Source organism: Xenopus tropicalis, chromosome 7 (assembly GCF_000004195.4).
Source record: "Xenopus tropicalis strain Nigerian chromosome 7, UCB_Xtro_10.0, whole genome shotgun sequence".
NCBI lineage: Eukaryota > Metazoa > Chordata > Amphibia > Anura > Pipidae > Xenopus > Xenopus tropicalis.
The window spans coordinates 38,107,290-38,179,378 of record NC_030683.2 but is presented as its reverse complement, the minus strand read 5'-3'; the positions used below and the strand labels follow the sequence as shown (position 1 = coordinate 38,179,378).

The 72,089-nt window shown below is 37.4% G+C and overlaps 1 protein-coding gene across 1 annotated transcript; it reads left to right on the top strand.

Annotated features, from left to right (window-relative positions):
• Nucleotides 1-28,828: 28,828 nt before the first annotated feature.
• On the top strand, nucleotides 28,829-68,727 carry LOC100494753 (ATP-dependent translocase ABCB1). The gene is made up of 29 exons (XM_018095898.2): nucleotides 28,829-29,079; nucleotides 36,139-36,265; nucleotides 37,254-37,338; nucleotides 38,635-38,686; nucleotides 39,392-39,536; nucleotides 40,766-40,841; nucleotides 42,474-42,665; nucleotides 42,962-43,133; nucleotides 44,131-44,255; nucleotides 45,850-46,027; nucleotides 47,338-47,451; nucleotides 49,557-49,667; nucleotides 50,618-50,743; nucleotides 51,484-51,687; nucleotides 53,424-53,594; nucleotides 53,706-53,867; nucleotides 54,657-54,890; nucleotides 55,107-55,256; nucleotides 57,631-57,735; nucleotides 59,376-59,453; nucleotides 60,696-60,779; nucleotides 61,637-61,840; nucleotides 62,875-62,975; nucleotides 64,075-64,215; nucleotides 65,067-65,223; nucleotides 66,215-66,412; nucleotides 66,692-66,898; nucleotides 67,176-67,322; nucleotides 67,779-68,727. The coding sequence occupies exons 2-29, from the start codon at nucleotides 36,223-36,225 to the stop codon at nucleotides 67,974-67,976; spliced, it is 3,960 nt and encodes a 1,319-aa protein (XP_017951387.2). The 5' UTR covers nucleotides 28,829-29,079; nucleotides 36,139-36,222; the 3' UTR covers nucleotides 67,977-68,727.
• Nucleotides 68,728-72,089: the final 3,362 nt, after the last annotated feature.

The following is a 72,089-nucleotide window of genomic DNA, read 5'->3' as shown; positions in this document are numbered from 1 at the left end:
AGAGAAAATGGAAAAAAAAATGAATTATATAATTAAAATGGAGTCTGTGGGAGACAGCCTTCCCATAATTCAGAGTTTTCTGGATAATGAGTTACTGGATAATTTATCCCATACACCTGTATGGCAATTTCTAATAATTTCACTAGTTCTATGTACGGTTTATTATGGCATTCCCACAGTACAAGTTCAGTGAATATAAGAGCTGCGAAGGAGGAGAACAACAGAAGTATCCATTGCATTGTGGGGACTGGAGGTGAGTTGGCTTTTGGAGGTTTATGTTTCTATAGATTTGCAAATCAAAGTGGCAAAAGCAAAAGAAGGTCAAACTTAATTTACATTGAAATCATTCAAAAATATTTAATCAACAAATTAGTACATGTTTTATTAATCAGTTTGAATGTTTAATGAACAAGTTAAAAAGAATTAAATTTTTTTATGTAATTCATAATAAAATGTAAGTAAATGTTTAAAGTCTGGCAAACCTAAATTAGATCAAACTGCTAAAAAGGTGCTCCATCAGCAGCAGCTTACCCGTGGTTGTTTACCTTCAAATTAACTTTTGTATGATGTAGATGATGATATTCTGAAATAGCTTACAATTCACTTTTATTTGTGGTTCTTCAGCTATTTAGTTTTTTGTTCTGCAGCTCTCCAGAATTTCAGTAGCCATCTGGTTGCTAGGGTCTTTAACTTAGCAACAAGGCAGTGGTTTAAATGAGAGACTGGGATATGAATAGGATGGGGCCTTGAATAGAAAGATAAGGAATAAAAAGTAACAATAACAGTAAAGTTGTAAGCTCACTATAGTTTTGTAGATGCCGGGGTCAGGGACCCATATATCAAAGCTGAGAAGATGTAGAAAAGGAAGGAAAATAATTAAAATACAATGAAACAGTGAAGGTCAATTGCAAAGTTGCTATAGGAACAGGACATTCTATGACATATTTAAAGTTAACTGAAAGGTGGACCACTCCTTTAAAATGAAACTAAGTTTACCAGATCATCCTTCTAAATAGGGAATACATTTTTAAAGGCATTTCCAATTTAAGGAATGATTCGGTGCTAAACTCCAGGCAGAGTAAAGTCCATTTGGTTCTTGGCAGAAAAGCAGGGCACACTATGAATGCATGTAGAAAACAGCAATCTTTAAGATGCCGTTCTACTGCAATGGTAGCATTGGATTCAGCGTTACCTTCCACAATGCACATAACATAGTTTTGCAATAGAAAATAATGGCAAAAATGACTTTCAGTAATAGTTTACAAAACTGCATTATAATATGCAATAACCTCTATTTAAGAAGAGAGAGGTTTCAAATGCTACAGAATGTGGCCTGTAGGCTGCGGGTGAACATTAGACGAGACATTTACTGGAGAACAATGCAGAGGCTGTGTTAAGGCCTAAACTGGGGTAGTCAGAGTCAGTGTGATGTTGTGGCCATGGCTGCTTCCATCTTGGAGTGCTCCTAACATGGTGATTCCCCAGGGGTATGTGCTACTTGCTGTTGGAATGAACAGTGCCAATATCTATTGACCAGTGTACATCTTTTAGATTTGAATTGCTGAGCTGCAATTGGTGTAGTCATTACAAGTCATTACGAGTCACCCAGCATGCCCCCATCAGCCTAATGCTAATTTTACTCTACAAGTTGTTGCTAGCCCCTCACTAGAGTTAGATACATCTGTCTGAGACCTTGTGAGTGATTGATAGACCTGCCTACTTGATATATGTCTGTTTTTCCCAGTAAGGACACTGGTGAATATAGTTGACATAACTCATAAATTCTTTGAATACTCAGATGATAATGCATCTAATATTTCAAATTTAGATTCACCCCAGGCTTATCTTCTTTACCCGGTATTTCTTGCCTCACCTGTCACTCTCTCCTCTCTTTGCTTCCAGTTCACGTGTACTTATTTTCTTTTTAGGGAAAAAATCTTGATTACATTAATATACCTGTATGATATATGAACATTTACAAAAGGTGACCAGATGTATTTAATATATGCCTTACTGCAGTGATCCCCAACCAGTGGCTCGTGAGCAACATGTTGCTCCCCAGCCCTTGGATGTTGCTCCCAGTGGCCTCAAAGCAGGGAGTTATTTTTGAATTCCTGATTCAGAGGCAAGTTTGGGTTGCATAAAAACCAGGTGTACTGCCTATCTCCTATAAGTTGGCAGTTCAAATAGGGAATACCAAATACCCAATATTGGCCCAGAAACCTTGTTTGTGTTGCTCTCCAACTCTTTTTGCATTTAAGTGTAGTTCACAGGTAAAAAAAGGCTGTGGATCCCTGCCTTTCTGCATCCTTTTAATATAGCTTTATGCTCAAGCTGTAATCTTTCCATGCCCCTTTAACCACTATGGCCCCTGCACAGCCCTCGCTACCCTCATCTACCCAGCTACCAAACTGTGCCCTTTCCTGGTCCAATAAGTCAAAGGGACTCTGGGAACAAATTCCGCACGCATGAGCAGTAGAGTGAAAAAGCCAAACTTTAACAGAAAAGTTGGCTTCTCACTCTAATGTGCATGCCCTGGTCCCGGGAATTTGCCGGCAAAACTAAGCAGGAAGGAGGAAGCACTCGCTACAGGTACCCTGGGCTGGTGCGGTTTTCTCCTAACAGGGGCACCAGCCCGGGGTACAAGGTAAGCGATTTAAGTCACTTGAGCGTGCCTAACATTTTGGCACCCCCAAGTGACTTAGCCTTTCCTTCTCCTTTAAGGAATTTATTCCCAGAATCCCTTTGACTTTGCATACATATGAGGTGGTCTCCTCAACCCTTTTGACATGTACTTATTATCTAAAATCTGGAGCAAGATACAAAGTGAAAGCACAACAGTGTCCTCTGCTTACTGTTTGCCATAGGCGGTAAGGAAAGGGATAAGTAACGCAATGCACCCACCAGCTTACCCCTTTATCGTGCACAAGTTAGGGGATGGGTAGGGGGATGGGAGGGAGTATGTCTGTCTCCTCCAGACCTGTGGCCACTGACCAGAGTGCAGGGCAGGGTGCAAGTGTGCAAAAGACACGAGGGCTCATATATTTCCACAAGTGCAGTGAGCAATCACAATGTTTTTTCACATGCAGAAATTACAGTGCTCCTGATGCAATTGCGAAAATTTGTCAAAAACAATGTTCCACATGCACATTCGCAGTTGCACCCAAATCTGCTGTTTGGTGTCATTATCAGTGTTCTGCATGCATGCAATGTCTGCCCAAAAAATTCAGGGGGACACAAGGGTACTGTTTATAAAGTAGAAGGGCTAAAAGCTACGGTGCAGCTCAGGGCTGCCACCATAAATGAATAAATATGATCACTAGAACCTACAGCTTGAGTTAAAATATCAGTGAATGTTATACTGTACAGTTTATGACCTGCATAAAGTCGACATCAGGGGTCCTCAAACTACGGCCCGCGGGCTGGATGCAACCATTTACCTGGCCCCCCGTCCCCGCTCCCTCCTCACTAGTTAGTACCTGTGTTGGCGTTCTGCTCTGCCCCAGCACGTCACTGTGTCAGGGGGAAACAAGGGTATTGTTTATAAAGTAGAAGGGCTAAAAGCTAAGGTGCAGCTCAGGGCTGCCACCATAAATGAATAAATATGATCACTAGAACCTACAGCTTGAGTTAAAATATCAGTGAATGTTATACTGTACAGTTTATGAGCTGCGTAAAGTCTACATCAGGGGTCCTCAAACTATGGCCCGCGGGCTGGATGCAACCATTTACCTGGCCTCCCGGCCCTGCTCCCTTCTCCCTAGTTAGTACCTGTGTTGGCATTCAGCACGTAACACGGTAACGTCATCGCGTTACGCGCCAATGCAGTGATGGGGTTTGCCTGGATCTGGCTACGGATGACTGCACATGGAAAATGCCTTTTTAGGGCTATAGAGATCTACATTATGGTAAATGCTCGTCTTATGACAGGTGTCATAGTGATAGATGGACCATTGCACACCTCAGAAGCTTTCCAGCAGTAAAGCGCTGCTAAATAACTTTGCTGCTCCCATCAGATTGTTTATAAGTACAGCTGCCTGTTTCTCCCTGGAGACTAGCATAAGGGTGATGGCACACATCACCAACAGTCAGAGGGACTGTGAACTGGCCCCCTGTTTAAAAAGGTTACATGATTCATAGTCTGGGATATGAGTATACAAAGCCATCTTGCCAGTTGTTCCTTATAGGCCTTTTCTGTGCAGGAACCTGGAGTTCTGGATTGCAATTGGTCCTTGAGGACCTTGTACTGTGTGGCTGGAATCCCCGAGTGAGTACTACTGCTATTTGTAAACACATAGTTCTGTATGTCATTATAGCATCTTGTACTGTGTACGTCTGAACCGCACCTTTGCCTGTCAGTAAATTGTTATTAAGGTGTTTAAGAACTACTGGTGCCCAATAATTTTGTGAATCTAACAGAATGATCCTTCCCTCAGATGTACTGTGCCAGGGCGTTGGCCACATTAGCCCTGCATAATGTAAACCAACACTGTATTTAACAATACTCAATGTTTAATTTCAATACTCACACACATCAACATATTAAGGGCAAATGTTCATGTTGTGGAAAAAAAGAGATTGCAGATTTTTGTACACATAGTTACATAGTTACATAGTTACATAGGGTTGAAAAAAGACCAGTGTCCATCAAGTTCAACCCATCCAAGTAAACCCAGCACACTTAACCCACACCTACCAATCTATACACTCACATACATACACTATATATACAACCACTAGTACTAACTGTAGATATTAGTATCACAATAGCCTTGGATATTCTGATTGATCAAGAACTCATCCAGGCCCCTCTTAAAGGCATTAACAGAATCTGCCATTACCACATCACTAGGAAGGGCATTCCATAACCTCACTGCCCTCACCGTGAAAAACCACCTACGCTGCTTCAAATGGAAGCTCCTTTCCTCTAATCTAAAGGGGTGACCTCTGGTGCGCTGATTGTTTTTATGGGAAAAAAGAACATCCCCCAACTGCCTATAATCCCCTCTAATGTACTTGTACAGAGTAATCATGTCCCCTCGCAAGCGCCTCTTTTCCAGAGAGAACAACCCCAACCTCGACAGTCTCACCTCATAGTTTAAATCTTCCATCCCCTTAACCAGTTTAGTTGCACGTCTCTGCACTTTCTCCAGCTCATTAATATCCTTCTTAAGGACTGGAGCCCAAAACTGCACTGCATACTCAAGGTGAGGCCTTACCAGGGACCTATAAAGGGGCAAAATTATGTTCTCATCCCTTGAGTCAATGCCCTTTTTATACAAGACAGCACTTTATTTGCTTTAGTAGCCACAGAATGACACTGCCTGGCATTAGACAACTTGTTATCAACAAAAACCCCTACACAATGTCCTTAATGTCCTCGTTTCTGTCAGCATGAAATTTGTGGTCCTACCCTCATTTCACATCTGCTTTAGAATTTAAAAAATGTTTAACACAGCTTTCCCTTATTCCTAAAGGGTTTACAAAGGGGCTGTGGCTAGCTCCTTATTTTAGCCCCCATTAGTCCAATTTTTCTATCGTATCCAATATAAGGGCAAAAATTTGGAGACTTTTTAACTTACCTTGCAGGTAAAACTAAGCCACAATGCAGCTGTACAATGAAATTCATAATACAATTCTTTAGCTTTGCATAGAAATGAATGTAGGACTTTGATGTAGTTGGGCAGCTTCAATATCTTGCAGTATGTGGGTAAACAATTCTTGTTTTGTTTAATAAAGAGTGATTTCAAGTTACTTTATGATTTTCTACTATGAATTATATGGTCACACCCAGAGTTATATTTAGGTCAGGTGCTGCTGTAAGTACCAGACCTCAGCCCACCCCTTTGCTGATTGGCTAATTGGCAGTCGGCCCTCCTGCAATGTGTATGTGGCAATCGCTGAAGAAGGTACCTCCCCCTCCCCTGCAGGCAGCCACCAGATTTTAGCAGCAAGTATTCCTCAGAAGATGAGAGCCACCCCTCTAAAGCTGCTGCCATAGCACTAGCCCTCGAGTGACATAATGGTAGATACGCCCCTGGACACATTCTCACTGCACCCCTGTGTTAGAATATAAAAATGTTTTGTGGTGAGAATTACTTTTGCTTTCTTCTGCCACAGCTGCTATTGACTGGTCTGCACAAATCCCTATGCATTAGTGTACCATTTGAATAACCATGTTGAAAGATGGAGTAGTTTCCATACAACATGGAAACAGTCACCCAGTTATTTCAATATCAAAACAAGTAAACTTGTGTGACCTCACTCTTGTTCAGAAACTGCCTGATGCCAGTTACAAATATTAAACTGTTAGTAGCATTTGATACATATAAATAAAACTTAATGAAGCATAACTGGGAAAATGATCAGAACAGGGATCTATTAATCATTAGCACAGAACACTGCATAGCAATATATTTATATGCTATTGGAACAGGCCCGGACTGGCAATCTTTAGATTCCGGCAAATGCCAAAGGGGCTGCTGTAAGATGCCACAGTCACTAGTGCGCTGGTGGGGGGCTGTGTGGGCCTCTCTGTACCTAAAATTCCAGAGCCCATTTTGTATCTCTGTCTGGACCTGTATTAAAAGAAGTGGTGACAGGATATAATTTCACACACAAGGGTTCCCTTAAGGCAATTCTCCCAAAAGTGTATATAATATATATGTATACTGTACATATATATAAATAAAATATGTAGCAACTGGAAGTGAGGTGATAACATTAACTTGTGACAGGAACTAGGCATACCCAAAGATAATAGTTTGAATATGCCTTTTTGCAAATTGCTCATGTGCCATATTAACATATCAAAATTTACAAAGTAAAATAACTGCATTATAATCACATCACAAAGAGGAAGCTAACCAGTTTTTATCTGCATTCCAGTGATTGAACCTGTATTCTAACAGATTAAAAAAACAGCATGTCATTATATTCCCTCTCAATAACCTATGTGTCAGACACAGCAACTGCCATTCTACCTCATACCTAGATCCGGGAATGCTGGCAATTCCTGAATTGGGCTGCTTCATTTCTTCTTCTTCCCTATACTTTTTTGAATAAACATTTCATCTAGTGCATAGAGCGGGCGACACTAGGGGCTGAAGTGCCCCTGGGTTTTACTATTCAATTTAAAGCATAAAAATCCACATAGGAAGCAGAGAAAACCTAACCAAATGCCCATAAATATCATCACATATGTATAGTACATACTTTATTAAAAAATTTTGAATTGCAGAGGCTGTCGAAATAAATGGAGAGGGCTCATAATGGCTAATTTACTAGCAGGACCACCCACTCTATGCTCTTATACCTGTTGCAATACTGTACATACTGGGGTGCAAGTAAGCCCTATATTCTATGCTTACCAGTAAGTACAGGATTTCTGCTATGTCATATGCCCTAGGTTCTCCTATGGAATAGTGCACTAGATAGGAGTGTGCAAGCAAAGATCCCTGTCCTGCCCACATTACCCCTGAACTAAAGTAAGGGATGGAAAAGCACCAGTTTGTGCTCATGAACAAAGCACTCCTGTCTGAGGTCAAGCTTTAGTGGTTATCATTTCATTAACTTAATTAGTGCTCACCTTATGACCATTACATGCATTTAACAATGTAACCATGAAAATCACATTTAATATTTAACATATCTTCATGTGCAAAATGTTCCAAGTTGAATAGTTCAAGTGAAAAAAAAATCCTTTTCCAGCTGTGCTTCTACTCACAGACCAATCTTGGTTATGGAACATTCGGGTAGACCTACAACTCTCCATCCTCCTCCTTTACACATTCCTTATTTTGTACTTGTACAAACACTTTATTTAAGTGATTTTAACATTAAATTTTAAAGTATAATTAACATGTATTTTGCTTGACCTTGTGGAGTTAGTCGTCAGCACTCAGAATCCTTGCCTGTAGAGAGTAATAAATAATTCATTTATGTTATGCACTGCATGTTATGTTATTGCAGTATAGAAATTAAATTGATAAATCCTAAAAAAAAGGTACAGGTATGTAATCCCTTATCTGGAAACCCATTATCCAGAAAGCTCCAAATTACAGGAAGTCCATTAAAACAAATCATTTTAATATTTAAAAATTATTTCCTTTTTTCTGTAATAAATAAACAGTACATCATGCTTTATCCTAACTAATCTGCATAAATCCATATTGGTGGCTAAACAATCCTATTGGGTTTATTAACTGTTAAAATGAAGTTTACAGACTAAAGGTATAGTGATCCAAATTACGGAAAGATTCCTTATCAGGAAAACCCCACGTCCCAAGCATTCAGTATTATAGATCCCATACCTGTAATGTTTTGGTAAAACATTCCTGCTAACAAATGGGACCCATAATGTCCACAGGTCCCACAGGTTCACACGACAGATCACTTAAAGACCCCATTGTTGGCATAATGAGCCTTCCCTCCTCCCAGTGCACTTTTTGGTGTGAGAACTCTTTATTCCATTTATTTACTTGATAAAATTCAACATAAAAATAAAATGTCTTGCTGTGCTCGAAGCAGGTTGTTTATTCCAAATATTCCAACTATTCTTGTCCCAACATGGTTAGAGGTGAACTAAGATAACCTCACTTATTAGAAATTCACAGAGCTCTCATTATTGTGAAGTTGCACAATAGGCTGAACTTTTCAAATACAAGTTTTATTAATATCTTAAATATATCTACTACTCAGACTTGGACTCCTTTCTGAGGTTATGTAAAGAAAAATATTATATGCATTAAAACAATAAGGAATGAATATGCAAACTGTCTTTATTTCATTGCCACAGACATCTCATGTTTAAAAACAAAGAATGAATACCATTGTGGTAATTTTTCTCTGGCATTGGACATCAATGAGGGATAGTTATAGCAATTATATAGTAATTATATATTGTATGTCACTGTTGAGTTCTATGACCATATAAAAACATAAAACAAAAGGACATGTACTTTTATACAGGTTATGGAACTCCAAGGTGACTTTCAATAGCCTCATATTTTACAAAAAGTAGGGGAACATTTTTATAATACTAAAGTGGGTGATGGGACACAAATCATATCATTAAAGGGGAAGGAAAGGCTAAGTCACTTGGGGGTGCTAAAATGTTAAGCACCCCCAAGTTACTTGAATCGCTTACCTTGTACCCCGGGCTGGTGCCCCATTAGGAGAAAACCGCACCAGCCCGGGGCACCTGGGGCGATTTGCTTCCTCCTTCCGCCTTCCTTTCCCCTAGACTCCGAGTCCGGCACATGCGCAGTAGAGTGAAAAAGCCGACTTCTCTGTTAAAGTTTGGCTTTTCACTCTACTGCGCATGCTCGTGCAGCGAGAGAGGAAGTAGGAAGCGCTACAGGTACCCCGGGCTGGTGCTGTTCTCTCCATACAGGGGCACCAGCCCGGGGTAGAAGGTAAGCGATCTAAGTCACTTGGGGGTGCCTAACATTTTGGCACCCCCAAGTGACTTAGCCTTTCCTTCTTCTTTAAGCAAATATATAAATATATAATTGGTGACATCACTTTATAGGGACAATAATACAGAACCTAACTATAGTGTATCCTGGCCTCACACAGAAGACCCCTTGCTATCAGGATGAGCTTTCCCTAATATCATTGCTCATTTTGCTGTGAGGCTTCCTCCACTGGAGGAGAAAAAACATTATAGTGAAATGCATATCGGAACGAGAAGGTGATGGGACTTGGATTTTCAGTGGATATTTCACTTTAAACTGTGGGGGTTTGTGGTCCAGGGGAGCTCCAACCCTGAAGAAGGTCCTTATTTATTCATCACTGACATATGTAACCTATGATACATCTCTCCTGGTTAGTCTTTCTCCATTACTTCATTATTTTTAAGGAACTCTGCTAAATAAATCTCCTGCATTTTATTTTCTATATTCTTTTTGTTGTAAACCAAATACACTTTAAATGAGAAGACAAAAAGGAAATGAGATTACCTTAATGTAAGTAAAATGCTCTTTAACTTGACAAAAATACCCCTCAAAACTCCACTACATCTCCTCTCCAGCCTGGAGCCAAATTGACATTAAATACATACTCCTGGCCTGGGTTTAATGCCTGATTATAGGTCTTACTTGCTAAGCTTATGGGTGCACTATGTATTATCTGAATATTCTATGTATGGACACATGGCCTGTTACTGACTATTTTGATATTTGTCTGCCCTGAATTCATAGGCGGATTTTCAATAAGGTTTGGGGAGGCTAAGCCTCCCCAAACCTGCTTTGGTACCTTAAAACCTGGCTCCGTTTCTGCAATGTCCTGCAAATCTTCTCCGGGTTCTGCAGAAATCAGCTGTGCTCTGATTGGATCTTTCTTCTTGTGGATTCTCCAATCAGAGCACAGCTTCCTTGACAGGCAGTAAAATTGACCAATCAAGGCGCAGATGCAGACAGGGATTGGGAGATTTTGCAAACTGGAGGCAGAGCAGAATTGAAGACACAAAAAAGAAGAATCTGCAGGCTGTAAACTTAACCCAAGAACTAACTTTGAACGTTTTAATCCCACAGGCACTATACACAGGTACTATACTTTATATGTTCTAAAGACTGACCCACTAGCTGAAATTAAATTGCTCTTTGCCACCTGATATCTATAATATCCCTATCCCCTACCCTAACAGATTGAGGGTTTGTTTGTTATGATTTTTTGCACTTTCTATTTTTCTTTTACTTTTGTCATTGTTTTTTTTTCATTTCTAGTTAGTTACAGTGGAGCCAATGCTGTGTATCAGTGCCAGTTTTATAGTGCCAGGGCCTGAATATCTGCCATCAGTACCCACTGCTCCTCATGGCATATAATGTGCTGGTTTTGTATATAAAGACTGCTCCTCACTGCATATAATGTGCTGGTTTTGTATATAAAGACTGTGTCTCACTGCATATAATGTGCTGGTTTTGTATATAAAGACTGCTCCTCATGGCATATAATGTGCTGGTTTTGTATATAAAGACTGCGCCTCACTGCATATAATGTGCAGGTTTTGTATATAAAGACTGCGTCTCACTGCATATAATGTGCTGGTTTTGTATATAAAGACTGCATCTCAATGTATATAACGTGCATGGGATGTCAGTACCTGCTGCCTCTCTCTCTATAAAGCTAACTTAAACACATCTAAAGGTGAGGTTCACTTTTAAGTTAACTTGTAGTATGTTATAGAATGGCCTATTCTTAGCAACTTTGCAATTGCTCTTCATAGTTAATTGTTTATAGTTTTTTAATAATTTGCCTTTCGCTTCTGCCTCTTTCCAGCTTTCAAATGAAGGTCACTGACCAAAAAGTATTGCTCTGTGAAGCTACAGTTTTATTTTTCCATGCAGGCCCCTTAACTATTCATATTCCCATCTCTTGTTTAAACCACTACCTGGTAAATAAGACCCTAGCAACCAGATAGCTGCTGAAATACCAAATGGAGAGCTGCTGAACAATAAGCTAAATAACCGAAAAACCATTAAAAATAAAAGAGGACCGATTGCAACTTGTCATCATATTAAAAGTTAATTTAAAGGTTAACTACCCCTTGAAGCTAACTGATCACAAACACAAATGTATAGAGAACCCCTAACAGAAGTGCACGTATGAATGCTTTTACATCCTAAGCATTTTAGGGTTAAAAAAGCTCTCCCACCCGCACTTTTGCACAGTATCCCTGGGAGTCAGTGGGAACAGCAAGAGGTAGTTGGGAGGTTCATTTTTTACACCAGCAGCGAATCCACTAAGTCTCACATTAGCTGTAGGTCTCTGTATGGCCCATCTCTAGCCTCCACAAACAAAAAAGTCACCCTCCGCCTATGCCTGAATTGCACATGATCCTTGGTTATGGATTTATTTAACCCATCTAATACCTTGCTTGTCTATTCTGCTTGTTTCTCAGTAACAGTGTCCTCCTATAGTCCTCCCTGGCCCTGAATAGCTTTATCCATATATTCTGATGCATTTCGTGTATTCATATCTCCTGCCTATGTGTTAATGTTTTATTTTTTATAGTTTTTGAATAATTTGCTTCAATAATTTTTCCAACTTTCAAATGGAAAAAAAAATGAAAAAATTTGTGCTTGGGTGACATTACCCTTTAATTTTGTGATATCACTTAATATGTCTGTCTTGGGTTTGACTTTGCAATTTAGCGAGTAGTTTTCCCATATAAACATTTTTGCCATTCTGACAATTGACATTTGAGAGCACCAGCTTCTGGGATCTCAGGCTCTAGTAATTGTTGGTTAATCTCATGTGGATAATTTAGACCATATATATGTTTATATGTCTCTGTATAAGATGTTAATGATGTCCTTTGAGATGTCCTTTAATAGGTTAGGGAATTTAAATTGTGACTAATAAACCTTGGCATTTGCTTTAAATTATAACATGGTGTTTAACAGACACTTATCTAATAGGCTTCTCATTGAGTTGTATAGTCAAACATAACTTTTTATAGTGTGTTGTAAGTTCAGTATATAAAATCCAGCATTTCTAGCCATATTCTTTTTTTTAGGCTTTATATCTTTTTTAAGCAGAGCCATACGGCGAGATTTTGCTGGCATAATGAATTACTTAAGGTTAAACAAAAGGTGTCAAAGCCATAATATTTGCATAAGAATTAAAGTTAATAAATTCATGTAAGTTTATATATGCCTGTAATTATAAGCTTACTGGTGATCTGGCCTGTTAGTGATGTCACTTCCAGTCTCCCAACCAAGTAGTGACGTCACTTCCGTATTTACCATGTCCTTCCTGCCCCCACTACTGATATTACATCCAGCATCTATAGCCTCCCAATAGGGTACCGGTCAGTTATGGGAAACCAATGGATTTGGGTAGACAGACATACAAGGAAACTGTGGTTATATTGACCCACACGTCTTGACAAGGGGACTAGTCAATAGACCCTTTGCCTTGAGCCAGCTCACTGAACCCCCTTGTTACCCCCTTGTTACATACTCTAATAAAACACCGGGAGACAGAGATGGGGTAAAATGGACGCAGCATTTATTCACATTTTATCAACTAAATAGGACCTTTCCAGCTCACCCCAAGGCAATATTCTAAAGCCATGATTCCATAAGAGATCATTACTATGCTCTGCGTTCCTCGCTGAAGACTTGAATTTTACTTTGATAGTTGCCATTTGAGATCATCACTATGTCATTATATCTGCCACTGAGCATTAGGCTGCCTCTACCTACAGAGAGGATGACCCCAAACTCTGCTACCAGCTGCATCTCCTGCCATGAGTTCAGCAGCCCCGCTGCCGGTCCTGAATCTACAGTGTCTCTATGATAGGAAATCCAAGCAGGCTGTCACCTGGCACAAGCAGTAGTAGCGTCTCTATCTATCAACAAAAGAGAACCTCCTTTCTCCCTCTGCTAAAATTACCTGTGCAGTACTCTGGCAAGTTCCTACTGCTGCTGTGACAAATAAAAAATACATTATCATATATTCACTGTTTTGGGCAAAAAACCCAACCTGAAGCCAGTGCCAATTATACCTCATAGTTAACATGAATTAATACAATGCTGACTCTCAACTTTATACTGTATAAAGATACAGAAACCACAGTATAACAATGCATTCAGGAAAACATCCACATTCAGTCATTAATAGATAATATGAGAACATAAAGAAGAAAACTCCTGGCATTTTTGCAAACTATTCAAAAAGGGGCAGGATGGGTAGGACATTTCTACCTGCTCAGAAGATAAGGAAATGAGTGTTTCTTCCTTTGACATCAGGTACCTCTCTTTCTCTGCCCCCCAGCCCAGCTTTCTCCTGTATTAACTTTTCCTTCTCACCTAATCATGGTTGCATCTGATTCTACCAATCTATAAACATAAACCAATGTAATCTGGCGGTTGGGCATTTGGATCCCTTTTTATGCAGCCCCTGATTGTGAAGTAGCTAAGCACTTATTTGCCACTAATATATTGTTTAAAATGTACCTTCAATTGTCTAAAAACACAAAGAATATTGTTTCACATTTTTAATAATACTGTAGGTCAGGTTCAAAGTTTATATTTAGGTCACTTTAAAATGATCTCCAGTGTGTGTTTTTTTTTTTGTGGATTTTGAACAATTGAATACATTTTTTGTAGTTTTTAAGTTAATACTGCTCTCTGGTTTGTAAGGTCTTAATTACCCTAGTAACCAGATTGTAGTTTGGAAGCCAGGCTGGATGATGAATACTGAAAGGCCCATATAAAAAGAACAATAAAAATGAAAAGAAAAGCAAAATTAAAGCTTCACAATCAGTTCAATTCAGTCACCCTTTTAAACAATATTTCAATTTTCAGTTGCAGGCTGGGAAGAGGCAGGGAAAGGAGACCAATAATTAATAAACAACACAAACTGAAGATCTGTTTATAGTTAGAATGAGCCTATATATAGCATGCTAACACTTTTTTGAAATACGATCATCCCTCAGACTTGCTGTACCAGAAACAGGTTGTTTATTCCTCAGTTCTCTTAATATGGAAAGAGGTGAACTAATATAATCTTACTAATTAGAAGGTCAATGAGTCCTTTATTTACTGTGAGTTAGAAGCAGAATGCTAGAACTGGACATGCTTTACAAATACAAGTTTAAAATTATTATTTTATTATATCTCCTACAAAGATGTGAATGGATCATAAGATTCCTGATTGTGTGACCTAAAAATATATGAATAATAATATGAATAAGTACAATGTAGAACTCTGAATATTTATACAGTATTTAATTGCCACTGTCACAAGGTGTCTGTATTCCATTGCAGATATGTATTGACAACTGAAAGTCATAGAAAGTCATAATAAAATGCATAAAAATCAGTTTATCTTAATGTGTGTATAATGTCAGTATAGGTAGGCATATTTTCAGGTACAGACTGGGAATCCAGATGAAAAATTTGGACTTTTCTTTAAATAAATTACCTTTAGTTCAGGTCCTGTGAGTGCAATCATACATATAAATAACAAGAGCCATGAATATCCTGTAAATCATATCCTTATAAATGGAGCTTAGTGATTTAATTTGTCACATGACTCGATAAAACTGTATTATAATATTGTACCCCCAGTTGTAAAATATGACAATATTAGATGTCACCTCAGAGTTACATTCCCTGTATAAAAGCACTTGGCCTTTTGGTAATGCTTTCATTTAGTCATGGAACTCCTTGGTGACATATAATATCCCTATATTTTACATAATTTACATATATATTAAAAGTCCAGGAATGGTGCACACAGAGAACTCCAGGTTCTGCCTGGGTGCAAGGTTGACATAACACAATTAGTAAGCCCAAACAAACCGCACTCACAGGACTTGTATGAAGCAAAAAAATATGTTTAATTCAAGGTTTTGGCTTAGACTCAAGCCATCAATCCAAATGGTGTCCGCACTCCAAGGCTCAATATTCTGCGGGGTGCATAGCCAAAATTATGTATATACAGAAAATAATAATAATCCGTGGCCAAGTTTTAAACAATATATTTTCATATATATAATATACAGAAAAGAACAGAGCACACCCTAATAGTAATCAAATGCCCTGGGTGCTTGCAAAAACCATGTATATAGCAAGACAATGAGCCGCACACACAGGGACTTAGTTAGAAAACAAAAATGTTTTTAATGAAAACGATCCAACGTTTCAAGCACCAACTGTGCTCTTCCTCAGGGACAAACCAAACCTCAGGTTTGTCCCTGAGGAAGAGCACAGTTGGTGCTCCGTTGCCGGAAAAAAGCTCTGGGCATTGCACACGACCCGACTCACCCTGGCCACTGTCTCTTCCAGCTCTTGCCATCAGGGAAGAGATATAGAGCATTTAAAGCCAGAACTAATCGTCTGAGAGACAGCTTTTATCCAAGAGCAATTATGGCTTTAAATATGTAACAGTAGACTGATATTATCTTTTACTATGCCACTGCTTTGAGTTGTTGCTTGCTTCTTTTAAATCTCGTTGTTTACTATGTGACAATGACAATAAAGATATATTCTATTCTATATTTTCTATATATATATATATATATATATATATATATATATATATATAGATATATATATATATATATCCATATGACGATCCTATATGGATCGAAACGTGTAGACCAGGGGTCAGGAACCTTTTTGGCTGAGAGAGCCATAAACACCACATATTTTAAAATTAATTCCGTGAGAGCCAAACAATATGTTTGGCCACAGATAATTCGGGGCAAGGTAGGGTGGGTCCCAAGGATGCCAGATGCGGATGCGATGCAGAGGAGGGCATGGCCTGCATTCAGTGGATAGAAGACGTGTTCTAAGGCTTAGAACACGTCTTCTATCTGCCGAGCGCAGGGGCAAGGTAGGGTGGGTGCCAAGGATGCCGGATGTGGATGCGATGCGAAGGAGGGCGTAGAACACGTCTTCTATCTGCCGAGCGCAGGACACGCCCCCCGTTATTTTTTTTTATTAAAGATTTGGCAGAGAGCCAGATGCAGCCATCAAAAGAGCCACATTTGGCTCCCGAGCCATAGGTTCCCTACCCCTGATTTAACCATTAAATAAACCCAATAGGGCTGTTCTGCCCCAATAAGGGGTAATTATATCTTAGTTGGGATCAAGTACAGGTACTGTTTTATTATTACAGAGAAAAGGGAATCATTTAACCATTAAATAAACCCAATAGGGCTGTTCTGCCCCCAATAAGGGGTAATTATATCTTTGTTGGGATCAAGTACAGGTACTGTTTTATTATTACAGAGAAAAAGGAATCATTTAACAGTAGACATTATGTTTAAATAAAAAATTGATTTTATTTATCCTCTTGCCGTGAGTGCTGTCTAAGGATTGATATATATATATATATACAAAAATGGAAGGTACCGCACTCACAGGACTTAAGAAAAACATAATTTATTTTACTTACAAAGTTGCATCTAACGTTTCGGCTGCCACTGCAGCCTTTCTTAAAGACAAAGAACAATGGTGAAGGTACACCTCATAAACACAAAATGGCGGGAAAACGTGACGTCATAGAGTGAAAAAAACAAACAAGTATATACTGTCATAAAGTACTTGAAATGTAAAATAATCCTAAGATCAAATAAAAGTGTACATAGAGACAAGGGGACGATGTGGAAACATACAGGTAAAAGGCACAATAAAGAAAAGCAGACTGAGACAGAAAAAATGACCTGATGCACACTATGGCTCAACTACAACTCACCGCACATTGGGATAGTGCAGCATACAAAGAGAAATTACCAATTTCCATTCATATAGAGATAGTATGTTCGATCGTGAGGGCAGATAAAACACCCCCAAAAGCAAAGTACGAAAAACCTGGTGTACAACAGAATTCGTACTGTTGGCGGTACCTGCGTTAGTCTGGTGGGCGGGGTGTTGCGGAAGCCGCCGCCGATCACTGTCAAGCAGTAGGTGCTATTATTCAAGCGGCACCGATCAAGTGTGCAGTATCGGGGTGGGCGGGGAGGGCAGAGAATGCTGCCTACGGAGGAGTCTGGTCCCATATCCACTTACCGACAATAATCTATTAGGTCCATGGAGTTAGACCAAGTATTCTCCCGGGACTGCGGTGGGGGGTGGGGTCAACCCGTTGAGCTGTCACTCTGTCATCCAATCAGGACATTGTATTCAAGATAATACCCGAGAACAGGGTAGCCCATATACAAGTCTCAGGCAGAGCCCATGAAGTTCAAGTTAGGCTAGCAAGTAAGCGCTCGGCTGGTTCACAGATACGCACGGTTGAACCTGATGTATAGTCGGTCAACTTGGCAGTATCGTGTTCACGATAATGCCGGGTGCCACGAAGCCATTTCAGCCTATGTAAAATTGGAATGTTGCGGCCAGGGTGAGGGTGATTGAATGTGGCGCCGGTCATCAGTGAACTGCAAGTAGTGCAGTTCGGGCATCTATAACACCCTAAGCGGGTCGAGGGTAGCCACAAATCACGGGCTGGTGTTTGATAGCAGTGTGTGGGATCAGTCTTTACTAGCATATCTCTGAGGCTATTGGCTCTTTTGTATGCAATCCGTGGAGGAATTCTGAACACTGGCGGTAGAGTCCTGTCCTTCTCGAGTACTGACCAATGGTAGAAGACGGAATTAATAAGGGGCTTCTTGTCTGGCGTGTAAGTCGTAATAAATATAAGACGATCCTCCTGCGTGTCTGCTGTAGCAGTACGTGTGTGTTTTAGGGTCTGTTCTTGGGTCCTTGATAATGCCCTAGCGATACTGTCATCAAGGTCCCCAGGGTGATACCCACGCTGTAGAAAGCGGTCTTTGAGGTCATCCACCTGTTGGTGTAGTGTGAGTGGATCTGAATTATTTCTTACCATCCTGACCATTTGAGAGTACGGGATGCTTGCCAAGGTGTGTGGGGGGTGACACGAGGAATGGTGCAGTAGCGTGTTGCGGTCAGTGATCTTCCTATGAGTAGATGTGCTCAAATCTGTGTTGTTGATAGTGAGATTCAGATCTAGGAAGGCAATAGTAGTGTCGTCCATATGCGCTGTGAAGCGTATAGTGGATGGAAGTTTATTCAATGCATGTACCATTTCCCAGAATTGTTCAGTCGTACCAGACCACAACAGCAGCAGATCGTCAATGAAACAAAATAAACGGTAGATGTGTCTATGTGTATGTCTGTTCATAATGCGCCATAAATAAATTCGCAAACGAGGGAGCAACATTCGAGCCCATACTCGTGCCGCTCGTCTGTAGGTAATATGACAGTTCAAATTTGAAATAATTCAAGGTTAAACAGTGATGTAATAGTGACACCAGGAACTCAGTTGGTGGTCTGTTTGGGTTGGGATGGTTTAAGAGAAAGGTCTGGACGTTGGTGATACCCTCCTCAATCGGTATCACTGTGTATAAAGAAGACACATCCATAGTGGCAAGTTTAATGCCCGTGGGTAAAGGTAATAGCTTGCGTAGTCTAAGCAGTAGATCTCTGGTATCTTTGATGTAAGTTGATGTCATTTTGACAAGAGGTTGAAGAAAATGGTCCACAAAAGTCGATAAAGGCTGGAGTAGGGAATCCCTTGCGCTGACGATCGGACGTCCTGGTGGTCTGGAAGGATGTTTGTGTATCTTAGGAAGAGTGTAAAAAATTGGACATTTCGGATGTTCATTAGTCAAAAAGTTGAATGTATCGGTATTGATATAACCACACTGCAGTCCAAGTCGTAAGGATGCATCTACTTTTCTTTTGAAAGTACGTATAGGATCGCCATCAAGTCTGCGGTAAGTGTTGGTATCCGAAAGCTGGTTGACGATTTCTTGCCGGTAGTCCACATAGTCCTGTATCACTACAGCACCTCCCTTATCCGCTGGTCGGATAATAATGTTAGGGTTCCGTGACAGGCCTTTGATTATCAGTCTCTCAGTGTTGGTTAGGTTGTGGTGGGCAGTGTACGTGTTTGCTTGCTTGCGGGTCTTATCCACCAGAAGCCTAGTGAACGCTTCAATGGATTTAGGGGTGTTGGGAGGCTCGAACTGGCTAGGTGCTCTGAATAGAGTGCTTGCAGATTGAGCATTGCGAAAATGATCCCTGAGTTTCATGGATCTTTGAAACCTATGTATGTCGATCATGAGATCGAGTGTCTGTGAGGTGGTAGTGGGTACAAAAGATAAGCCCTTGGAAAGTACCGATAATTCAGGTGCAGTAAGTGTGTGAGTACTCAAATTGAAAACTACCTGTTCCGGGGTACCCCGAGTTTTGTGGATCCGGTGCTGATGCCCCCCCTCCTCTTATGGGGCCGTCCACATCTCATGAGCGTGTTCTGGGTCCTAAAAAAAACAGATGAAGCGGACCCTGGAGTATGATGTTGTGAATTGCCGGGACTGGCCTGGGTGATTCTACCTCTCCTGTGACTGCGACCTCTCATAGGGGTGTCGGAGTCTGAGGAGTGAGTGCTGTAGGGTGAGGAGTCAATCCGGCCGAATCGTTGGTGTGTTGATGACCCAGTGGGTCTGCCGCAGAACATGGAGTCACCACCTGTCAGCCATCTGTATAATCGTCTGTTCTGATAGTCAGTCGCGACTATGTTGACTTTTTGTTTCTTAAATTTGTGAAGCTCTGTGGTGTAATTTCTCCAACCACTTATGGTCAAAATCACCCGAAAGTGCTGTAAGGTGGGCAGATTCAAAAGCCGCAATCTCAGTCCGTGTAGTTACAAGATTTTTGCTGACTTCCTCAATAACCAGGAGCATGAGATCCATAGAACACTTGTTCAAAATTTGACACCATTTCTTGCAAATGTCTATGTTGTTACGTCCGATGGTGGGGATATTGCAGATACGGGTCATAGACTTTGTACCCCCCCCCCGTCCGTGGTGGAGATCGTGATAGACTACTACTTCAGAGGGAATTGAAGTGGATACACAGACTGAACACTGTAAACCCACATGGTTTAAATGAAATGGAGTTATATATATATATATAATATAATATAATAAAAGGCACAAAGTTTGCCCAGGTGCAGTAACCCATAGAAATCAATAAGATGTTTGCTTTTAGTGAATTCTACCCACTGAAAGACTCTGCTCAAATAATGTCTGGATCCTTAGTTGCCAAAGCCAGAAGCTAATATACTGACCTACTATAAGTGTATATTTTGATTCTATACAGCACCTGAATAAGAAATGCTTTATTGATGATCTCTGTATCCCTGTGAAACCCCTAAATAAATATACTTCCACACAATATAACACTTGTGAGCTAACAAAAGACATTAATAAAAACATGTTTATAATATTTTATCACATTGAACACATAAAGGTCCCTCCCTTCCTTCCAAATACGGCAACATAAAAACTCACATGACTTTGCAAAGTAAAAGGTAGCAAGGCTATATTAAATTAATGAGCAGAAAGAAAACCAGCTTTTCCAGATCTTGCATCATAGGTTATAAAAAACACTCAGTCACAGAGAATGGAACGTAATAAATAAAGATAACATTTTTACTTTTTTGTTATTGCATTTTTCATATTTATGGATTTAATTTCAATTGGGTTTGTAGCAGGGAGAAAATAGTAAATGAGAAAAAAAAAAAATACAAAAAACCCCCAAAACATTAACAAACTTACTTGAATTTTTAATATAAACTTACCATTGACTCCTTTAGCATTTCTTGAATGCTATATTTTAAAGTACAGTAATTGGTACCTCAGATATGTGGGATGATTACATTCCCATCCTATAGTTCTCCAATTTCCTCTTTGCTTGGGGTTTGATTAGCTTCCGAATGAATCTGGTTTCTGGTTGGCTGCATCTCTGTGACCTCAGAAACCAAATAGTATCTAAGCTTTTTGATTAGCAGTTGCACACTGTCCATGGATAGGAATGTTTACATCATCATTGTCTGAATGGGTATGTCCAGCCCAGTATATGTTAAATTGTATATGTTTAACATAACAATATGGTAGAAATAACAAATTTGATGAGAATTGTTATGTGGTGGGGCCCAGAGGGCTTGGGTCCACTTGGAGATTCCCTGGTTCCCTGAAAGGCCAATTTAACTCCATACATCATATTAAAGGTTTATTTCAAGGTGTTTTTTTCCTTATAGGCTAAGGCTTTTCCTTATAGAATAATCAAAATAATTGTAATTGTCGGTCACAGCTTTCTGTTGAAAAGAATGAGAAACCATTTGCATATAGTGGTAATGGAAGATAGATGCTGCTCAGAACTATTCAATGAGTTGCTTACATGTAACTGCTGGAGTTACAGAATCTAGGATACTCTGGATTTAATCCGGTTAAAATCAACGCCTGGTAGGGACAGGATTAAATCCTATTTTAATAATAGGAAAATGGTACCACAGCCAATTTTTTCCCAGATTAATAACAACCAAAAAAAATCTATTTTATTTCCATTTGGTTTAGTTTCCATACTGTCTTCTTTTCTAATGCCTATATAAACAGTGGTAAACACATGGGGATAAATACCTAATAAGAGAAAAAATAAAGCATAAAGGAAGTCTACTTCACTCTCAGCACTGCAGAGCTTCCCATAAAGATTTAGTGCTGTTCACATCTGGTGATTGGGCAGGCCATGATGCTCACGAAAACCTTGCCATAAATTGCAACTTAGTGAAGCTCACAGCGAAAGGTTTCCATTGAGACTGGGTAATGAAAATGCCGATTCGTACTGTGTTAATTTTTGAGGTCATGGTTTTTGTGGTGTTCAGCATCTGTCCTGCTAACTATGTGTCAGTGGGAAATTATGTTTGCAATTTTTGGGACTGATGCACTTTCTGTTCAACTATCCTAAACTATCTACCTACTGCAGACTGCATTGACCTCTTTTACAGATGACACACACTGCTAATTGGCAATTAAACTAATATAATTCACATTTAAAGTGACATTTGTAATTGAGATTGTAGTTACGTCATTATGAAGTCCATTATTTTGTCCACCCTGTATGAATTATATGACCGCCCTCGCCTACACACCTCCCAAGGAGTCTACAGTTGAATACGCCAGCTTTTTCACTCTGCTGCTCTGCAAGAGAGGATTTAATTTAAATTCAGATTTTTGTGATTTTATAGTTTTTAGACAGGTATTTTTTTTATTTAGAATTGTCATGGTTTTGTCACATAATAAATCACTACAAAATTGCGTCTTTTTTTTCTGCAACAAAATTATGTTTTGATGTAAAAATAAACCCAAACTGGAAAAAATTGAGCATTAGTAAATTAATAAATGCTATTTGGGGAAAAATATCAAGTCTTAGCCCCAGTCCCCTCCCAACCATTGTCAAAACTTTACATTTCCAACATAGTAAGCAGAATACAAACTATCCAACTCAATCCCCACCACTAGCTGCTGAATTCTGCTGTTGCATAGAGATCCCTTGTTATGCACCATATTTCAAATTCTGAGGCTTAGCCCCCTTTTCTTTACCCTTCCCCTTTAAACAGTGGTTAATATCAGTAACCCATAGCTTCAGACCTAAACAACTTCTGCCATTGCTCGTGGTCAATAGCTTGCTACCCTTCACTATAACTTCAAATAGTTGTGACTAAATAGCTCCCCAACCATCCCACCTCCAATAGCCCAATAATGGGTGAGCTAGTGGGGTTGCAAAGGTAAAATGGTGCCTGCTTTATTCTGCTCTGCCCACTTGAATCCCTCTATCAGCCTACGGTCAGTCACTTTCTAAACTACAATCACCACAACCTCTTGCAACCTATTCTTTCCTGTTGCCACTTCCTATCCCTCTCATGGGCCCCATCTATTCACTTCCCTACAATCCCTATGGTCCCTCTTTCTCTTTCCCTGAATGTGATTTCTTGAAAGTAAAAGAAGCTGTAATTAATCATGTTGTGCTGATTACACGTTAGATTGTGATCTCCTACTGGTGATTCCATATACAGAAGAGGAAAAACTTGTCACTTACAAAGGGAGCAACTGAGTTTACAGAATGTCACAACAGTGTCTGCAGGTGATTCCCATATATGGAAGGAGATAAACTCCAGTAACCTACAAACCAAAAAAGTTCCACAGATTATAATGAGAAAAGATTGTAAAAAAAACAGAACTATTTAGGAGAGGTTATATAACTAGAGAAGTAATACAGTGTGTTTGGGCCAAATTCTACTAATTAAAATGTAAATGCAGTTGGCAAAGAGTCCACAGTGCATACTAAAGACTCCTCTACTAAAGTGTAGAAAAGAGTTTGGGCTCATTTACAAACAAAGGTGCAATTTGCAAGGTTTCTTCAGATATCTGTATTAATACAAAAAGGAACATAGGGGGGTGCATTACTCTCTACAGACACAAGTTTCAGTGCATAATGGGACATGACATTACTAATTTGCAGTGGTGCAAGAGAGGCTTGGGTTTGAGGTTAAACATTTCTCCCATGCCAAAAAAAGATATTTATTCACAGCTGTCTATATACAAGGGTTCCAACAGAAAACAAAAAGTGCTGTTTACTTTTCATCTGTGACCAAATCCCTAGTTTAGATTTTTACTGCTTGTAAGGCTGCTTGGTTGATCGATAATTGGCTGTTCACCATTTCATTAAAGATAAATCTTGTCCAGAAAACTGGGCAGGCAGTTTTGACCTAGACAGCCCTTATGAAAGCCTGGGTCTGGGCCAATACTGGATAGGTGGCATCCCTATTAATGGGTACAGGTGGCAACCCTATTAATTAACTTTTTCCCTAATGTAAAAAACTCAATCATACCAGGTGTCAGTAGTACGTTACAAGTTTCTGACTCATGTTGGAACCAGCCAGTTAGAGCAGGTGAAATATTTCAGCCTTTTCATTTCATATTCTATTGATACATTTATTAAACATCCACTGCTGTAAATGGATTTCTATAATAACCACAGTTCCCTTTGCATAGAAAAGAGCCAAATAAATGTGTGTGCAAACCCTACTCCACCTTGAGAGCATACCACTTGGGGAGGCTTAGTGTAAAAATCTGGCACCTTTTTCCTTCAAAATCCCCAAGGGGTCTTTATACAAAGATCACCAAGTTTATGCCTCCTCCTCCAAGTCCAGATCATTGACCTTGAAATGGGACCAGATCCAAAAATTCTGTTCCCTGCCTGCTGGAACAAAGAACAAAATGCCCTCAAGTGCCCACTGTGCTATTGTACTTAGAGTACCTATTTTCATTAACTCTAATTTGATTAGGAATAATTTCTGGTGCCACACATGATTGCCCTTTCGCCTGTGGCAGTTTGATTGCCAAAATCTCATTGGGTACAACCAGAAATGTCAAATTCCCTATAACCACTAAGTATAGCCTAAAATTAACTTTACCATTTGATAAAAATGCTTCTAAAAATCCCATAGGAATGAATAGAAAGTAAATGGGTTTTTCTGTAGTGAGCTCTAATTTTGATAAATCTGCATTCCTGAATGATATTGTGCCTTATCACTTAATGCAGTACAATGGATCTATTATGCAAAATGCTAGAGACCAAGGGGCAGATTTACTAAAACTCCATTATTTCTAATTTTTTTTTCTATTTCAAATTTGGCTAAACTCGTTTCCCGAATGTCTAGTAATTACTAAAAAAAAGTCGCAAGGAAAAATCACTGCGAGAAAAGTCATAAAAAACTCGACTTTTTCAAATTGTCACTGCAAAAATCATGATTCTATCAAATCGTTGCTGTGACAATTGGAAAAAGTTGAGTTTTTAGACAAAACCCAGTGAACTCTCTACAGATTTTTCCAAAAAAATCTGAATTGAGTTTAAAATACAAAGTCAGTGGTTAGTAAATGAGCCCCTCTAGTGTTTAATTTTTATACTTGATAACTCTCTGTAAGAACAAAAATTGGTAGGTTTCTAAAAAGATATTATATATATATATATATATCCAGAAAGCTCATATTATGGGCTCATATTATAGATTCCATTTTAATCAAATAATTACAATTGACTTCATTTTTATATTGAATAATAAAACAGTGCCATGTACTTAATCCCAAGTACCCTTACCCAATTACACCTTATTGGAGGCAAAACAATACTTTTTGGGTTAATTAACATTTAAATAATTTTTTTTTGTTTAGACCACTTTTGGGATTTGACTAAATACTAAGAGCAGAATATAGAATTTGTTATTAAGTTATAAAATAAAACCTAATATCTGTAGAATTGTGTTTTTTGCTATCCTTGGAGGACTAAATAACAGTGTCAAAAAGTACCCTTCCAAATGTACTAGTTTATTAGTTTATTCTTATTCATTTGTTGGTATGTTCAACATATTTTGCACTTTAATTAGCACTTTCTCAAGATCCACCAATAAAATCATTAGTCCAAAAATATTTTTGACTACCCATTCATACCAATTAGTGGGAATTTGTAAGGGTGGATGAATAAGTCAAGAAATACCCTACAATTTTAGAGACTTATCAGTTTATTCTCATTATATAATTTATTTGCATGCCTTTGCTTTGCATTTTTATACATTTTTTTTTACATATTTTTTTTTATCACTTTTGCAAGTACATTCTCAAAAAACCATCAGAGAAATAACTTCCAATAATTTCTAAAAACAAATGCCTGTGTATGTGTGTATGTATTCTTTTGTATGAATAAATATTCATATATAGATTGTAAGCTCTATGGGGCAGGGACCTCCATCCTCTTGTGTCTTTGACTCTTAACTTATTGCAACTGTATCTTTTATGTATTTATTTGTGTTTATTGTAATACTTGGTATTTATCTATTATTATCTTAATAACCCCCTGTTTGTATTAATGTATTCTACTTTACAGTGCTGTGTACATATGGAGTGCTTTATAAATAAAGTTATACATACATACATAACAGGTTGTACATTTTTTATATTGGCATCTGGCATACAAGCTACTTACAGGGCTATATTAATTGAAGTGCAAAAACTGATTTACATCAGTTCTGCTTTACACCAGCCAAATAGCTGGTGTAAAGTTATTATAAAACAAAAGCTTAAAAGCTCATCCTAAGCATCCCCACTGACTAATACTGAGATTTTTTTCAGTTGATAACTCTTGAAAATTCATCTTGCTGCCAAATGGGATTTAAAAAAAAAATATAAAGCTTACCACCTAATCATTTGCCTGAACTTGGACAGGTAAAGACTGATAAATCTACCTTGGGGAGACTTACAGTATTTATCAAAATTTGTATATATGAGTCTTAGTTTTTTTTCAATAATATAACTCAAACTATTACCAGTATCAAATGTTTTGCTAATTGTACTTTTTCATACATTCCAAATTTTTATTCACCCTCATATTCCTCAATTCATATCCTCAATTCCATACTCGACAAGGATCACACTTTGCAAGGTTAGTAACCAAGCCCTATGTTGTTGGTTTAACAATGCTGAACATATAAAAATATCATCTTTGGGATCTGTTACAAATCTTTTAAATATGCTGTGCTGATTATATTGTAAATTGTGGGCTCTGTTTCCACTGAGAGGAATCAGGTTTACAGATCTTGCAAATGTCACAACAGCGTCTGCAGGTGTTTCCCATAAATGGAAGGAGAAAAACTCAAGTCACCTACAAACTTCAAATACCTCAGTTGCCTGAATTATACTGAGAAAAGACTGTACAGTATGTTTAACTGAAGGAAATGCTTAGGCGATAGTCTAGCCCGAGGGGAAATGCAGTGGCGTTTGGACGAACGCTACTAATTAAAATGCAAATGTAATCTCTCCTTTCTTTTCTCTTTTCTTCATGTACATAGATGTCAAACAGAGATTTACAGGAACAAGCTAAAGACTCCTACAGTAAGAAGTAGCCAAGAAAACAGCATTGTTTGCACAAACACAGACAAGGGAGAGAGACAGAATGAGTTAAAGGAATTTGGGGCAAAACAAGTCAAAAGAAACAAAAATAGCATACATTTCCACATACTGTATGCCTAGGCCTAAGCCTAGTTAAGCAGATTTTTCCAAAGGGTACTATTGTTCTTCTGCTAATTGCTAATCTCAATCAATTACATTACATTAACATTTATTTATAAAGCACCAACATATTCCGCAGCGCTGTACAATAAGAATCAGCAATTTGTTTTGAACAGTCGACTGGAAGTTAGAAAATGAAAGCTAAGTCCTTATTGGTTGCTGGTGAACTGTTTTTTAGCAAGTTTGCTAAGTTTTGCTTCTATATATGGACAAAGCATGTATCGGTTATATATTTTCCCAAGAAAGATTGTATAATTTTTCTAATATATAGGGGCACAAGTTAGTGCCACTCTCTGTTCATTCCTATGGGATTTTCAGGGATATCAAGGCATATCAATAGGTGAAAGGTAGAGTTGACTATTTGAAAAATACACCTCTAAAGGCCCCGCAGAAATGGAGTGTGGCAGAATTTTACTGTGGTGAGAATTTTAATTTCATACTTGATAAATCTGGCCCCATCAGTCAGGGGTTATAGTTCAGCACTACTATAACTAGCCACATATTAATATCAATATTAATATCCCAAAGAAGTAAACTGAGAATGATATGGTGGAATTTTAAAAGCATTTTACATTATCAATGAAAAAAGGACTGCAAGGAGGGTAAAAAACATTTAGGTCTAATGTGGGATAATTTGGAAGTATATTTTACTTATTGTTGTTATTTCAATATTAGACAATTAGAATCCACAGATTGGTGCTTTCTTTTTTCCAACCTTTGCCTATAGGTTTCAGGACAAATTTCATTTAGCTACTGTATATTGGGAATAATGAACCCACTTAGTTATGATACTTATAATACTTACATTACAGGTATGAGACCTGTTAGCCAGAATACTCAAGGCCTGAGGTGTTCCAGATAAGGGGTCTTTCCATAGTTTGGGTCTCCATACCTTAAGTACAAAAAAAATTAATTTAAATATTAAATAAACAAACCCGGTAGGATTTTAAGCCTCCAATAAGGATTTGTTATATCTTAGTTGGGATAAAGTACAAGGTTCTGTTTTATTAGTACAGAGAAAAAGGAAATAATAAAAAAAAGTGAATTATTTGATTAAAATGGATATGGGAGACGGCCTTTCATAATTCTGAGCTTTCTAGATAGTGGGTTTCCAGATAATGGATGCCATACCTGTACTGAAACTATAAGGGGCCATGTGAAACAAACCACCAAACATTGGCTATAACTCATGACATAACTAAGCAGCATCATAGAAATGTTTTAAGAGGTGCTTTATATGATTATTTAATAAATTGTTTGTGCACTGTAAAAGGTAATTTTTGCAGTAATATAAATTCATAAAAGTTCATTAAATGTATGCAAAAAATGCATTGTGTCCCTCACTGCTAGAACAATTCTGTGAACTCACATTTACAGGTAACATGCTTCACATTCTGCGAGTGCAGCCAAACCAGTTTTACGAGGGATAAAGGTGAAACAAGGGATGATGCTCATAAAGAAAGTTAATGACTTTTCACCTGCATCAAACTCGTATCCTCTTCAAACAAGCCCGGCAACGACCATGTCGACATATATAAGGGAGGAGCACGGCATGTGAAGAGCAGTCTTGTGCTTGGCAGGGATCAGTAGCAGCTCCCTGGAGTTTATATATATTCTAGGCTTGAACTGCAGCACAGGTAAGTCACAAACAATATCCACTGTCTATACATGTACCTCACTATATATCCATTTCATGGGAACTGTACAGTGCCACAATTTCCTTCAGTGCTGTTTTTTTCTGAAATTGATCTGAAGCATTGACATTGAAAAAATAGTAATTATTTTTGTGTTCGTTTGTAAAGTTCTGTTTTCCTAGGAACTTTAATAAGATAAACAGTATCCTTTAGCTCTGAACCAATTGTTACTTAGGGCAGGGTTCCCCAACCTTTCTTACTCAGGAGCCACAGTTAAATATAAAAAGACTTGGAGAGCAACACAAGCACCATAAAAGTTCATGGAGGTGCCAAATAAGGACTGTTATTGGCTATTAGGTGCCTCTATGCACACTATCAGCTTACAGGGTGCTTTATTTGGTAGTAAATAACTAGTCCATAAAAAAGTAAAACTTGCCCCCAAGTCAGGAATTCAAAAGTAACTACCTGCTTTGGGGGCACTGAGAGCAACATTTAAGGGGTTGGGGAGCAACATGTTGCTCACGAGCCACTGACTGGGGATCACTGACTTAGGTGCAGATTTATCATGATGTGAGTTTAGAGCTTATCACGAATGTATCAAATGCTGAACACCAATTTTCAGTTATTGATAAATACGTGTCTAACAATCCCATAAGAATGAATAGAATATGGGTGAGTTTATATGTATTAAACTTTAAACTCGCATTTTGATAAATCTGCCCCTTACAGTTTTTGTAAGCTTGGATCTAGCTCTAGCAGTTTTAATGGACATGTTGGGCTTCATGATATAAAGCAACATGCTAAAAGAGGATCTAGTCACAGATTTTTAAGCAGAAAAACCACTAATACAAAACTTTGCCATATAAAAGCTGTCAAGATCGTGTAGAAGTCAATGGGAGTTGTCCTTGGCAAATAGTAATCAATTTTACTTAGTTCGTGCTTCCACACTTTAATTAATTCGTGCTTTTTAAATTTGGATCTTTTAATCCAGTGATCCCCAACCAGTGGCTCGTGAGCAACATGTTGCTCTCCAACCCCTTGGATGTTGCTCCCCGTGGCCCCAAAGCAGGTGCTTATTTTTAAATCTCTGGTTAGGAGGCAAGTTTTAGTTACCAGCCAGTCCACATAGGGGCTATTGCCAGCCAGTCCACATAGGGGCTATTAAGTAGCCAATTATAACTCTTATTGGCACCCCCAAGAACCTTTTTCATGCTTGTGTTGCTCCCCAACCCTTTTTCCAATTAAATGTGACTCACAGGTATAAATGGTTGGGGATCCCTGTTTTAATCATTTACTAGACATTCATGGTTTTAGTGGAAATTAGTTTTCTTGGTTTTAAAAACATCTTAAACCACAAAAATCAGAATGTTAATAAATCTGCTCCATAGTGTCTGAGATTTATTTGTATATAAATTATTACAACTGTAAGAAAAAGTGAGATACAGACTCTTTTACACTACAGTAAACTGTTATTTTCTAAAGTAAATCGAAAAACCTTGACTTACCATGTCACTGTCATTAGGTACAGATTAATTACAAATTGATAATTTTAATCTCCATGTCACTGTCATTAGATACGGATTGTTACTTTGTGGAGTAGTTTGTCTTAATCTGCTTAGCTATTTGATAAAGTTATGTAAAGGAGAGTTTGGTAACTCATATGAAAGAGTTGTGTAACAAGCAGAAACGCGTGGCTTGCTGCTTTACTGATTCATGATTCGCCCAAACTGGTCTTAACTTGAATGAGGTTCATAAAGGAACTAGTTATTAACGCCCACAGGATGTCATTACAGTGCAGAAAAGTCAAATTAGTTCAAAAGGAATTGATCAGTATGTTTCATTTTAATGGTAGACAATGTTTAAAGGCCAACATGTTTAATGTACATGTGTTTCTTCCATAAAGGTGCCTATGGGGCTGAAGTATCAACATTCCCATTCCAATTTGTTTCCATGATTTTTGCACATAAAATTCCAAAGCTGAATTATGGTTTCCAAACCTCTAATGAGTTTTTGTTCACAATTTTCTTTAATTAATAAGCAAACATTCAAGTTTAATTAAATTTCAAGTTTGTTCAAATTAAAAAATCAGATAAATAAGCCTCCCTGACTTGCAAGGTAAATATATATGAGTTAACATTTACTCTCATTTCTCACAACATCCTGGTTACAATACAATACAATAAAATAACCAGTTTAATGAGCCTTATCTATATACATCCGACAGCGAATAGCAGCGGTGTTAACATAGAAAGTGCAGTGACTAAATAGGTGACATTATTTTATACATACATGCAATAGATTGCAATTTAGTTCAACATATATTTAACTAAAAAAATAGAATTTTGCATCCATGAGTAGAGAAAAAAAAAGAACAGGGAAAAATGTTAATTTTTGAAAGTCAAATGCAGTTTTCCTTTGTGTTTAGAGACTAACTGCCATGTCACAGGCTTGAAAATCACGAGACATAAATACAGCTGCAGCATGCAAACAAAGAAAATGTATTTTTAGAAACATTTGCCTACCAGTTATTTTCTCTGTTTAATGTCCCATTCATATCTTTCAAATATGGATTAACATACAACCCATTAAAGAAAAACAAGCGTATGCTAATGAAAAGGGAAATATTTCTCTTGTGGTATTGATGGCCCACCCAGTACATTACTGCATCCAGACCACCATCTAAGGGGAAGATGTAGCGATACTATGAGATTATTGGAATTATTGATATTAGGAGATGGTATTGGTAAAACCAAAGTCTATAGCTTCAAAATAACTGTCGAAATCACTACAGCTGAGCATATAACTTAGGAGCCATACATTTGGTGAGGTTGCTACACAAGCAATTTTTTGGGGGGCAAACAGTACCATTTGAAGAACAATGAGACATCCTAGACTCGCCACAAATAGAAGGAGGCTGAAGTGCACTACCCTGAGCATATCTCCAGTCACAGTTCAAAAAGTCAAACATGTTAATGAAGTACCATAGTCAGACATATGCCTTATGCAGTTCGTGTTCACATGACAGATCGACTTTTTAGGGTGAAGACACATGAAGCTACTTAGTAGCAGCTACTAAACACCAGAAAATACCCTGCCATAGACAATACTGAGAATTGTCTCTGCTAAAACACATGTAGAGACAATTATCAGTAACTGATCAGCATTGTCTATTTTAGTAGCCATGACAGGTAGCTGCTACTATTAGCTCTGTGTGTCTTCACCCTTGAACTCTGCCTGGAGATATGCTCATTAAGTGCCTGCTCTTCAGTATACAGTGAAACCAATACCATACAGCCAAACAATGCTCCTAAGGAGCGCCATTCTAGGGCTCTAAGCATATGAATGAGAAGAGTCCCAGCTCATTATGCATGTGTGTGACGGCAAGTACATGCGCATCATGAGAGAGCTGTAACTCTACTGGTGTGGGCAGCATAGCACCCTAGGAGCATTCTTTAGTTTAGTCATCTTTATAGTTTAGTAATATAGAGTAATAGTTTTTCCAATTGGTGTCCCTTAACCTGTAGGTGTGTTGAAATTCTGCATGAATTTATATTTCTATTCTTTTTGCATTTTAAAAAATGCCCATTAGGATAGTCACTTTTGCAATACAGTACATGTTGCAAAAATGAGTTTACTAAAATGCTTTAATGGCCTAATCAAATGGTATTTGTTACAACTTTGTATGGTCTTGAGTTTAGTTCAATATCATACAAAACACTGTGACCATAATGTAGAACAGAGGTGAGATATTAAAAGCTGCTCAATGATGTTTTGCCAACACGACTGCAATATTCTCAGAATTGCACAATCCCTTGTAGGGAAAAGGCATTTAAACATCTTCAAAAAACCCTTCCTTAAAGGAACAGTAACATCAAAAAATGAAAGAGCTTTAAAGTAATGAAAATATAATGCACTGTTGCCCTGCACTGGTAAAACTGGTGTGTTTGCTACAGTAACACTACTATAATTTATATAAATAAGCTGCTGTGTAGCCATGGGGGCAGCCATTCAAGCTGGAAAAAAGGAGAAAAGGCACAGGTTACATAGCAGATAACAGATAAGTTCTGTAGAATACAATGGTGTTTTATCTGTTATCTGCTATGTGCCTGTGCCTTTTCTCCTTTGAATGGCTGCCTCCATGGCTACATAGTAGTTTATTTATATAAATTATAGTAGACTTTCTGAAGTAAACACACAACTTTTACCAGTGCAAGGCAGCAGCACATTATATTTTAGTTACTTTTATACACTTTCATTTTTTGGTGTTACTGTTCCTTTAATAACCTTGGGCGTGACTCAAAAAGTCACTTTCCTTTGTACACATGAATTTCATTTAGTAAATAGGTGTATGTAAAATGTAAATTATCACCTCTGTGTTATAGTAAAGACAAAACAGTATAAAACATACACTAGTCCTATGGATGTGGTATCCGTTTCAGCACTCTAATCAGTGTTGTGCCATATGATTTGGAATATTGTGGGGCAGTCTGCTTCCTCCTGGCCTTGTCATGGCATGTGTCTATTGCATCATCAAATTTACATTAAAACTATACCCCCATACAATATTGGTCTCTCTAAATATATACAGTATTGCATAAACAGCTTACATGTAAGATCCTGCTTCATCTAAATAAATCATTTTCATAACTATACTTTTTAAGTAGTATGTGCTATTGGGTACTCTTAAATGGAAAATTGTGTGATAAACTGTGCACACAAACAAGCCAAGGCACACATACATATTAGGTCACATCGGCCAATGAATGGACAGAGTTCTGCCTTTTGCATCCACAATTTTTCCTGTTACAGAAAGAGCTGCATTATTTCTGCATTATTTCTGGTCATGTGATCTCTGAGGGAGCACACAGCCCATCACTAAATGGTGGATCAAGGGAAAGGATGTAAAAGGGCAATATTTACTGATATACTGTATATATTCCAGTCTGTTGAGATTCTTTAATAGGTCACTTAACATAATATAAACTATCTGTTGGTAAAGTATTAATTCTGGGGGTATAGTTTTCCTTTAAAGGGACTGTTGCAAAATCAGCTTCCCCTTTAAGCAGGGTCTGAAATGTAATTTTTAAGAAAATATACAACGAATTTAATTGCCGACACAGGGGTTGTTAAGGAACATTGTCCAATCAGCCTTAGTTGTAAAACTATAGTGGTGAGGTGATTTCAGTACAGTTAAACGTTGTAGATTTTCACTGCAACTGTGTGATAGGGGATAACTGATGTAATATCAGCTACATACAAAGACAGTAGCTGACTAAACAACCACACTACATGTGTTTTTTCCTCATGATCTTTTATCTATTTCTTCTCCCTTTATTATGAAGTAATTCAGAAACTTTCCCATCCATATTAGCAGTTAAACTGGCCACACACAGGCAGATTTTCTCATTCTTAGATAAATGATTGTATTGTTAAGTAATCGATTGACAATCATTTTAACCACATGATATGCAATCCATGGAGACCGACCATGTAAAAAGATATCATCACCATAGATGATTTTAGCTATGCTGGGATTTTGCAGAATCCAGTGGGATTTTGTTTTAGTCAGAAATGAATATATAAGTGTGCCTTGCTTACAGCAATTTTGTTTTGGGGTTTATTTCTTGTAACAATGGCCACAATAGCACTTTGTTAATTAGTTTAAAATAAGAAAACATTACTTGCCTTCTATTTATGTGTACAGGTATGGGATCTGTTATTCAGAATGCTAGGGACCTGGGGTTTTTCAAATAAGGAGTTATTAATAATTTGGATCTCCATACTTTGTCTACTAAAAAATAGAATTGTTTGGCTTTCAGTAAAAATTAATTATATCGTAGTTTGGATCACATACAAGGTGCTGTTTTATTATAACATCGAAAAAAGGAAATCATTTTCAAAAATGTGAATTATTTGATTAAAATGGGGTCTATGGGAGATGGCCTTGACATAAATCCCAACGATTTTATTGGATTGTGCTAAAATGCATCATGTCAATGGGAACAAATAAACTTATCTACAAGTTTGCCCCAAAAATGACTCCTAAGACTCTAGAGGACAGTGAGGTTGTGGAATGCACCGAAGGCTGATGTTGTAACAGATAGCTTGGATGATTTCTTTCTTGAACAAGCATATTATCTAAGGCTATTGTGATCTTAAGATGAATTTAGTATAAGTATTAGTGATGGGCGAAATGTTTCGACAAAAGAATAGCCGTGGGCGACAAAAGAATAGCTGTGGTATATCTTGAGAAAGGCTAGGCCAGAGCCAAAACGTTGATTGGATGGCAATGTTACAATAAAGATCGAATTTTTACGAAAAGTCCTTGGAGTGCGCTTGCAACAATCTTTTGAAGGTGTAAAAGAGTCCCTAAGCTGCACCCGGGCAATAAGTAATGCTGGCTAAATTGTTTTGTGTGGATTGTGATGCAATTGTATATATATATATAATATAATGTGAGTGTATGGATAGGTATGTGTATATATGTGCACTGGTGGTCATTTGGAGGGACTGAACTTGATGAACTATGGTCTTTTTACAACCCAAATTAACTATGTAACTATGTAGAGTAATTCTAGAGAATCTGACATGGACACTTTTATGCTGCAATATGTTTGTCTATTTTATTTAAAACAACAATGCTTGAAAATATTTCATAAAATAATATCGATAAAGCAGTAGGTTTTATAGACGTCTTGATGGCTCCCATGCTGAAACATTTTAGCTCTAACGTTTTGTTTTATGACATGACTTGATACCTAATTCTGGGTGAAATGTTGAAATTAATCATATGTAATTAGTTCAAGTCACTAGAAATCAACATTTTCCCCCAAATTATTGTCACAGTGAACAAATATTTACAAGATTATTAGGAATGATGGTCACATGCATTTACATGAAATTTGCACAGAAATGATTTTCTACCACTTAGCAATCTGCATTTCTTCTACTTGTTAAGCAAATTATGTGTTGTTTTGTCTTCACTACAGAGTAGTGATGTTGGATGAATAGATCTCCTTGTGCCATTGCATTCATTACACTGTGGATTATTTTTATCTACAGGGCTTCAAAAAAATCCATATTTAAGGAATTCCTGTTATTTCAAAACGGAGCAGAACGTTTTAAAGTATAAACAACTGTTCCAGCATGAAGGACATGGCATATGATTCAAAAGAAGACTTCAGAACCAGTAAGTTACTTCATTTACCTTTTGTTTATTTGTATAGAAAATACATTTTGCTCAGCACTTTACATAGGGTAATGGAGTGCATGAATTGGCCTAAGTGGAACTCAGAGTCCAGTGAGTTAATGTAATAAAAAAATGTAAGTTCCCACATCTAGGAACCCGCAGCAAGCAATCAGATAACCAATAAACGCTGATTGGTTGCTATGGGTTACAAGACAAATAGCAGACATAAGACCATTTATTACATTTATTTCCTCATAGTTACACACATACCAGACACCAACTAACCCAAAGGTACATTTTTTTGCCTTTAGGAGGGGGTGACACAAAATTCCACGATAATGGTGCCCTTCAGGAAATTCAACTGTGGACCTTGTGTAATGGAGTCCTGACATGCTGCCACCATTATACAATTACATCCCATATCAAGGGGGGTGTCAGTTAGTCTTGTGTCTGGAGTTTTGTTCTGCACATGGACCTACCTTTGAGGTTGATTCAGTTTGTAAATCAACCCAAAGGGTAAATAACCCTTTAGGCAAGTTTGGTAATTTCTTGCAGAACATTGATGAAACTGAACTTTAAAGCAGTGCTTTGATGAATTATCTTTTTAGCATTGCTTAAAAAGTTAGGGCTAGATATGTTAATAGGAGAGTTCTTTTGATGTACATAATAGTAATATTTCAGAATTATTCTATAATATGTCCTAATGACCTCCAATATCAGGAATGGCTAAACTACACCTGCAGTCTTATCTCCTTTCTTATATGGAAACTACTGTTTATGTAACAATATACTTTGTCCTCAAATAAGTACAGTAGCTTGATTTTTCCAGTACTGTCTTTTAAACACTCTACAAATAGTATAATTACAGCTCTCCTTTGCTCTGTTCCTATATGTTGAGACAACCATAAGATAAAGAAGAAGCGTGACAAGCAAGAATGTTAACACGTCAACTGTCCGAGTGAATGTGAAATTTTGTTTTGTTTTCTAGATAACTTAAACATTAATGGATATGACAACCCTGCCTTCCAGGAAGATGAACCACCAGAGAAATATGGATTTTTTAAGAAGAAGAAGTAAGGTTCCTTACAAACATACTTGTCTTTGTCACTTGTTTTTTAATTGACTTAGAATTGTGCTTCTTATACTATCCATATATTACAATTCCTCATAATCTGTAATTATATCTACTCATTAAAACACAAATCTGTTAAAGGAACTGAACCAGGGAGGCGGAGAATGTAACAGTAATAACAGGAGCAAAGTTAGTTGCAGAAACCAATAGCAACCAATCAGCATGTAGCACGGACTCATCTGCTATTTAAAAGAAAAATTCTGATTGATTGCTATTTGATACAAGAAAATCTTTACTTTGCTACTACAGGTATGGGACCTGTTATCCAGAATGCTCGGGACCAGGGATTTTAATGAAAAGTGGTCTTTCCAAAATTTGAATTTCTGCACCTTAATACATAATTTAAACACAAAATAAACTCAATGGGATTGTTTTCCCTCCAGTAAGGATTAAGTATATCTTAGTTGGGATCAAGTACAGGTACTGTTTTATTATTACAGAGAAAAGGGAATCATTTAACCATTAAATAAACCCAATATGGCTGTTCTGCCCCCAATAAGGGGTAATTATGTCTTAGTTGGGATCAAGTACAGGTACTGTTTTATTACTACAGAGAAAAGGGAATCATTTAACCATGAAATAAACCCAATATGGCTGTTCTGCCCCCAATAAGGGGTAATTATATCTTAGTTGGGATCAAGTACAAGGTACTGTTTTATTATTACAGAGAAAAAGGGAATCATTTAACCATGAAATAAACCCAATAGGGCTGTTCTGCCCCCAATAAGGGGTAATTATATCTTAGTTGGGATCAAGTACAGGTACTGTTTTATTACTACAGAGAAAAGGGAATCATTTAACCATGAAATAAACCCAATATGGCTGTTCTGCCCCCAATAAGGGGTAATTATATCTTAGTTGGGATCAAGTACAAGGTACTGTTTTATTACTACAGAGTGAAAGGAAATCACTTTAAAAAATTTGAATGATTTGCTGGACACTATAGGAGATGGCTTTCCATAAATTCTGATCTTTCTGGAAAATGGGTATATGGATAACAGATCCTGTACATTACCCGGCAAAAAAAAAAAATTCAAAGACATCCTGTCCTTCAAACTAAAAATATCTACAGTCATTTTCATAGTTATATTAACCCAATGCAGATGGTTTAAATCATTAAAACAAAACTTTCTTTTTTCAATCTAATCAGTATGTTCCATTAGGATTATTTAATAGTAGCTAAATTTGAGTTTTGTCATTGAAAATATAGCATAATGGCACTTTATTTAATCTACAGAAAAGAAAAGAAAGACAGCGCCCCGGTAGCAATGGTGGGATTTTTGGAGCTGGTGAGTGTTTATTCTGGCATGCTGTGATATCCTGTTACAATGTGAAAGTAACATTTAGGGGGTTATTCATCAAAATTTGAGTGTGTGGATTTTCAAGTTTTTTTTTTAATTATAAAAAAATTCACCAAACTCAAACGCACCCTTATTTATTAAAAAGCGAGTCTTGAAAGCTCAATCACTTACAAATGTGGAAACTCGAAAGCAGACTTCTACATGGAACTTTTAGATGCTGAACTTTTGCATACGAGTTTTTCAAGTTTTTTGATCTGAAATGTAGCAGAGACTCAAATTTGTAAGTTTTAGAGCAAATTTTGATAAAAAGGCCCCATAAGGTAATTAAAATGTCTACAGTTTGGAGTTTTGTGTCCTAAACAGAATTCTATATTCCTGTCTAAGCCATAAAATAGTTCAATATATATTTTCTTGCTTGTCCTGTGTCTGTGACAAGGCTTCTTTATTTAGATACAATATAGGCATTAGGACTCCACATGATGCACACAATTGCAGACCTTCTGCAATTATAAGCTTCCAGGGATTTCCCATTAATTCCATACTACAAGCTAAGACTCGTGGGTAGTGATGAGCACATTTTTTCGCCAGGCATGGATTCGCACCAGTGGCAAAAGCACCGTGACTTAGTCCTAAACAGCCACAGACTTGCTATATCTTGTGATTGATGCAAACTAACAATCATTCTCTTTATAGTTTAGCTTTGCAGATAGTTGGGACATCATGTTGATGATTATTGGCATAGTCTGTGGACTGGCAGCGGGTACTGGACTTCCAATTATGATTATTGTCTTCGGCACCATGACAGATTCCTTTGTTCAAAGTGGAATTCCTGTAAACTGTGAGTGGAATCCATAATACTTGCTTATGGGACACACAAAGATAGGATGCTGGCAATTCAAATATGAGTAAAAAAAAAACATGGTCATCATAATGCTTGAAATCAATCAATGTGAAACTACCCTAAGGGGCAGATTTACTAATCCACGAACGGACCAAAAGCGCCGAATGTGTTTTTTCATAATGATCTGTATTTTTGCAACTTTTTCATTTCCAATACGATTTTTTCCCTTTTGGGATTCGGATTCATGGATTAGTAAATCTGCCCCAAAGTGTGCATTTTCTTATGCTTGTACAATATTCAGAATAGTTAATGATCATGTAAAAATGCTATGCACAATATTTCAGAAGAATTTAAACTGGACAGGTCAGTACAAAATGTAAATATAAAGCCAGTAGTGAAATTAGGTTTCAGTATTATTTATCTGTAAATTTTATGTGGGAATCATGCTTCTATTTAGGTAACACAAATGTTGTGAATGCAGATTGCACAAGTCATACATAAAAAACAGGCTGTAGGAGGAATGTAGGTAGAACCTGTACTTTTCTGGTAAAAGCTTTCCATTGTGTTTTGCTGACATCAGTATATTGCAGGTAATGAGGGCACATACAATACAACATTTACAAATTTGAGCTAGACTATCCAACTGGAGACCTAGATCTGCAGACCTTTGGGCGACAGACCCTACTTTTAAAAGAATTAATAGAATCTGGATTTACACTTGGATTTTTACTGTTGTAACTAGGGTTTATTGTTTAAAATGCATTTAAGTTTTGCCTTCTGTGTTTCACTTTGGGGGGCACATTAAGCACTGACAATCTATTTGCCCAGTTGTAAAAGGGTATCGAAAGTGCTTTTACCTACGTGATAAAGTAGTGAGTGCATTGGGTGCATGCCTAATTACTGACTCCTCTATAAATCCATAGTGGAGATGCCGCTTACTTTTTAAAATAACCTATGGATTTATACTGCTGATCCCACAGCTCTTAGTCAAAAAATACTCCTGATATCTTTGAAATAACTTAAAAAATAAATTGAATTGCAAAAGTGCTCAGAAGAATATGTTTATTTACTCTACTGTTTTGCCTGTTTACCAAAATGTATAGCGTGCCTTACTGAGATACATCTTACAGCTTACAATCAAGAAGTCTTTAAATATGCAAGCAGTATATACAATATGTTCTAATTAATGTAGCAGAGTGCAATCTTACACATGATTTGTTGTTTAGATACGCAAAATACCTCTACAACCTCTACATCCTGTGGACACTTTGGAACGATGGACATAGAAGCGGAAATGACCAAGTAAGGATAAACTATGCAAACCCACAATTAGTTAATAGCACAGGCAAGAAATGCTACTGGGAAATTAGTTTTGCTACTGTTTGTGGCATATGCTGTAGACTTCCTTGCGGGCACCCTTGCTTAGCCCTGAAAGATCCAATTTGGTAAGAAAGCCAAGACCTGCTGAAATAAAGCATAGAGGTTTATATAGGTTTTTTGAGTAAAAGGTGGTAAAGCATAGAATTTCAGTTAGACCTATCCCTAGGTGTAAAACTTCCTAAAACTCATTCCCATTTGTAACCCCTTACTATCCAACCTAATAATAGATTAAATGATTCTCCAATAGAAACCATTTGTGATGAACAAATGTTTTCGCCAGGCATGGATTCGCAGCGAAATTCCACATTTTGCCATAGCAAAACGGGTGAAAAATTTTGCAGCAGAAAATGTCTTAGTTGTGTCAAAAAATGTCTTGGTCATGTGACAAAATGTTGCATTTTGCTAATTTTTTGGACAAAGCTAAACGGGACAGATTCGCCCATCACTAGAAACCATCCCTACCAGTGCTATATCATTCATCTTGCTAATATCAATGACAGTGAAATTACTATTTAATTCATGCCTGTTGAATACATTGTATTTAAACATCAGAAATACTGATATTGTGCTGTTTGTGATAGAATGAAAATAACTGTAATAGCTGTGACATGCACAAAGAAATGGGATCCGGGGCACACAAAACCCGCAGGAATTTCACTGGAGCATTCTTATGCATTAAGTTGGCCACTGACCCAGAAAAGCTGGGGAAATGTTTTATTTAGAAGTGTTGCTTTAAGAATCTGTCCACATGTTTGACTACAGCTCCCAGTCTTTTGATAAAATGTTCAAGAATACGGCTAATTGCAGTTCAGAAACAACTGGAGCATTACTGCTGTGCTCAATGGAACGTTGAATTATTCCAGATTTTCCCTCTGCTTTAGTCATTCTGTTAGCATGCAGAGCAATGTAAGGCTAAAAATGATCCTTCCACTAGTTTATAGTTAGCTGTACAGTAGCGCTGGAGGCCATGCCCCAGAAGCACTGAAAATATTAGGTACTGAATATTTTTAATTGGTTTTGAAATCTTGGAGCCCAGTAAGAACTTAGCTAGTGATGAGAGACTTTGTTTGTCAGACGTGCATTAGCAGCAAAGTTTCGCCATCAGCAAATAATGTCGCGAAACAGAGGCAAAAATTTGCCACAACAAAAAATTTCCGTAGACAATGTCAGAGCCAAAAAAGTCGCCAAGACAAAGATGTTGCCGAAACCAAAAATTTACTTTCAGATTCTACCAGCAATTAGTGATAAGCGAATTTTTTCGCCAGGCATGGATTCGCAGCATTTTGCCATTGACTTATTGTTTTGCGAAACTTCCGTGAAAATTTGCCACGGAAAAGTTCGGTGCGTGCAATTTTTTTGGGCGCGTCAAAAGAGGGCATGGTTACGTCAAATTGGGAGCAGTCGCGTCGAATTGGGCATGGTTGCGACGAAAATGGCGTGACCGCGTCAAATTTTATGGCGAAGTAAAACGGGACAGATTCACTCATCACTACCAACGATCTAAGAGGCATAAAATCTTTTTGCAACTGACATTGTGTATGCTTTGTTTCACAGGTATGCTTACTACTATGTTGCCATTGGCTGCTCTATCTTTGTCTTATCACTTTTCCAAGTGTGGACGTTCCTGGTGTCGGCTTCCAGACAGACAACTAGGATTCGACGGATGTTCTTCAAAGCTGTACTTCATCAGGAGATGTCTTGGTTTGATGCCACTCAGATCGGAACACTGAACACCAGGCTGACAGAGTATGCATTGTTTATGCTAGCTAACAGTGACCGTATTTTATACATGAAGTAAAAAAGTAGAAATATAACTGGAACTATACAAAATGTTGACTAATTCTAACACTAAATAACTTTACACATTTATAACCCAAATTATTACTATTTAAACAGATTACCCTGTAAGCCCTATAGCAAAATAATTTATTTAACAGTAGAATAGAATAATAATTGATTCTGTTGCTTATTATGTATGCTTTCAGAGAGACCCGTCTTCTTTTCTCTTTCCTGATTCATTTTATTTTTTTATTTTTATCTAGGGATATAAACACCATACACGAAGGTCTTGGAGATAAAATTAGTATATTTCTTCAGTTTTTTTCCACCTTCATATCTGGTATTATTATAGGATTTGTACATGGCTGGAAACTGACCTTAGTCATCATGTCAGTGAGTCCTCTCCTTGGAGCATCTGCAGCAGTTTGGACTAAAGTAAGTCTAGCATCTAATCATTGCTGTTACTGGAAAACAATTATTTGCATTGCTCTGAACGAATATGTTAAAAAGACAGACTAATAAAGGCACAACATATTCAGAGGCCTGAACCGAGTTTTTATCTTAAGCATCAAAGGGCAGCTATTTATTCATTTATATATTGATTTGGCAAAAAATGTACGGATTTACTACCAGGATTCAGATTTGGTCAAATGCAATTGCCTGGCAGAAGCGAAGCCTAACCTAAATTAGGATTTGTTTTGGTATCCAGCTGAATCCTACATGGAAGATTCAGTATTTGTCCAAATCTGAAAAATGTGGATTCAGAGCATACCTTGACTGGAGCAAACTCCTAACTAGCCCTGGACTGACAATTTGTGTATTCTGGCAAAAACCAGAGGGGCTGCTGTAAGATGCCCTAGACATTATTTATTAGGCTGGTGGGGGGCTGTTTGGGCTTCTGTGTACTTGAAAATGTGAACTTGAAATGCCAGGGCCTATTTTCAATCCCAGTCCAGACCTGCTTCTAACCACTGCTAGGGTAAACTAGCCACCTTTGTTGAGTGTCTAACATTCTGTGCACTGGAAATTCTATACAAATGAGTGTTATAGTGTCTACTGTAAAGCCTGCAGAGCAGAGAAATCCCTGTCAGTTTTGAAAAATGGGGCATTTGCCATGCAGACAGAAAAGCAAAGGGGCTGATTACCTCTGTAACATGGTGGTTACTATTGATGTACTAGTTCCACAGTATCTGCTTGTGCAATGTTAAGCTTACCAGCTGCCCATATCTGTCTGGCAAGCCTTACTTTCTATTCTCAGGTGTTCCAATAAAACATTGGTACTTAGATCCTGCCAGGAGGGCCTATTAAACATCTCTTAATGAACATCTAATCTGTCAATTTGCCACAAGGCCATTTTTAGGGGGAGGGGGTTTAAATGAGAAAACTGACAGAAATCTTTAAATAAACAGGAATTTATTTTATTCCTTTTAAGCTTCTTGCTAATTTTACATCAAAAGAACTAAATGCTTATGGAAAAGCTGGAGCTGTGGCTGAAGAAGTTCTCACTGCAATAAGAACCGTTGTTGCTTTTAATGGACAGAAGAAGGCACTAAAACAGTGAGTTTGCTATTTTACGCATAACATCCCAGGTGCCAAGAAATCAAAGTGCACACTCTATCTCCCTCTCTTAAATCTATTGGAAAAAAAACTTTTTGTTACAGGGGTAGTAGTTCACCTTTAAATTAACTTTTCATATGATGTAGGCATTAATATTCTGAGACAGTTTGCAGTTGGTCTTCGATTTTTCAGTTATTTAGCTTTTTCTTCAGCAAGTCTCCAGTTTGGTATTTTAGCAGCTATGTGGTTGCTAGGGTCTTATTTACTCTAGCAACCAGGCAGTGTTGTGAAAAAGAGAGAGAGAGAATATGAATAGGTGAGAGACTGCATAGAAAGACATGAAAAGTAACTACTAAATTGCAGCCTCACAGAGCAGTAGTTTTTTTTACCTGCTGGGGTCAGTGATCCCTATCTGAATGATGAAAAAAGGCAGAATATAATTCAAAAACTATTCAAAATAAATTGTAAAAACCAACAGCAACTTAAAGGTTAAGGTGAACAACTCCTTTAATTGTAAAGCGTTAATGACATGAAATATTCACCAAGCAAAAACACCATACGATATGAGTGTTAAATGGAGCTTACAATCTAGTTCACCTTTTCCCCTGTAATAATAAAACAGTACCTTGTACTTGATCCCAACTAAGATATAATTACCCCTTATTGGGGGCAGAACAGCCCTATTGGGTTTATTTCATGGTTAAATGATTCCCTTTTCTCTGTAATAATAAAACAGTACCTGTACTTTATCCCAACTAAGATATAATTACCCCTTATTGGGGACAGAACAGCCCTATTGGGTTTATTTAATGGTTAAATGATTCCCTTTTCTCTGTAATAATAAAACAGTACCTGTACTTGATCCCAACTAAGATATAATTACCCCTTATTGGGGCAGAACAGCCCTATTGGGTTTATTTCATGGTTAAATGATTCCCTTTTCTCTGTAATAATAAAACAGTACCTGTACTTGATCCCAACTAAGATATAATTACCCCTTATTGGGGGCAGAACAGTCCTATTGGGTTTATTTCATGGTTAAATGATTCCCTTTTCTCTGTAATAATAAAACAGTACCTTGTACTTGATCCCAACTAAGATATAATTACCCCTTATTGGGGGCAGAACAGCCCTATTGGGTTTATTTCATGGTTAAATGATTCCCTTTTCTCTGTAATAATAAAACAGTACCTGTACTTGATCCCAACTAAGATATAATTAATCCTTGTTGGATTAAAACAATCCTGTTGGGTTTATTTAATGTTTAATTTACTCAAGGTATGGAGATCCAAAGACCCCTTATCTGGAAAACCCAAGTCCCGAGCATTGTGGATAATGGGTCCCATACTAGTATATATTTTATTGTTGCTTTATCAGTGAAAAATATATTTTTGTTTCAAGCAAAAAGTATTTGTTCTCGTTTAACAAATAAGCTCAGCAATGGAACTCTAATTTACTGACAAATGTAGCAGCTGCAATATGATAAACAGGGCCAGTATCAATCTAAAGTTTTTTTTTTGGAAATAAATAAATGTTGTGGTCATTTTTATTAGCTGTTTTTGTGAATTATTACTATTTTTTTTTTGCTTCCCAGGTATGATAAACACCTAGAGAATGCAAAAAAAGTTGGCATAAGAAAATCAATCACAACAAATTTATCTATGGGAATTGCACAATTTCTCATCTTTGGAGCATACGCGTTGGGATTTTGGTACGGAACTAAATTAACAGTGGATGAGCCGGACACATACACCATCGGAAAAGTTTTAATTGTGAGTTAAGCTTTTTGGTTACAGTGATTGTCTTTGAATGAATTGTACATAAAAAGTGATGCATAATTAAAGTGCTGTACAGGTTATTATTGCAAGATTGAAAATGTATAGTACTCATTCTATTGCCTGGTGTTTGTAGGTATTTGAATGCATGCTTGGTTTTATTTTCTATTTAACCCTTCAAACTTGGCTGGAACTGCTTACATCTTTATTGTAACAATATACAATGATTAGCCAGATACCTTTGGCTTTTTATTCATAATTACTGGAAATTTATAGGAGTAGATATTCTTTTCCAATTCTTGTTATTTTTTTTTCCATATTTTGCCTCCTAATGTGAAAAAAAAGCTTTGATAACAATTTTGATAGTAACTTCCCTTCAACCCCCTAATTAAAACAATCAGGTACACAGACGGCATTACAAGGATGTACATATTTATATAGGGTGCAGGATCTAAGAAACTATAGGGAAAATGATATAAGAAGGGGTAATCCTCAAATATGTTTCTATGCCAGGCAGTTTACCTTGATGGCAAGGGACTACAGTCCTTTCAGGGAGAATGGAGACCCTGCTGAGAAATAAAAAAAAGAAAAACCCTTTCATTTTTATTAATTTTTAAAATTTGTAATTATTTAGAAATATTTGAAATGATGTAAATCGTCAGTTTTACGCAAATTTTTAGCCTGGGCTACTAGGTAAACAAAATTTTATTAAGACCTGCTGAGTATTGTACTTACATTGATTCTTTTTACTGGCACTCAGGCTATTTACCTCTGTGTAGCATGTTCCTTTTTGCAAAAAAAAAAAAAAATATATATATATATATATATTTATTTCTCATATGGTGCTTTTTACACCTTAACACCTCAACATATGTATGCATATTTAACATATGTTTCATACAACATTCAATTTCTCTTGGAATATATGTCACATCACCGTAACATTTTAGTTTGTACAAATAATTAGGGGCATATTTACAAAAAAGTAAAGTTGCAGCTTGGTACAGTTTTCCAAAATAAAATTCTAGTGGGGATTGATATTGGGGGTATATGAGAATTTACCCTTTGATTAATTCACCTTTAAAATCCTATACAAAATAAAAAGAGAGTGGGGCAGAAGTTGACTTTGGCAGACTGTAGCAAGCTGTAATTTCACTCTTTGATAAATATGCCCGACCATATATTGATTTGCTAACAATGTACAAGATAAAACAGGATAAAATTCTCAGTTTGCAAAATATACCCAAAAAGTGTTCTTATCACAAGCCTTTCATTTGTTTTCACTTCTTTTTATTTTAATTCCACAGGTATTCTTCTCAGTTCTGATTGGTACATTTTCACTTGGCCAGGCTGCTCCAAATTTAGAAAGCATTGCTAGTGCTCGTGGCGCAGCCTTTGAAGTGTACAAGATTATTAAGCAGGTAAGAACTAATAATATGTCCTTGAATAAGATATTTACAAAATTTAAAAAATACATTTAAAAATTCAAATAGTTAAATTTTTAATTTATTTTTGTCCATATTTTTATATTGAATTACTTTAGAGTTAATCAAGCTTTTTATTTTGTGTATATTTACAGTGGCTTGCAAAAGTATTCGGCCCCCTTGAACTTTTCCACATTTTGTCACATTACAGCCACAAACATGAATCAATTTGATTGGAATTCCACGTGAACGACCAATACAAAGTGGGGTACACATGAGAAGTGAAACGAAAATCATACATGATTCCAAACATTTTTTACAAATAAATAACTGCAAAGTGGGGTGTGCGTAATTATTCAGCCCCCTTTGGTCTGAGTGCAGTCAGTTGCCCATAGACATTGCCTGATGAGTGCTAATGACTAAATAGAGTGCACCTGTGTGAAATCTAATGTCAGTACAAATACAGCTGCTCTTTGACGGCCTCAGAGGTTGTTTAAGAGAATATTGGGAGCAACAACACCATGAAGTCCAAAGAACACACCAGACAGGTCAGGGATAAAGTTATTGAGAAATTTAAAGCAAGCATAGGCTACAAAAAGATTTCCAAAGCCTTGAACATCCCACGGAGCACTGTTCAAGCGATCATTCAGAAATGGAAGGAGTTTGGCACAACTGTAAACCTACCAAGACAAGGCCGTCCACCTAAACTCACAGGCCGAACAAGGAGAGCGCTGATCAGAAATGCAGCCAAGAGGCCCATGGTGACTCTGGGGGAGCTGCAGAGATCTACAGCTCAGGTGGGGGAATCTGTCCATAGGACAACTATTAGTCGTGCACTGCACAAAGTTGGCCTTTATGGAAGAGTGGCAAGAAGAAAGCCATTGTTAACAGAAAACCATAAGAAGTCCCATTTGCAGTTTGCCACAAGCCATGTGGGGGTCACAGCAAACATGTGCAAGAAGGTGCTCTGGTTAGATGAGACCAAAATTGAACTTTTTGGCCAAAATGCAAAACGCTATGTGTGGCGGAAAACTAACACTGCACATCACTGTGAACACACCATCCCCACTGTCAAATATGGTGGTGGCAGCATCATGCTCTGGGGGTGCTTCTCTTCAGCAGGGACAGGGAAGCTGGTCAGAGTTGATGGGAAGATGGATGGAGCCAAATACAGGGCAATCTTGGAAGAAAACCTCTTGGAGTCTGCAAAAGACTTGAGACTGGGGCGGAGGTTCACCTTCCAGCAGGACAACGACCCTAAACATAAAGCCAGGGCAACAATGGAATGGTTTAAAACAAAACATATCCATGTGTTAGAATGGCCCAGTCAAAGTCCAGATCTAAGTCAAATCGAGAATCTGTGGCAAGATCTGAAAACTGCTGTTCACAAACGCTGTCCATCTAATCTGACTGAGCTGGAGCTGTTTTGCAAAGAAGAATGGGCAAGGATTTCAGTCTCTAGATGTGCAAAGCTGGTAGAGACATACCCTAAAAGACTGGCAGCTGTAATTGCAGCAAAAGGTGGTTCTACAAAGTATTGACTCAGGGGGCTGAATAATTACGCACACCCCACTTTGCAGTTATTTATTTGTAAAAAATGTTTGGAATCATGTATGATTTCCGTTCCACTTCTCACGTGTACACCACTTTGTATTGGTCTTTCACGTGGAATTCCAATAAAATTGATTCATATTTGTGGCTGTAATGTGACAAAATGTGGAAAAGTTCAAGGGGGCCGAATACTTTTGCAAGACACTGTATTTGTGTTGTGAATCTGTTGTGAATGTCTGGCGGAAAAAATTGCCCATTGCTATTTACAATGTTATATTCAGTTTTGCTTAAACATTTGCCTGCTGCCCATTTTCTCTAGGACAATGTTATCTTTTACTATTAAACATTTTTGTATGGATGAAGCAGAAAGGGAACTTTTGTAACTGCTTTCCAATTTGGGTAATATTAAAACTTTCAGCTCAGTATCTCTATAGTTTGTATTGGGGACCCACTGACCAAATGGTTAGGAAGTATTTAAGTACTATATTTATATATATATATATATATGGACCAATTCTCATGCATTAAAATTATCATTGCATTTTTTTTAGCCACGTCTAATTGACAGTAGTAGCACAGAGGGACACAAACCAGACCGTTTGATGGGAAATATTGAATTTAAAAATATTCATTTCTCCTACCCTTCTAGACCAGATATACAAGTAAGTGCAAAAAAAAAAAAACTTTTTGAGTTTGGCCTTCGAAACTAGGACACTGAAAATCAAAGCATGGACATACAACCCAAATGTATTTCTGTATAAACATGGTAGTTCTGGAAAACGAGTGCACAGGGCTGGCCAAACCGACTGTAAGCCCTAGGCAACCCGGTCAGCCACCTCGCCACTGCAACCTTCCCACCGTGTGTACGTATTGCCGTTGCGGGGTGGGGTCATTGACCCCACTGCGAAATAACAAGCAGAAGGAGCAATGAAAAGACAACAGGTAGGAAGGTGCCTCTTCTGTCAACCCCTAGTTCCAAGCCTTGCAGTCAATGGAAGAGTACCCCACACTGCATCCCCTGGCTCACATTGAATTAAATGGGAAAAGCCTAAAGCTTTTCTGTTTGAAAAACAGTTTTGGGCTGTAAAAGCTCATCTACCTGAGGTTTCTTACATTTCCGATTCAGATGTATGGAAGCCACAGGAGGCAGGCCCGGATTTGTGGCGATGCCACAATGGTCCGGGCCTAGGGCGGAATCATATTTGGAGCTGCATCTACAGCAAAACCACTAGCTCACACTCTTTGGATAAGTAGATCTAACTAAAGAATTCCTTTTTTCACATGAACAGTTGTCATAACAAACGCTTGAATTCTTGTGGTGTTTTGTACACAAGGAGACTGTCTAGCAAACTGGTTGCAAAAATGTGTTGTAAGTTAACATTTAACACCCTGTTTCTTGTGTAATATTAGAATATCAGCTATTATCTTCTTTTTACATGTTTTCTAGTTTAGACCTTACTATAACAAATATACGTATATAACGTATAACGCCAGATACATAGTAACACCCTTATGGATTCATTAGTGTTACCATTTCTTATGTAAGTTTCCTTAGATATGTGACTTATTAGTAATGAGTGGGTCTTTTTATCTCCTTTACGTTTGTTTAAAGATCTTGAAAGGCCTGAACCTCAATGTTGAAACCGGAAAGACAATTGCCCTAGTTGGTGCCAGTGGTTGTGGCAAAAGCACTACCATACAGTTACTGCAACGATTCTATGATCCACCTAAGGGTGAGGTAGGTATATACTCCCTAGAGCTCTAGGCATATTAAGAGATATTAAACTCCAAGCTGTGCACAAATCACTACCTGAAAAACACTATAACTATTACTACACTTCTATAGTAACTCAAAAGTTTTTTTCAAATCTTTTTGCACTTAATAAATACCAGATATTTGAGATTTTGAACCATAACCCAAATTCGAGATTTTTTTAGCGCAAAAAAAAAAAACCCCGCAAACTGCAAAAAAGAAAACATGGAAAACTCAAATGTTGATAAATCTCCCTCTGTAACTTGGAAGCATGATCTAATTCAGTAGTAATGTAATGTTCAATTTGCACTCCAAATCTGAAGGGCAAGGAACACAGTTCTGAATGTGTCTTAGTAATGCAGGGTGGGTAAAACATGGTGACACATGTAAACAAGTATTCGTTTTAGACACAGAACCTTTTGCACATATGCCAAGAAGTTAAAGGACTTCCAAAATTAAGCATGTTAGCTCTGTACTGTACTGGAATAAGTATGTTTTTTTTTTTTTAACTAAAAGTATATACTTTTTCTTAGAACTATGTACAGAGATTTTTTTCTGTGCATGCAGAAACAATTGTGGAACTTGAGAATAAAGTTGTAGACAAGAATGCTGCCTTGTTACACTGGGGTTCTTATAAGGTTCTTATGGTCCTATATAAATACAGGAAAATAATGATAATGCCTATTTAATTACAAAGTCACAAACACATATTGTTATATTTTTAGATCACTGTAGATGGACACGATATACGCACACTCAATGTAAAATGGTTACGAGAAAATATAGGAGTCGTTAGCCAAGAACCTGTTTTGTTCGGGGCAACAATAAAAGAAAATATTCAGTATGGAAGAGAAGATGTAACCGATGCAGAGATTGAACAAGCGTCGAAAGAAGCAAATGCCTATGACTTTATACAGAAACTGCCAGATGTAAGATATGCTTTTTCCCCCAGGCCAGTGTATAGTATGTATGGATGCCTACTGTGGCCCCTGAGTATTGCTCATGCTGTAAATACTGTTATGATACAGAATATATCATTTGTCATTATGCCTACTGTCTAGTTACATAGTTACATAGGGTTGATAAAAGACCAAAAAGAGTCCATCAAGTTCAACCCATCCAAGTAAACCCAGCACACACAACCCACACCTACCAATCTATACACTCACATACATAAACTATATATACAACCACTAATACTAACTGTAGATATTAGTATCACAATAGCCTTGGATATTCTGATTGTTCAAAAACTCATCCAGGCCCCTCTTAGAGGCATTAACAGAATCTGCCATTACCACATCACTAGGAAGGACATTCCCCAACCTCACTGCCCTCACCGTGAAAAACCACCTACACTGCTTCAAATGGAAGCTCCTTTCCTCTAATCTAAAGGGGTGATCTCTGGTGTGTTGATTGTTTTTATGGGAAAAAAGAACACCCCCCATCTGCCTATAATCCCCTCTAATGTACTTGTACAGAGTAATCATGTCTCCTCGCAAGCGCCTCTTTTCCAGAGAAAACAACCCCAACCTCGACAGTCTAACCTCATAGTTTAAATCTTCCATCCCCTTTACCAGTCTAGTTGCACGTCTCTGCTCTCTCTCCAGCTCATTAATATCCTTCTTAAGGACTGGAGCCCAAAACTGCACTGCATACTCAAGGTGAGGCCTTACCAGGGACCTATAAAGGGGCAAAATTATGTTTTCATCCCTTGAGTCAATGCCCTTTTTTATACAAGACAGCACTTTATTTGCTTTAGTAGCCACAGAATGACACTGCCTGGAATTAGACAACCTGTTATCTACAAAAAAACCCAGATCCTTCTCCATTAAGGATACCCCCAACACACTACCATTCAGTAGATAGTTTGTGTTTATATTATTTCTACCAAACTGCATAACTTTGCACTTATCAACATTGAACCTCATTTTCCAGTTTGCTGCCCAGTTTTCTAATTTTGTCAAATCGCTCTGCAAAGCGGCAGCATCCTGCATGGAACTTATAGTTTTGCACAATTTAGTGTTATCAGCAAAAATAGAAACAGTACTCTCTATGCCCCCCTCCAGGTCATTAATAAACAAATTAAAAAGCAAAGGACCAAGGACTGACCCCTGCGGTATTCCACTAACCACACTGGTCCAAGCTAACATTTCAGTACCTATATTTACTACTTCCACAAAATACTACTTTACGAAGTTAATAAAGAGAATGTATGGAAATTATTTCTAGAAATAATTGCCTCTGCAATTTTTGACCTGAATAATGGGAATTAGCCCTCAGGAACTTCTACTAAGCACAAGAATTTTAATGGGATGAACATTATTCCAGCATCACCCCAACAATCTGTGTAAATGGTGTAAATGTACTATGAATATTTATACTACATCCCAAAATAGAGGAAAAGGAAATCATTTTTAAAATTTGAAATTATTTGATTAAAATGGAGCCTATGGGATATGGCCTTTGCGTACTTTCTGGATAATGGGTTTTCAGATAATTGATCACATACCTGTACCAATATATGCCTTAAACAAATTTTGCCCACAAAATATCCTAGAATTTATTGCCTATTTTTGCTTTTTTGTTTTGAGAACAATATAAAAATATCTCAACTGTCAACTGCAGATTCTAAAACTGGGTTCCATATTTTAAACGATTTCAGAAATTTGAAACCATGGTTGGGGAAAGAGGCGCTCAGCTGAGTGGTGGCCAGAAACAGAGAATTGCTATAGCCCGTGCATTAGTACGGAATCCCAAAATTCTGCTGCTTGATGAAGCCACTTCTGCTTTGGATACACAAAGTGAAGCTATTGTTCAGTCTGCATTGGACAAGGTATGTACTGTTGTTTGTTTTTAGTTGGTGCTATATTATGTTTTATTAATGATGTACTTTAATAAGGTGACCTTATTTATAACATAATGTTTTCTCTTTTACTTCTTCTAGGCAAGAGCTGGCCGTACCACTATTGTGATTGCTCACCGGCTGTCTACCATCAGAACCGCTGATGTCATTGCTGGGTTTCATAATGGAGTTGTGGTGGAGCAAGGGAATCACAATGAGCTTATGAATCAAAAGGGAGTTTACTATTCACTTGTCATGTTACAGGTAATTGTTATGGACTGCCAACAATTTTAGTATGTGTGTTTTGGTAGAATAGTCACCAGTATAGTTCTTATGACAAGGACACATTTTTAGATTCAATATCAGTTTAAAAGGGTGCGATTTAGAACACTCTTATACATTGTACATATATATATAGTGCATGTTAACTCTTGGTATGCCACTTGCACATTAAAATCAGAACTATCTCATATAGGGACAGATTCAAATCAACAACACTTTTCTACGTATTCAGTTCCAGTTTTTCCCATAGACTTTAAGAGTTTTCATGTGATAAACAGTGAGATAAGTTTTTCTCACGGAATTGCATCTGGCTCTATGGGAAAATCTGGAATTGTATTAGGAGAGAAACTTTTCTTATCAAACTGAATGTGGCCCATAATGCAAGTCTTAGCAATTGGGTTATATTATATTATAATCCATCTATTGTTTTTCTTGACATATTGGGTCACATTTAAATCAACAAAAAAAAAACGTTATTTTATGGTTTATCATGTAAAAACTTATGGGCAAAATTCAATTTGAAGAGAGGAAATTTTTCTCCTAATTCAGTTCTAGTTTTTCCCATAGGCTTCAATAGATTTTTCTTCTGATTAAGTGAGATACATTTTTCTCATTGAAATGCATCTGGTTCTACAGGAAAATCTGGAATTAAATTAGGACAAAGGCTTTCTCATCTAATTAAATCTGACTGATTATTTGATATAATTCTACAGTAAATGCTTTTTAGGAACATTTTTTAAAAACATATTTGAATGTGTTGCCTTACTCCAGAGTCATGGTAAACACAAAGAAGAAGATTCAAGTCAAAGTGAAGGAGAAGAAAGTTCAAACTCTGATGAAGAAAATGAAGGAAATGTTTATGAGAACGAGATTGTTGAAGATTATAATAATGGATCAGAGAACATCAGTAGAAATGATTTTCAGAGAAAATCCAGTAGAAGAAAAAGCAAAAGGAAGTCAAAAAAGAGCTCAAAATCGAAAAAGGCCACAGATAATACAAATAAGGTAAGAGGAAATAGAAAAAAATGTGCTCACAGTTTGGGTATTTTGTTCACTTCAAATGAAATGTTCCACTGCTTACATCAAACATGAAGAAGGGATCTCTTTGCTGGTTTGGTCCCGCCATACCTCTGTGCTTCTAGGGGGGATATTTTAATTATATATTATATATATGAGCATACAGAATACCATACTAAAAGTTCCTGTTTTTATCATTTATAGGTGGAAGAAGATCTTCCTACATTCTCCCTGGGTAAAGTCCTTGCAATGAACAAACCAGAATGGTATTATATTGTAATAGGAGTCATTGCTTCAGCAATTAATGGGGGTATATACCCAACATTTGCTGTCATTTTTGGAAAGATTATTGGGGTAAGTCCTTATGTAGTTTGCATTACTCTATACAGGTATGGGACCTGTTATCCAGAATGCCTGGGACCTGTAGTTTTCCAGATAAGGGGCCTTTCTGTAATTGTGATCTCCATGCTTTAATTATCTATTATCTTTAAAATGTAATCTTTTTATGAATTATATTTAATTGTATATAAAACAATTATGTAAACAATATATACACCAAGCAGTATTATTTTGCCTTCAATAAGGACTAGTTATACCTTAAAGCACAAGGTACTGTTTTATTACAGAGGAAAAATATATGTTAAATTTTTGGATTGCTTGATTAAAATGGAGTCTATGGAATATGACCTTCCTGTAATTTGGAGCTTTCTGGATAACAGGTTTCCCCATACCTATACTTCTATTAATTTATGTTGTGGAATAACATCATACAGTGCTATTCATTTGCTTACATAAGAAATGACAGTCCTAAATGACTTTAAAGTGAAAGTGACAAGCCATTGCCAAGTGAGAGCTATTTTGTGAAGGATTTATGCAGCTAAAGAGCTGGTATATAACGGCTACAGGATTTTCCAGGTACAGATTTCAGGGAATTTGTTACAGAACAGAATTGAATAATAAGAAATTCACTAGCAGCGACTGAGCCACCAATGTAAAAAATAGGAGCTTCATCAATGCCAAATATACAAAGTATTATTCGCTGCTTGAGATGCTCAATGCTTAAAGGATTCCCTACTGTGATCTTTGTATTTCAGAAAAAATATTTGCATATTCCGAGTTGATACAGAGCATAAGTTTATATTTGAATAGATTGCTATATATGTACACAGAGACAGCTAGTCAGATTAGTACATGGTGACTCTTCTCACTATGTTATACTCCATCTACCAAGCTGTATGATTTTGCAAGCTAAATGCATGTAACTATTGGCTGTATGTGGCATGGAGAAAAGTAATTAAATATTTATTATTAAAATCCTGAGCTCTTTTCTAGTAAAACTTTAGAAATGATTTTATATAAAACCCAGAGGACAAACATTGAATCATTAATATTTCCTAATGTAGCAAAATGAAGACTCTCAATAGAAGTTTTTAAGGAACTTACTTAACATCAAGCAGAGTCTTTTTGCCTAATAGAAAGCCAAAATAGCCACTGACATGCACTGAATGTGTCAAGCCAAATTATGCAGACATATGCCGTCGTTTAGAGCAGTTTCACACAGAGAAGAGAGAATTTGGAGAGTTTAAAAACACATAACCTTTTCCCATTAGCAGCATTGATATTTTTATATCTTTAAAAAATATGGTGAGCAAGTTTATACAGTTTATTTTCTTGATTTCTATGATCCCATAATAGTTGGAATACACATACACAGCCTGCCTTAGAGGTGTTGATATAAATTGCTGTAACAGGCAGAGAATGCATTATTTAGCAGAGTAAATACAGATTTGTGCTCCTACCAGGAATGCTCACAAGGACAGTGCTAGTAGTCTGTAGTGAGCTCTAATCTCACAATGTGATAAATCTGCCCCTCAGAGCTATGGGAAAAGAGATGTGCATTCATGGCCACAGGGTGCAAATCTACATTGGCTTGCTGGGCATGTATTAACTTGAATATGCCATGATACAACCCATTCACTCATTTGTTTTAATATCATTGAGTTCCACCTCCTGTCTGTTACACCTCTCTGAATTGAATTGCCCTGTAAAAAAGTATAGGTATAGGATCTGTAATCCAGAATGCTTGGGACCTGGGGTTTTCTGGATAAGGGGTCTTTCTGTAATATGGATCACCATACCATAAGTCTACAAATCTACAATGTTTTAAACCCAACAGGATTACTTATATTTTAATTGGGGTCAGGTGCAAGATTATGTTTTATTATTACAGAGAAAGGGGTAATAATGTCTAAAAGTTGAATTATTAAATCAAAATGGAGGCTTCCTGTAAATCAAAGCTTTCTGGATAATTGGTTTCTGGATAAAAGATCCTGTGTCTGTACCTGGAACTGTAGAATATCATAGCCCCGCTTATCAGCTGCTAATAAAGAACACATGCAGGTACTATGTTAGTTTTACTCCCTTGTCCTACAAAACTGTAAAGTATATATTTGGGTAATGGCACTATTTGAGTAAGGGGTAGTCTGACTCCAGTTAACAGAAGCCTAGATGCCCCCCTAAAATGGATATCCATAATTCCAAATTAGTAACAGACTTTCACAAAAAAAAAAAAAGAAATTTAATGATGCATCATGTGACCTCTAGTTTATTGCAGCTGGAAGAACCTCACATATTTTATTACAAACCAGTTAGTATATATCTTATTTGTGTTTTATTATTTTTATATAAAATATTCATTTTTACTCACTGTAACCATTGTTTTCATCAGTCTTTTCAAATAACGGATCCAGACAAAAGAAGCGCAGAAACAGTTCTACTTTCGCTCATGTTTCTTGTCTTGGGAGGGCTCAGTCTCATTGTGTACATCATCCTAGTACGTACAAAACATTTTTTTTTCCTTAGATTTTCTGATTGGTATTTAATAGTTGCAGGAATAAAGGGCATAAAACTAGACTAAAGTTGGCCATGCATTGAGAGATTATTTAGCGGAAGGGTGGACCTATTAGGGAAAGCTTTGCTTGTTTGGCACCTTGTCTTTTCCTGATATGCCCAAATGATGGTATAACATTGATGGGGATACAGGCTGTCGAAAGGAGGACCATCGATGAAGTGATGTGTTCCAAATCCCGATGGGAATTTTTAACCTGCCCAATCAACATCTGGCCTATTTTTGGCCAGATATCAGTCAGGTAGGCCCGTCTGAGGACCACCTTTACATAGATCAGTTTCTCACTGTTGGATTATTTTGCATTATAATGGTGTCCGAGGCACTGGGGGCTTGGGCAAAAGTTCTATCAAGCAATGTTGCTTTAAGAATACAACCATGGCGTTGCTGGAGCTGAGCTCCTTGCATTCTGTAACATTTCTATAACAAAATGTTAATGTATGCTGGGATTTGCAGTCTAGCAACAGTGAATAGATCTCCTTCAAACCTGAAAATATTTTCAATTAACCTTAAAATCTGCTTTGCCAATAAACTTTATTACCCCACAAGCATTTAAGCCCTGCTGTAGTTTTCTCTAATAAATGTTTCCTTCAATTATTAAATGTTATTAAATCTCCGAAGAATAAATTAGCTGCTAACAAAGCATTTGGGAGATAAGCAATAGACGTGTGGTTTATCACCCCAACACATAATACTTCTTAGCATACAGGGCACTTTTTTATCCCAATTTTCTCTTTTACTAAGTAATGCACATGGCAACATTGTTTATCCAGAATAGAAGACTAATTCAATTTAGTAAAGAGCAGGCATCTACATATACAAGACTTCTGATTATCCCCATGCCTTAGGGTGACATTTATGAGAACTAAACTCATTAAAATAAATTATAATAAATCTAAATGAGCTTTGCTTAGAAACGAATCCATTTACATGAGTTTGCCTTCCAGACTTGCTTCCTCACACGTGAGAAGGGTTTCTAGACCAATCATGCAAGCACAAGGCTTTTCCCTGTTTTCTTATTTAATTACAAGAACCTTTGGGTTACTTCCATAATCACAAAAATTATATTAAATCTAATGATGTGTTCTAATATGACCATCAATTAACCCACTGAATATGTTTGGGAGTCCAAATGTTAAGGCAGTTAATATGTAAGTGTTTTTCATTAAATGTATTGGCCTATAGTCCGTAAGTGCATTGGAACAGTCACAGGGTTAGACCAACCTATATGCTATAAGAACACTGGAATAATTACAGAACAAACTATATAGGTAAAACCTGTTGATCAATGGTTGGATTTTTTCTGTTATTCTGCTAAAAAATTATGAATTTCTCGGGATTTATTATGCTTCAAAACCATGAACAACACAAATGTAAAAATACACCATCTAAAAGCTTGCAACTTCATGTAGAAGTCAATGGAAGCTGTCCTTTCACTTCTAGGTATATATAAAGTTCACAGTTTAGGAGAGGTTATAAAAACACAAATACAAGTTTTAATAAATCTGCCCTGGGGAGGCCCGCTTCAAATGCTACATTGTGTACTAAAATATTTTTAATTTCTTTAGGGATTTGCTTTTGGAATATCTGGAGAAAATCTTACCATGAGACTTAGATCTCTGTGTTTTAAGGCACTGATTCGACAGGTATGTAAATGTGTACATATATATATATATGAAACCCCCGGCAACTTGCTCAAGTCCTCTGTGTGTATCCTCCTTCTCCTTTTATACATATCCTGAATTACACTCAAAACAATTTGCAGTTAGTATAGCAAAGCCCTGGAGCTATAAACGCAGGGGCTGCATGACAAGGGATCTGAATGACCAGCAGCCAGATAACGTTGGTTTATGTCTAGAGATTGGTGCAACCGTGATTAGGGAAGAGTTAAGGCAGGAGAAAGCTGGGCCAGCCGGGGGGAGACAGAGAGGGATGTGATGTCATGAGAGAAGCAGTTCACTTCCTTATCTTCTGAGCAGGTAGAAACATCCCACCCACTCTCCCCTCTTTTTGCATATTTTGTGAAATATCAGGAGTTTCTTTTCTTTATGTTCTCATATTATCTATTAATAACTGAATGTTGATATTTTCCTGTTATACTGTGGTTTTGGTAATGTTATACAGTATAAATGTGAGAGTCTGCATGGTATCATTCATGTTAAATGAATGTCAAATCCTTAATCCAAGGAATGTTTCCGATCGCCATTGAGGTCAGGAAGGAATTTTTTCTCTCTTGAGGCATAATTGGCACAGGTTTCAGCTTGCCTTCCTCTGGTTTAAAATAGTGGATATATGATAATGTTTTTTTTAAGTTTTATTTGTCACAGCAGCAGTAGGACCTTGCCAGAATACTATTACAGAGCTACTACTGCTTGTGCTAGGTGACAGCCTGCTTGGATTTCCTGTTGGTAGCTGAGTTTGGGGCCATCCACTCTGTAGGTAGAGGCAACCTTGGTGGATATAATGAAATAGTGCTGATCTCAAGTCTTCAGTGAGGAACGGCAGAGCATAGTAGCGATCTCTTATGGAATTCTGGCTTTGGAATATTGCCTTGGGTTAGGCTGGCATGGTCCTATTTATCTGATAAAATGTGGATAAATGCTGTGGCCACTTTACCAATTTCTGGCTCCTAGTGTTTCATTAAGTTATGTGACAAGGGGGTTCAGAGGGATGGCTGAAAGTGAAGGGTCAGTTGAGGAGTCCCCTTGCCAAGACAGCCCATCACTCCCATATCTTATACAAAGTAGTGTTTGCTCCAGTAATATAACACGAAGCAAACAAAAACATTTATTCACATCCAGTATTTGCTTTTCATTAATTCACTTTGTACAGAGAACTTTTGTTTAAGCATGCATTAATATAGCATTAAGCATTAATATATTTTACAGGAAATTGGATACTTTGATGATCATGCCAATGCTGTTGGAGTATTATTGACCAGACTTGCAACAGATGCATCTCAAGTCAAAGGGGTATGTAATATAATAAAAGTTTTGGATGTGAATCTTACAAAACCCAAAGATTTTTTGCCGGCAGCTTACATAAAGGGGTAGTTCACCTTTGAATTCATTTTTTGTATGATGTAAACATTGAAATTCTAAGACAATTTACAATTGGTCTTCATTTTTTATAGTTTTTCATTTATTTAGCTTTTAGTTTGGTATTTCAACAGCTATCTTGTTTCTAGGGTGCAGTTTACCCTAGCAGCCAGGCAGCAGTTTAAACAAGAGATAGGAATATGAATAGAAGATAGTCTGCATAGAAAGTTAATAAAATATAACAATAACAATAAAATTGTAGCCTCACGGAGCAACAGTTTGTAGCTGCTAAGGTCAGTGACCCCCAATTGAAAGCTGGAAAAAGGCAGAAGAGGAAGGCAAATAATTCAAAAACTATAAAAAAAATAATTGCCAATTGGGATGTTGCTAGGAATAGGATATTCTATAACATACTAAAAGTTTACTTTCAAGTGTACTAGCCTTTTCACTGACTCATACTTACTGAGTGTAAGCAGACTGGTCAAATATTGAGCACTATACATTGCTTTATTTCCGTAAACCAGATAATAGACCCCCCCCCCCACCTGTACTAATAAAAAAAAATCTTTGTCTGTTTTTATTAATTTATACATGTTTTCTTTAAACAACATAAATTTTAATTTTTAAGACATGATTGTTCCTTTTATTACCCATAAGAGAAATATAAATGATGTCTGTGTTGTTCCAGTAAAGGCACTGCCAGCCCAACACATTTTCCCATGAGCAATATGGCACACTACATGCTTGTTCTGTATTAACATTATTTGATGGCAACTTGATTTCATTTCCAGGCTACTGGCAGTCGAATTGGTTTGATCACCCTGTCAGTCTGCACCCTTTTGGCGGCTATCATAATTGCATTTGTGTATGGTTGGCAGCTGACACTGCTTATCTTGGCTTGTGTACCGTTTCTGATTGGAGCAAACTTTATTCGAATGAAATCCATGGCTGGACATGCATCAAAAGATCAAAAAGCTTTAGAGCAAGCAGGAAAAGTAAGTTGCCTTATGCTAATATAGTCGGTAGTGGGGGATAATACCAACACAATATTGACAGTAGTAGGGTATAATTATAATTGCTAAAATTTGAGAAACTGTATAATTATCTTTAAAGTAAACCAAAGAAAACATATGAAGATATTGTATTTATATAGCATTACTTCTTGGACTATTTGTATTGTAACATATCGCTAGGTTATAATATGACTTAAACAGAATTATGTAACAGACATTTGTAAATATTAGACTTTTACTAGTTATTGGTCCATTGGATTAATGGTTCCCAAACAGATATCTGCTTTAGCCAACATACAGTATATACATGTATAGTACACAGGGACACAGGGCAGGAATCAAGGAGAACTGGGGGACTCAAAAGCTTTTGCATTATATTGTCCCAAATGATATACAAATGCTTCCACTGGCTTTTCTATTTAATTGCAGTCTGCCCAAAATATACTGCCCATTTTCCACATTTAATCAATGTACCACACTCGGTTTTCCAAATTAAGAAAAGGACTCTTTTAGATTGACGTGGTGATTGGCCACTTGCTGATCGTTACACCATAACCCCACGCCCAGTGCCACCGACCATGCCCCCAACATCACCTGTTCTGCCGCTGTGACATCACAACCTCCTTTGGGTTTCTGACAATGGAAAGGTGGCAGCCCTAAATCAAGAAGAAATAATATTTTTGTCACCACCAGATTGGGGGTGCCAAATAAGAACTGTGATTGGCTATTTGGTAGTCACATGTTGGCTTCTAGCCCGCAGGAGGTTCTGCTTAGAGTAAAACTGCATCTCTGTGCTTCCAAAACTTGCCTCCAAGCCAGAAATGTAAAAATGGGCACCTACTTTGTTGGTTGGGGATCACTGCACTATAGCAAAGTCTGCACCAACCTGCTGATATGTTACTATTATAATTCATGTAAATAATAGACAAATCACCTCTCATCACATCTCATCCTAAGGACAAAGGATGTTTGTAAAAACATTTTTACAAAACTTCTGTCTTTCTCATCTGATGTAGATCTCAACTGAAGCTGTGGGAAATATCAGAACCGTGGTGTCCCTGACCAGGGAAGAAAGATTTTATGAGAGATATAATGAAAGCTTGAGTGTCCCATACAAGTAAGTATAGCCTTTGTATACCATAAAGATTATTTTATAAAGACCACCAGAATGAGATTCCAACACTGTTTATTAATTTAAATGGGATTTTTAGAAGTGTATTTATCATTGGGTGAACTCTCACTTTCACTCATTAATAATTATTCCCATAAAAATCCCATATAAATGAGAAATGAAAATAGAGAGTGGCAGACTGTGGGGAGGTTTAGTTTCACTTATTGCTAAATATACCACAATAGGAGGAGTATGAGAGGTAAGAAAGAAGCTTGTGGCTAGCCTGCTTAATAGGCAATAGCTGCTTAGATACGGCTGGAACTGCAAGTTGACATAGTAATCTCATCATGGAAGGTTGGGTAAATAAAGGAAGGAAAACCTATAGCTATAGACTTGTGTTGCTGTATTTTCCTTACACTTCGCACACTGCGTGGAGCATCACAAATGAGCCCTATTAACCTTCTCCAGTATAGCCTTAGGAACAAAAGATTTTCAGTTGACATGCATGTATAACACCCAGTATATAGGCTAAGGGTAAACCCATTATTATTTATTGTGAAAATTTTGCATATTTACTTTTAATCTCCCTATCATCCAGACTGAGAGGACAATGTAATAACGATACAATGACAATGTAAGAAACAACAGTCGTGGTCATTAGTGCACGATTAGTGCATAAGTATAACATAATAATAGGATATAATGGCTTTATATACAGTTGGTGGTGATTGAACTTTATTCTTCAGTAGCCACACTAAGCTGTTTTTTTCAGAAGTTAAAATGCTAAAAGAAAGCAATTGCCTGATTATACCTCATTTTGGAGACTTAGAAATTAACCAATACCAGAAATTCAACCCTGCTCTTCCTGAAGAGGATGTATATAATATTCTGCAAACAAATGAAATGCCAGCTGTTTCTGAAATTAGTTGTTTTTAGTGTGTGATAACTAGAATAAAAATACAAGGAGAGACATATGGAAATGGCAGGTATGTCAGGCCTCAGGCTTTTTTTCCACCCTGATAGTTTACGGATTTGCATTCTAAATGCGATGTTTACACCTGCTCCCATTCATTTGTATGCTTTATGCTGCCTTTATCTGCAACAGGGAGACAATTGTTAAAGCTCCGCTCTATGGCTTCACCTATGCGATTTCCCAGTGTATGAACTTCTTCGTCAATGCTGCCGTGTTTCGCTTTGGAGCTTGGCTGATTGCTCACTGCTACTTGCAGTTTGAGAATGTTTTTATGTAAGTATATTATTGCTAGCAAATGGAATCATATATATACAGTATAAGTCCCCTGTGAAAGTCAAACCGTGCCCATGATAATACAAAGGAATACAAAAACTGCTCCTTGCAGAGCACAAAAGTAAAGATTTCAGTGTTGCTATGGAGAAATACTTATATTATTGGCTATAAATAATGCCTTTAATCATTTGCAATGTGATGTCTCATGCAGAGCTGCAAGAGTTCCATTTACTCTATTATGAGATCTTACAAATCCTGGCTAGTGACACTGCCACATAGGAGTACATAACAAAGGCAATAAGCAATGGGGGATTGTGTGTCTTGCCACCAGATATCCTTTACCGAAATAACATTTTATTTCAAAATATGGAACTTCACAATGGTTTTATATTCCCCTATAGATATAAAGAAGCTGTATGTTAGGGCAGACAAAGTGTCTGTCAGTCTGTAATTGACCCTAAGAGATTGGGGTGTGCACTGCAGAGATATGTGGCATTATAAACAACCAGTAAGGTAACAGGGGACATAAAACTTCTAACCCACTGGGCTCCCTAGCTTATGTGTAGGTGCAAGAGGATGGTCTCATGGTAATTCTGACAAATTTTGTGGGCACTTTGTAATTTGCCCCCCTTGTGTCCATGGCAACAATGAGCAAGGACGTAAATGACACAGCAATAGGAGACAAATATATTTAATATTAAAAGAACAAAGGATGACATTTTCTGCCCTGTGTCTAGTCAAGCTCTAATAATTAAAATTCATTTTTAAATAAAAAATAGAGTTGAACACACACAAACTATGGCTATAGAACATCTTTCCACACTATTTATTATCTTTATTCATTATTTCAGAGTCTTCTCTGCAATTATATTTGCTGCTATGAATGTTGGACAGTCCACTTCTCTGGCACCAGACTTTGGAAAAGCAAGAGTTTCAGCCCAGCGCATTATGAAACTATTGGAAAGGAAGCCACAGATTGATAGCTACAGCGAGGATGGCGATAAACTGGTAAATTTATACGCCTGGTTTATTAAATATGTAAAAATGATCTCTCTCTTGGCAGCGCCTGTCTTCACATTTACACCAAAGAACCTTGAAAAACCCTTTAAAAGGCAAATAAAGAGCCACAAGGGATTTTTCAACAGGAAAGTAGACTTGGCAGTGTTTCAGCAACAGAGCAGCTTAGCTATTCAGACGTTAGCTTTTATCTGCTGCCTTCAGAGTATCGAGTCTTATATCACAGACGGTTGGAACATGTCTTGCCTTAGTCAGTTCCTTGTACAAACTCCTTCTGTGATGCTCTTTATTCTCTGGGTATAACATATCTCCCACCAGGTCTATGCTCACATCATACTTTGAGCCCCTTACATTGTTGAGAAAACAATTACTTTGTGAATAGTACTCAGTAATACACCTACTATGCACATATATATTAAACCTGTACAATGTTGACCAGCTTGTTACATGTATTGGGCTAATGATCTATTATATCCAAATTTTAAGAGCTTGAAACAGAGTCATACATAAATAAATGTGGTTCCTCTGGCCTACAGACTTTCTTGGGAAAGCTCAGTGCTATTATATATGCAGTATCCCTTTCCCTCTCCTTACCGAGCCCAGACTGGCAATCTGTGGATTCTGGCAAATGCCAGAGGGGCTGCTTCAAGATGCCATAGACACTCAATATTTATTTACTGGTGAGCGGCCATGTGTACTTGAAATGTCAGGGCCTATTTTGAACCTTAGTTAATGCATGCTCCTTACCATAGCCTAACCTAAATGTTATTCATAATCAGTTTCCTTTAACATGCTAATCCTAACACACATGAATTTAATTCAAGCTACACCTTACTAATACACATATCTGGTATTCATAGTGCTAGTAAGCATGAGGATTTGCATAATGAAATAATATTGCAAATAGGAATATGATATTTCAATAAACTTCTAAACAAAGACATTATTTATTATAATAATATTATGCTATCTTTAACTACAGAGTTCATTTGATGGAAACCTTGAATTTAGAAATGTCAAGTTTGTTTATCCTACAAGACCAAAAGTTCAAGTTCTTCAGGGACTAAATGTTAAAGTCTCTAAAGGACAGACCCTGGCACTAGTGGGCAGCAGTGGATGTGGAAAAAGTACCTCCGTCCAGTTACTAGAGAGGTTTTATGATCCAATGGAGGGACAAGTGGTAAGTGTTTGGCTGGTGAAGAGATAGCACTGGCAAATGATACTTAGTGCCTGATTCTGAATTTTTATGTTTTTATCATCATACACAATGTGCGCACATAGTACTATATATATATATATATATATATATATACAGAACTTGTAACAATTTTTGCTATTATTTCACTGTATACTGTATCCTGTGTTTCACACAGACATTACAATGTCCCTAATTAACAGGGAGTAGAGGTTGGGCCCAAAACAGTTAATAATTTAAAATAAACTTGTGTCTTCCTTTCAGTTTGCAGATGGAATTGACACCAAATTACTGAATATCCAGTGGCTGAGGTCACAGCTGGGAATTGTATCACAGGAGCCAATACTTTTTGACTGCAGTATTGCTGAAAATATCCAATATGGGTTCCTGGAACGGCAGGTCACACAGGAAGAAATTGAAGAAGCTGCAAAGGCAGCCAACATCCACAGTTTCATAGAGGGTTTGCCGAATGTAAGCATGAAATCTAAATTCTTGTACCTTGGTTAATAAATTGGGAATAAAGTACCCCCTATTGTAAAATATAAGGATAGTTTTGTGATTCCACTCCTGGCCTCTTGCTTTTATACAGGTCAGTTGAACTCCAAGGTAACTTCTGACCCAACTCATATCACTAAGCACCAATTATAACTGATGACACTAAGATATAAAATACAGGATATTCATGTCTTTTGTGTTATAAAAACATTTCTGACCTCCATAACAGTTCATTTATCTTGCTATCATTTAGAAATATAACACACGCGTTGGAGATAAAGGGGCTCAACTTTCAGGGGGACAGAAGCAAAGAATTGCAATTGCCCGGGCACTCATCCGAAAGCCCAAAGTGCTGCTGCTGGATGAAGCTACCTCAGCTCTTGACACAGAAAGTGAAAAGGTGGGTTGAAAGCTATATTTGGGTCTCATGGCACATGTGCAAGTCATTCCAGGCAGGGTCAGACAAGGTCGGCAGGACACTGGGGAAAAAAACCCGCCAACCCAGGACCAATCCCTGCCGTAGCTTCACCACTTTGCTCCCTCCGCCAATTGCACCTAGTTAAGTATGAGATATGCACCTTCAGGGGGAGTATCCACCCAGGCTTGGTCCATATCCTATACAACTTGCTGACCTGAAGCACAGCAAAACATGTCTCAGTCATGATGGCTTCCTTTCACCGTTTAACTGAGGGCTCAAAGCGAGATTTCCAAAAACCGCTTGCCACTTTACTATTTGTAATGTTCTTGTAATACCCTGTATTCTGATAATTGCAAAAAGCATAACAAATTCGACTGATTACAAAAACATTACATTACAAAAACCTTAACACCATATTTTCTCTCTTTTTTGTGGCAGGTTGTGCAAAATGCCCTGGATAATGCCAGGCAGGGCAGAACATGTGTAGTAATTGCTCACCGGCTCACAACAATCCAGAACGCAGATATCATTGCAGTAATACAGAACGGAATAGTCATTGAACAAGGGACTCATGGGCAATTGCTGGCAAAACAGGGGGCATACTATGCTCTTGTAAATTCACAAGTGGCACACTGAAGCCATACCAGCATGGACTGCTAGTAAATGTTTCTATAAATTTTATAGACAACAATATTTGAAAACATTACGGGTAAAGGTGATGCCAGTATTGGCTGGATAAAGACGGTTCTAAAAGTAGTTTTAGAACTCACTTGGGACCTCAGTAATAATCTGCTGTATTTAGCAACAGTGAAGGAATCATTTTGGGGGTATGGCTTGCCCCTATCATTTCAGTGTTTTTTCTGTTGACAATTAGCTGTGAGTGTGTAGATATGTATATATATGTATATAGATAAATAAGCTCTAAAAAAAAATCTTACTGCACATATTATAAAGCTATTTTCTATTCATTCTCACAGTGTGTCACTTGATGCTTATCTGTGCCTTGCCGTTTGTATATTCAGTGCCCTGTTGCAATCCATATTTGCAAGGTCTGGGATGGTACTTAGATCCATGTACATCTGAAACCTCCCCGATTGGACCTCATAAACTCATGGAAAAAATATAAAAAGAAAAAAAAGTCATAAATGGAATAAATGCAATTTGCATAAATAAGGACAAACATATCTCTTCATTATATTCATAATATTCTTCATTAGAACAAACAGACCTGCTTAAAAGTGGGCTATTTTTCTTTTTTTGAGAAAAAGTAACAACATTATCAGTAAGAGATATTAAATACATAGGGGATCCAGGGTTACTGCCATGATGTCTGTTAGGTAGGTGAATATATATTATGGCATAATGAAGAGTTTAAATTATAAACAAATATACTTGTATCAATGTTACTTTTTTTAATTATTAAAGCCAACAGTTGCCTGCTTTAAACTGAGATACCCCAAGCACCAAATATCAGTACAGGTATGGGATCTGTTATCTGGAAACTAGTTATCCAGAAAGCTGGAGATCATCTTTCATAGACTCCGTTATAAGCAAATAATTAATAATTTTAAAAAAGATTTCCTTTTTCGCTGAAATGATATAGTAGTACCTTGTACTTGATTCCAAATTAGATACAGGTATGGGACCTGTTATCCACAATGCTTGGGACCTAGGGTTTTCCCAGAATAAGGAATCTTTCCATAATATGTATAGCTTAAGTCTACTAAAAATCATTTAAATAGGACCCAATAGGATTGTTTTGCCTTCAGTAAGGATTATTTATATCTTAGTTGGGATCAAGTACAGGTACTGTTTTATTATTACAGAGAAAAGGGAATCATTTAACCATGAAATAAACCCAATAGGACTGTTCTGCCCCCAATAAGGATTAATTATATCTTAGTTGGGATCAAGTACAGGTACTGTTTTATTATTACAGAGAAAAGGGAATCATTTAACCATGAAATAAACCCAATAGGACTGTTCTGCCCCCAATAAGGATTAATTATATCTTAGTTGGGATCAAGCACAAGGTACTGTTTTATTATTACAGAGAAAAGGGAATCATTTAACCATTAAACAAACCCAATAGGGCTGTTCTGCCCCCAATAAGGATTAATTATATCTTAGTTGGGATCAAATACAGGTACTGTTTTATTATTACAGAGAAAAAAAGAAAGTACTTTTAAAAATATGAATTATTTGATTAAAATGGATTCTATAAGAGATGGCCTTTCTGTAATTTAGAGACTTAGATGTCTTAGATTCTTACTGGCATGAGGTCCTGATTTTTCACAAAGGGCAAATTGGAAAACAGAATAAGGGAGACATAGGGGCAGATTTACGAATCCACGAATCCGAATCCCAAAAGGGAAAAATTTGTATTGGAAACTAAAATTTTGCAGCTTTTTCATTGCTGTCACGATTTTTCGTATTTGTAGTGACTTTTTCGTCGCCATCGCGACTTTATCGTATTTTGCGTGACTTTTTTGTCGCCGTCGCAATTTTTCCGTATTGAGCGATAGTAAACGGCGGAAAAACCAATCCGATTTTTTTTCGTGACGGCGACGAAAAAGTCGCAAAAATACAGATCATTGCGAAAAAACGCATTTGGACGCCTTCGGACCGTTCGTGGATTAGTAAATGTGCCCCCTAGAGTTGATCTATCTAAAGGCATTATAGAGCCCTGGAAGGGCCAAAATAAGAATTTCATTGTTAGTTAAATAGTAAAACTGCTAAATACTTGTTTAGGCACTGGATTTATGGTTTTACCATTTTCCTATGGTGAAACAAAAACGCATATACCTGAATTAATATGTTATTTTAAGTGAAGTGATTCAGAAGGAAGTATTTGCATAGGTGAAAGCTGTACAGTGCCAAATGTTAAATCAAATACTATTTAAATGGTGCACGTGAAGGACATAGGGATGCACTGAACTATTTTGGGATTCGGCCAAATCACAAATCTTTCGTGAAAAATTCCGAACAATCCTTAACCGAATCCGAACCCTATTTCGCATATGCAAACGAGGGCGACCTAGGGCGTGTGCAGAAAAATTAACGACAGTGTTCATGTGACAAAAAGTCACGTGATTTTAAGCATTCAGTTTTGATTCAGCAAGGCTCTTGGATTTGCCCGACTCCTGCAAAAGGCTGAATCTGACCCAAATCCGCATTCAGTGCATCCCTAGAAGGAGCGGTGCTGTGATGGCACCACTAAACATATTGCACTTACTGTATCTGCACTTTCATTAGAAAGGTGAGTGCTACACTGTCATGTTGCACAGTGTATGGCATAAGGTTTGGCTGCTCAAATCTGATTATTGAGCTTTTAAATGTGTAAAGTTATTTTTATTGGTTTAAATAAATATTTTGTATGGAAACTATTTCTGTTGTTATTTGCTACTTTCTAAGTGACTTTCTCCGACAAACAGATTTCTCTGATGGACATTTTTCTCTGGTGCCAATTTGTACAGAGGGATATACATTATGGTGATATCATTAGATAAAACCAAGCCTGTTTCTTAAACCTGAGGGTGAAAAACCAAGTAGGCCAAGTTAAGAGACATAAAGTTAATGACATGTGAAGCACTGCTACTTGTTGCAGGGACCAAAACACCATCTACTGTACCTGGTGAGATTCTTTTCCATGGATATCACTGAGCAATGCTTGCCATGAACCTGCAATGTGGGAAACATTATGTGGCGGACAGCAGGTCTACTATCAAATGCGTCATAGCCCTTAAAAGACCAAAAAGCCCCAAAAAAGGCAGCAACTTCTTAAAAAAAATCTTATGTACCCTTTAGAAGGCCAGGATTCCTGGCTAAGCATACTGACTGTTTTATCAAGAAATAAAAAGTCAATGTATATTATTCTTATTTGGGGTGGAAACCATGTATTTTGTTCTTTATTTGCTTCTTCAGCCAATTATCCATTCAAAATAACTGGATTAACGATACAGACACAGCAAATCATATAACTTGCCCCTTTTAAATCTACAATTGCCTGAATATCAGCAGAACACTTCTGAGCTTCCCCTAAAAAACAGTACTTCACTAGGGATGTAGCGAACCTAAAAAAAAATGTTCGCGAACCCGTTCGCGAACTTTCGCCGAAAAGTGCGAAGGTTCGCGAACTTTGCGAACCCCATAGACTTCAAGGGAAGGCGAACTTTAAAACCCAGAAAAGCAATCTCTGGCCAGAAAACTGATTTTAAAGTTGTTTAAAGGGTGCCACGACCTGGACAGTGGCATGCAGGAGGGGCATCAAGGGCAAAAATTTCTCTGAAAAATACGTTGTTGACACAGCGTTGCGTTTTGTGCTGTTAAGGGGAGAAAACACACTACATTCCTAAACTTATGTAATAAACTGCTTTAAAAAGTCCGGCATCTACATTCCAATCAAGTCGTGTAAAGGTTACGGCCGGTTCACACGCAAAGACAAAACGCCGCGTTTACTGCAACAAAAAAAACGCAAAAAGCTTTAATGATACTGTCAAGTGTGCGAATATTAGTTTTTACTAGTTGCTTGTCACCTCCAGGACGTTCGTCCCGTCGGTGGGAAAATTTCTGTAGTGGTGTGTTTAGCAGTCACCGTGCTTGTGCGCACGTGCATGGTCAGGCAGAGGTAATTCAATGTACAGTAACGTGAACCAAAAAACACTGATTCTGCAGTGTGGGCCCAGGTTTGTCCTACCTTTTCGATCACCTGTGGTGACCATAAAAGATACGATTTTGCCGCCGTTGCAG

What these genes read in the sequence shown, in the direction of transcription:
- LOC100494753 (XM_018095898.2), top strand. Translation starts at nt 36,223, where the DNA reads ATGAAGGACATGGCATATGATTCAAAAGAAGACTTCAGAACCA. An exon ending in CAGAAGAAGGCACTAAAACA is followed by an intron (nt 44,256 to 45,849) that starts GTGAGTTTGCTA and finishes TTTGCTTCCCAG; the next exon opens with GTATGATAAACACCTAGAGA. An exon ending in GCGAGGATGGCGATAAACTG is followed by an intron (nt 65,224 to 66,214) that starts GTAAATTTATAC and finishes CTTTAACTACAG; the next exon opens with AGTTCATTTGATGGAAACCT.